General features: G+C 37.9%; 3 protein-coding genes across 3 annotated transcripts; 1 reads left to right on the plus strand and 2 right to left on the minus strand.

Annotated features, from left to right (window-relative positions):
• Positions 1 to 8,071: 8,071 nt before the first annotated feature.
• LOC108995077 (zinc finger CCCH domain-containing protein 34-like) lies at positions 8,072 to 17,956 on the plus strand. The gene is made up of 7 exons (XM_018970578.2): positions 8,072 to 8,510; positions 8,655 to 8,797; positions 9,104 to 9,169; positions 9,410 to 9,526; positions 9,642 to 9,944; positions 10,021 to 10,338; positions 16,825 to 17,956. The coding sequence occupies exons 1-7, from the start codon at positions 8,423 to 8,425 to the stop codon at positions 17,218 to 17,220; spliced, it is 1,431 nt and encodes a 476-aa protein (XP_018826123.1). The 5' UTR covers positions 8,072 to 8,422; the 3' UTR covers positions 17,221 to 17,956.
• A 1,587-nt stretch (positions 17,957 to 19,543) lies between these two features.
• LOC108995022 (ethylene-responsive transcription factor ERF086-like) lies at positions 19,544 to 20,569 on the minus strand. The gene has a single exon (XM_018970479.2). The coding sequence runs from the start codon at positions 20,567 to 20,569 to the stop codon at positions 19,544 to 19,546; it is 1,026 nt and encodes a 341-aa protein (XP_018826024.1).
• Positions 20,570 to 37,417: 16,848 nt separating this feature from the next.
• LOC108995065 (GTP-binding protein OBGC, chloroplastic) lies at positions 37,418 to 45,329 on the minus strand. Its single transcript, XM_018970566.2, has 7 exons — positions 44,187 to 45,329; positions 42,186 to 42,459; positions 40,971 to 41,262; positions 40,659 to 40,818; positions 38,640 to 38,748; positions 38,192 to 38,331; positions 37,418 to 37,913 (listed from the first exon to the last, which is right to left on the minus strand). The coding sequence occupies exons 1-6, from the start codon at positions 45,308 to 45,310 to the stop codon at positions 38,236 to 38,238; spliced, it is 2,055 nt and encodes a 684-aa protein (XP_018826111.1). The 5' UTR covers positions 45,311 to 45,329; the 3' UTR covers positions 37,418 to 37,913; positions 38,192 to 38,235.
• Positions 45,330 to 66,960: the final 21,631 nt, after the last annotated feature.

The following is a 66,960-nucleotide window of genomic DNA, read 5'->3' on the forward strand; positions in this document are numbered from 1 at the left end:
GGTGGACAAGTTCCTCCCTCACAACTGCCAAGTCAGACTCCAATGTCTTCACCTGCTTTGTCTTTTCCTTCAATTGGGCATCCTTATGAACAAACGTTTCGTTAAGCTTCCTCTATTGTTCGTCTGTGGTGGCGTGATTTTTCTTGTATTCCTTGTGCCGTTTGGTCAACTCCCCTAGAGCTCTACTTGCCTTAGAGAGTAGGGGTGGGCAGCGGGGCTGGCCCCGCTGCCCCGGCCTGTTTCTGCCCAACCCCCGCATGGGCGGGCGAGCTACCCCACTCCACCCATGCGGTGGGCGGGGTCCCCCGCCCCGCACGGAGAGGGTCTAGCAGGGGCGGGCCCCCTGCTCCCTCTCCACATATATAATTTTTATTTATATATATATAAATAAATATATTGTATATAGATATATATACAATTTATTAAAGACTTAAAATTACATTTAAGTCATTGGATTGCCTTGGCCTAGGAGGCCAAGACAATTCAAAATCTAACTCTAATGAATTTAAGTTTTTTTTATATTTATAAATTTTAATTTATTATTTAAATTATATTATAATTTTGGTCTAAAACAATATTTTTAGACCAAATTTTTTTTTAAACACAGAGTGTTAACCTAGGCTGGGGTAGGGCGAATGAGATTTTTTCCCCCACCCCCCAGCATGATTTGCCATGATCTAGGCCGCCAAATCGTCGACACCATACAACGATAAAACCGAAGAAAGTTAAAAAAAAAAACAGAGTAAGGAGGAAGTTCCTTAGCCGACTAGCCATGTTGCTAACGACTTCATCTCTAGTAGGACCAGAGCAAGGCTCAACGAAAAGGTAGCGTCCACATCCACATTGACTTTGCTGATTTCCCTTGGCAAATCAGAAGCTTCAATTGTAGGGAATTCGAAGGTTGGGCTAGACGCCGAATCAAGCTGTTGAGAAGAAAGATCAAAGTTAAAAGCGGTCGCCAAGTTAGAAAGAGCTTGACCCATCAAGCCCTCAAGACTTGGAAAAGGCATGCGTGTTGGTGAGCGATTGGGGGTAGAAGGCGGGATACCCTGAGGTCGATTAGCCATGGGGGAGGCGCCAACACCCGTGCCTGCAGCCCCCTCTTCACCACAAGAGAATGTGTATCCGTAGTAGCATGACGAGAACGCTTCCGCAAAGCCTTTGGAGTAGACTCAGAGGAAGGCTTAGTTGGGGGAGATGGCGCCACAACCTTGTTTCGGAAGAGGTGACCCTTGACCTCTGAACAGTCAGGCATTATCAAAAACTGATCAATATTGGCAGGTGTCAAGAGGTCCTCGGTCCAAAGGTCATCCTCATGCTCAGCCGCCCAGGCGGCGACCATGTCAACACGGGATTGCTCCTGTTCAAACAGAGGTTCCAAAGCTGCCACTAGGCCTTTGTCGTCAGGAATCTTCCTCCAGGAAGCTCTAATTGGGAATTCCTAGCGCATAGCCTCTGAATTGGGATATTCCCAACCTATGCCAGAGACGAAGAGAAAATTCTTCGTCCATTGTTTGACATTTGAATGGCGGCTCCCAAAATAGGCCAAACACTGCTTCCTAATCCAAAAACTGCAAATGTTGCCTAAAGAGCTCTTCAAAGAATAAAACACCAGGAACTCTCGGGCAGTTAATTTGGGTATTCTTCCCTAGCAGGTTCTAAAACCCAACGAAACACGATGCCAGAATAAAGAAGAACTCGCCACATGTGAGAATGAAGCTGCTCAGGGGCTAGCCGAAGAAGATCAAGAACGTCACGTATTGGGTGGCATAAAGGAAATTGCAAACCGTGAGTTAGGGCACAAATAGGAAGAGCAACCTTTTCGATGAACCCTTCTTCATCAACGCAACCACGGTGAGGGAGTTCCAGGAGTATTGAGTCTGGGATCCCATAGGCATTGCGCAGATTCACCAAGTCCCTGTCAGTGAGGATGGAACGCCACCCAAAACCATCGAAGCATGGGATGTCTTTAGCAAAAGAAGACTTCGGGACAATAGGGGTTTGGGATATGTTTCGTTAGGCCATGAGGATGACAAAAAAACAGAAGGAAATGAAGAAATGGGGGAGATTAGGGATACAAATAAAGAAGTTGAGATAGTGAGATCTCAAGAATGTAAAGAAGACATGAATAAATCGAGAAGAAGATAAAAAATGAGGAGTAGGGAAATGAAGAGCAGGTAATAACTACAAATCATCATTACCTGACTAAATGACGTGACTGAAAGAGAACGTGGCGACAATTACTGGGTAACGAACGCACATTTCCCAAGTTTAAAATTCCTGCCTTTTAATAAGTGGAAACAACGAGTAAAGTAATAAATGGGCCACCGGGATTGTCCATAGGTCTAAAATCCCTAGTGGGGTAGTCTAGGGTCTCAAACGTCTTTCACTAAGTAAAGCAATATATTTACAATTCCTTCATTGGTGAATTTCCCACGCTTACATGCGAGAGAAATTAGCAAGATAACTAGAGGAGTTAATATTGGTTTGTTCCAACAGGCCCCTCATCCATAAAAGATAGCTACTCAAAGGAATCATGTAGTTTAACGCAGACCCTAGCCCCTAATTATTATGGGCGATAAACCCTCACATTATGAATATGGATAACATGGTGATTAAATAATTTCGATGCATCAGGGATAAACCTTCTAATATCTAAGAATTGTACAAAGTTAATCAGTTTATAGTACTCATCCAATATTCTCCACTCATATATATATAGAGGCAGCACGTAACCTTCAAATCATCTGATTGAGTATTCTTCAATTATTATCCTTCACTTATTGTTGACTTAAGTATCAGAGTTGTCACAGGCACATCATGCCACCCACATAACGATTTGTAGGTTAACAATCACGATCGGTAGTGAGACACGTCCTTTACAGGCTCATCTTTCATTATCTTAGAAAATTAGTTACACCAATTGATACGATATACTTTTAAATGAATTCATATCAAAATTATTTAAAAAGAATGCTAATTAAAATGTGACTCCCCATTACCATAATTGAAAAACTAAGAATAAAATATAGATTTCTCACTGAAAACTGATTAAATACTAAAATAATTATTATGCTTTGCCTATTCTATATATTAAGATTTATATACTCTAGTTTTAAGCTATTTACTCCAAATGCTTTTAACTTTGATCAACTCAATCCTCGCGTTAGTGTACTACTGATCAATCGTATAACCTGTTTAGATAGTGAAATGAGATAAGATGAATTGAAATGATTTGTAAATAGTAGTAAGATTACTAATTAAAATGAGATGAGATAAGATGAAGTGAAATTTCACATCTATATCCAAACGGGCCAATTTGGACAATATGAGTGATTGAGCGTCACTTAAATAACAATATCATTTAAACAATAAAATTTTAAAATACCAATCTTTCTATTATTGTAGATAACTTGTTAAAATGAAATGTCACTAGTGTCTCGATGCCACAGGTTATGTAAAATAATAAATAATTTAATTTACTAAAAAAAAAAACCTCTTGGGATATACTATTTAGGTTGTGCTTGGTTGAAACAAACTAAACTCATATTGACTCATCTCAAACTAATTATTAATGAAATCTAATACTTTTTCAACTTTCCATAAAAAGATTAAACTTATCTCAATTTATTTCATATATTTCAACTTAAAAAGTTAAACTCTATCTCAACGTGTTTCTAAGACACCTAGGCATCATCTAGGATGACATAGGTGATGTTTGGGTCACACCAAGGATATCTAGGCGAGCTTGACACTTTTGAGGTTATGTTTGGTTGTTGAGTTTATCTTATGAAAAATTCTTCTCATTAGTCACTATTCATCATTGCACATCTCATATTTATGAAAAACACTCTTATATTCTATGAAAAATACCTCACATCCTATAAAAAAATTATAGATATATAATTTGAGAATGAATAGTGATTTTTTTTTTTTAAATTTTAAAGAGTGAGTAGTCACCTATCCAATAGTGACCCCATTCAAGTTTATTAATAAGCCTTCACTTGTGGCTGATGAATAATGTGGTAACAATCAAAGTACTTAGACTTTACAATAATATGAAAGACTAATGAAGCCCCAAGCACCAAGCACCAAAACAAATAATTGAAACAATATAACCAGGCCTATAACTGAACAAAACAATTTAAACATGCCTATATAAAGGATTTATCCAGAAAGAATAAAATTCTTATGCAAGTAAGCGCATTGACACGCATGACGTCCTTCCTCAAAAGTATTACCCATACTAAAGACATCTATACTTCCTGAGATAAGCCAGTCCACATGAATTTGTTCTAAGTATACCTCTTAATAAATGAGGAACTTCTATAAGCTCTAACCACTCATGAGAGACCTCATTACTATCCAGCCGAGCCAAAAAATCTGCAGCCTTATTCCCTTCTTGATAGACATGCTTAATGGAAAAATTCATCTCTAACAACATATTCATAATGTCTTCTTAAAAATCCTCTAAGTACCAAAGACTACAACTTCCTTTCTGAATTCAATTAACAAACAAAAGATAGTCCATTTCAATAATTATATTATTAATCCCCAATTTTTTACAATGCTCAAGCTCTTTTCGCAAGGCTATAACTTCCGCAAGATTATTTTGCTCCCGCTTCCAATGGATTCGGCAAATGCAAAAACCACATTCCCAAGCTCATTTCTTACTACTTACTTCTGTTCACATTCAATTTCAACCGATTTTTTTCTGATTTCTCCCATCTTACTACCATTAATTTCTTTTTTTTTTTTAATTAATAGAAATACTCAAAGATTTCAAGATCTTTACATCATTTTTCACTAGCTTAAAATCTTTTTGAATCTTAATACCTACTCAATTAATTCAATACTTTATCGATCTTCATAAATCTGAAATTTCTGTTTCCTTCCTTCCATCCGAGCACATCGCCACTTCTATAAATTTCAAGTGATGATCACATGTGATTGGTACACGGTAAATCTTTAATCTTATTACATTCAAAACATACCTCGCCCTTGGTGCGGTGCAGGCGACGTTGATCTGTTTCTCCATCCGAGCATTTTTTAGAACAATTCAGGCAAGGGGCATCCTACGCACGTCTGACGTGACATGCCACGTACTGATGTGACATTTTAATATGTTGCTAACTATATATTAATAAAATTATTAATTTAATCAAAAGTAAACAGTACAAATTTTAAAACTGAGCGAAGGGAATGAAGAAAATGGAAAAAAAAAAAAATTAAAATATTTAATCTAAAATAAAAAAAGGAAAAAAGTTACCTGGTAATAGAAAGAATTCAAACAACGAAACGTACCCACAAAATCCAAAGGAAAAGCTCGCCGACATTAGGTTCGATGAGATACGGTCATCGTCACTTCAAAAACTGACCAATGGCAGCAAATCTTTAAAAGCACCCACTTGTGGCCTAAGCTTGTCCAAGTCAGAAAACTCACTTTCCACCTGATGACCGCTTTACCATGTTCCCTCCATTGCATTCACCCTGCCCCACCCACCGCCTACACCCGGTCACACGTTTTACCTTGTATGCAGAACAATTATGAATTTATGGACTTCTTACCTACTACCCGACTCCCACTCTGGTACCGTACTAACCATGACATTTAAGAGATCTCACCCGTCTATTTATGAAAACATGTGATCCAACCCGTTGGTTTTTAGTTGGAGAACCAAGACAGATGCATCTGGCCCGTTTGTTTTCAGAGATGAGATGAGATGAGTTGAGATTAAAGTTAAAAAATTGAATAAAATATTGTTAAAATATATTTTTTAATATTATTATTGTTTTGAGATTTGAAAAAATTGAATTGTTTATTTTATTTTATGTGAGAATTTGAAAAAGTTATAATGATGAGGTGAGATGAGATGAGATGAGATGAGATGTTTTTGAAAAACAAACAAGGCCTAAAACTACCTACATAGGATGTTTGCCATTTTTGTCACATAAACAGATCAATTCAATTCGCACGCCATCGTACGACGAGTGAGAGCCACTTTCTATTTGTAAAAGTAGTTTTACTTTTTTAAAATATTATTTTCAGATAATTATTTGGATAATAAACATTCAATATAGAATTTTTAAGTAATTAGATAATTATATATATATAATCGTAAAATGTATAAATTATAATATATTTTATTATTAAAAATTTTATTATTTTTTATGTAAATTTTATATTTTATTTTTATTTTTAAATAATTACATAATATAAGCGGCTTGGGAGGAGATCTCTCAGTAGAACAATTGCCTGGGACAAAAGAGCGCACGCCAGAGCTTTGACGACACGCGTCAGTCAGTCGTTGGTTGACACAAAAAGTGTTCCATTCTCTCGGTGTCCTTGCTAGTTGCTACACCCATCGACTTGCGTTCTGAATGCTGCTTTCAAGTTGGTGCATGTCCCAGGTGTCCCTAAATATGCCTAAACCAAGCTGTTGACGTAATTAATTTGAGAATTTATAGGCTAAAAAATAAAAATGCATTGATAATTTGAAATTAGCATAATCATTAACATGCTCACCAAATCAATCTTGTAAAAGCGACTTCTCTTACCATTTCACAATTTGTTTTTTGTCAATTTGTTTGGGTCATTCATCATTAAAACCTACACCTATTTTTATATATTCTGCATAGCTATATATATCGGTTGTTGGGAAAAAAGAACTCATACAAACAAAAATAAATAAAAAGAGTTGTTGCAAAAAGATTATAAATGAATTCCTTTTAAAACTTATATGGAATGGATATTTTCTGTAAAAAGTAATTTTTTTTTTTTTTAAATTTGAGAGATGAGAGTTTCAAACTCCTAAACTTCAATTGAAAGGCGAAGAGTTATGCCAATCAGACCACTGACTTTTTATATAAAAAATATTTTTAAAACTTATACCAAGTATGCAAATATATATGAAGTGGCCCACAAGGGCTAACTTCTTTTTCCCACGAGTTATTGACAAGCAAATTTACATCTTAAAATACACAAATTGACATCACCAACAAAATACACAAATTTATTTGCCGGATACCCAAAATCATTAGATGTGAATTTGAATAATAAGCATATCAAAGATATCATAGTATCTTCTAGATTTCAATATTTTAGGATCCTTTTTTTCCCCCTTAAAATGGAGAGAATCATGCAAAGCCGACTATATATATATGAGTAATGTTAGATAAAAGTTACTATAGCAGTACATATTTTGTACTTACTGCGTAATTACTTCTAGTTGATTGTTTCCAACACTCATTTAAAGAGATATGTAATCTAGATGATGCTACATTATGTATATAAAATGAATACTCTTAATAATAATTTTTATCTATATTTATTATATATATATATTTCCCATGAATTTGATGGTAAAAAGCAGTGGATCTGAGTTGGAGGAGAAGGCGATTGATTACAATCAAAAGGTCGGAATAAAAAAGGCAGGGCAGTGGGGAGGACAGGATCCCAATCATTTTGTTTTGTTTTTTTTGTTTTTTTCTATCAGTAAAATTAAAAAAAAATTAAAAAAATAAAATCGTTTACCTTTTCACCATTTTGTTTAGGGAGAAGTCTGCTTTGCAATGCATCCATTAAAATGACATTTTTTATTTTTATTTTTTTGTTTTTACCACGTTTTCTTTCAGGCTGTAGTCAGCTGAGCAGAGGACGACGATTCATTCATTTGTAATCCCATGAATTCCCATCACGACCTTTTTGTAATAACTCGGAGCAAAAGGACAACCTAAGTCATATCACACGATCCATTCCTTCCACACACTCACCAAGGGCCCCCTCTCACGGGACTCAAGGGCATTCCTGTCGTTTCATCCGACGCCAACACTCTTAACAGAAACTCCCACGTTATTTAACTTCTACTAAAATGAAATGAATAAATAAATAAGCATGCTTTATTTTTAATTCAGAAAATAAAAAAATAAAAATAAAGATATTCGAGCAATTTGTTTCAAGGAAAATTACTCCATGTTTGGCGCGTTTATGCACCACCGGACCCATCGAAAGAAAAGGGAAAAAAACAAAGAAATATCTCTCTCTCTCTCTGTGAAAGTATGGAATGGAAAGAAAGATCATCAAAAAAACAAAACGCTTTGAAAACTGTAGGAGAGTAAGTGAAAGGAAGAGAAAGTGAGAGGAAAATTTACAGCGAGCAGCCCCAAACCCGGAAAAAAAAAACACCAAACCAAAACCAAAACAGAGACGCTACTGCGTGTGTGTGTGTTTGTTTGTGTGAAAGGGAGAGCAAGTGCAAAACCCAGATATCCAAACACTTCCGGGCTTTCTCTGTCTATCTCCCCCATTTGATCGGAACCTCTCATTCATTGTACAGAAGCATTCTGGGACCGTCCTCGGATTACTGTACGATCAGGACCCCACGTCTTGTCTGGTTCCGAAATACCTCCCCGAGCCCGTACAATGGAGCGGTACGGTCGGACTACTGAAGGCTCTATGTCCGATCCGTCTCCTGAATGGACCGCTCCGGGACCTGAAACCGGACTGGAAGGTAAGCTCGGAGACCCTGCATTTCAGTTCCATTGTTGTTTTGATCGAAATCCTCTGCTTTCTGGCGACTTAGATTCGGAAATTTCAGTGGAATGTATGCGAGCTATATTGGGTTTTGATCTTTTGTGTGTTTTGCGGAATGTAGAGCCTATGTGGCAATTGGGATTGGGCGGTCCGGAATCGTACCCGGAACGACCGGATGAGGCCGACTGTATCTACTATCTGCGAACCGGGTTTTGTGGGTACGGCTCCCGGTGTCGGTTCAATCATCCCCGTGACCGCGGCGCGGTAACTTTTTTTTGAAATTCCTTCATTGTTTAATTTAGGGCTTAATTGGAAGTTCCTATTGGTTTTCAATGTGATCAATTCGGATTCTGTGAGTTGAATTTGGTTTGATCTTAGCTTTATGTTTGGTTCCTAATGGGTTTGTGAAACTTGAGCAGTTTGGTTAGTGTAATTGAGGTGAAGGTATTGTAGTTTTTACTATTTGTGAATTGTGGAAGGAATTTTTATATGTTCGAAGTTAAGTGAATGAGATCTATACACTTGATATAGTGATTCCTTAATTGAGTTTGATGGAAGTGCACTACTCAGGTTATAGGAGCTGCACGACCTGGTGGAGGGGAGTACCCAGAGCGAGTGGGCCAGCCCGTGTGCCAGGTACTGAATTTTGTCGTTCTAGATGATTTTGAAGCTTGCGTTGTATGCAAAATGGTTGATATAGGATACTGTCTGTACATTCATTCACTCAGTTCTGCTGGATTGCTATAGTTCATGTTTGTAATTTGTAAAAATAAAGCATTTTGTTTTTTATATATTTTGTGATATTTTATTATTTGATTATCTATGAAAATAGTGAGTCCCCCCATCGTGCTGACTATCCTGCTATTGCATTTCCAGTATTACATGAGGACAGGGGCATGTAAATTCGGTGCTTCCTGTAAGTACCACCATCCTCGGCAGGGAGGAGAATCTACCCCCGTATCACTAAATTATTTTGGATATCCGTTACGTCAGGTCTGTTTTCTTGATGTCTTAGCCTAATATTTCAAATATTTTCTTTTATTAGAATCATATTTCCTCAGTGTGTACTTAAGTTCGATCTAAACAGGGATTTTTTTTCGAATAACAGGGTGAAAAAGAGTGTTCCTACTATGTAAAAACTGGGCAGTGCAAGTTTGGCGGGACGTGTAAATTCCATCATCCACAACCTGCTGGCATACAAGTTCCACCATTATCATTAGCACCACCAGTTGCAGCTATGCCTACACAAGCATTACATCCAGGTGTGCGCTCTTCATCTGTTCCTTCATCACAACAATATGGGGTAGTTGTTGCAAGGCCTCCTCTGCTATCGGGCTCATATGTTCAAAGTCCTTATGGTCCCGTGCTGCTACCAAGCATGGTTCCCTTTCCGGGATGGAATCCTTACCCGGTAGGTGGAACTTCCTTATTTTATTATTGTTTTGAACCATATGCATTTTTATGAAGCTGATAACCACCTGATGCAGGTACCCATAAGCCCAGTACCCTCTCCTAGTTCTCAGCCCTCTGTTGGTTCTGGGCCGCTTTATGGGATGACACCCTTGTATCCAGCAGCATCTGCCTATACTGGAACGTATCAACCCGTACCTTCATCTGTTGGTCCTCCAGGAAGTAGTCAGAAGGAATACTCATTTCCAGAAAGACCTGGTCAACAGGAATGTCCGCATTACATGAGAACGGGAGATTGTAAATTTGGCTCCTCATGTAGATATCATCATCCACCTGAATTGGTTGCACCTAAAAGGAACGTTGTTCTTAACCTCATTGGTCTTCCTTTGCGTCCTGTAAGCATCTTTTACACCTTATTTAAATTATTATGCTTTCCAACAATCGTGGTGTTAGTTTGTTTTTACTTACCTGGAAAATGTCCTCATGAATCAGACACTTTTTGCTTATTGTTTTGTTTTGAAAGAAAATAATAACATATATCAGTTATCACTGGTTTCATGTGAGGTTGTGAAGTATTTTTCCTGAACTTCTTTTGAATGCCTTGTGCCAATAAGTTTGTTCTTTTTTCTTTTTGGTAATTGCATTCCTGTATTTTTGACAATTATAGCCCACCATATTGGTCTTTCAAACAGAGAAGATTATGAATATAGCGCATACAATATGCTTTTGGGGTGGCACTCATCATAGTGCCTGTATCATGTATCCAACGCATCACAAAGTTTAGTCATCCCTAACCATGCAAGCCATAGTCATCCATATTTGGCTAATGATTAGCTGTAATAGGCTGGGTCATCTGGGCACTGACGATTGTCCAGCCCAAACTTTTGTCAGGCTATGCATTTGGGGCCATGACATTTCCTTGGGCATATACGATTGGCCATGATGTGGGCCTGTCATCTGGGCACATATGATCCTCCTTCCTGTTTCCATCACCTATTTTGAGGCAAAATTTTCCGTCACGTTAAGGGATTTCACTCTCCTTTAACTGTTAATGGCCAGGATGGTTATTGTGAAATTGGTCTTCTGTGCCATTGGTTCCTAATGTCCTAGTGCTTGATTATCCTGGAGCAAATGGTATAATTGAAGTACTAAATATCATTTGCAGTTATATGCCTTCCTGAAGAAAGGGTGGTTGTGAAGTGAACTTCCACCGAAAGGAAGTTCCAATGAAAGTGTTTCAAAGGTTATACGATAGCGGAGATAAAAGATGGAGCAGATTCATATACTGACCTTAGTGATATAGGTCCATACCTAGGTATAGAATGAGACCCGTTAGTGGGTCTATATCGTGCATGGGAATAGATAGAGTAGATTACTCACTTTTATTTAAACACAAACAAGCAAGCCAGGCAAAGAAAGTGTTAGCAGTGAGTGAGTATCCCAAGATACGCACAAACGGTTGAGCTAGCCTGACATCTCTAGAGCTGCGGAGTATGAGGCTTCCCCGTCGCCCTAAAAGGCAGAGGGGGAGCCGTAATTTGTATGCAGCAGAAGGCGGGGCCATTAGTTGGAGGCCATATCAATGGGAAAAAGGCAACTCGTTTCGTCAACTGTGAAGGTGAGGCGGTCGCAAGTTTTGGATACGCTCAACAGTACCATCTGGAAGAATGAGAGTCATTTGAATTCTGCATATTATAACTTTATTGGGTTGATCCCCAAAAAGACGGGGTTTTAGCAACTTTTCTTCTTTCAATGGCACTTTTCATTGTTGCTTTTCGAAAGACCCTTTGGCTGTGTAGCGTGTGGAGCCATGCCTTCCAAACTGGCTCAGTGGCCAGAACAGAAAGGACACCTGTCTCTTGGAATTGTTGTTGTCCTTTTCGGATCAGGGCTGGGGTGTATGCCAGGTGACTTAGAAAAGGATAGGTAACCTACTTATAATGAGAAGTTACTCCCCCTCAGCCTCCTCATCTTCACCTTCTACAACAACATCTGCTTCTTCACTTTCAGATTCAGCACAGATTGAGGCATAAATCAGTATGGCCTCTCTGGTAGCTGTGTGATTGTTTCATCCGCTTGGTTTCAGTTTCCTTACTATTCTTGAACTTTTGGCCAGTTTTAACTTGATCTGCCATTATTCAAGTCAAATTCAGTTCTACCTCTTATTAAACATATGGCTTTTTCTTTGTTTTCCTTAAGATCCAGTTTTAGTGGGCTCCATTTTATGGTTGATGTCTTGACAAGAAAATTGCAGTTCATCCAGAATCTACCCAAGTGTTCTTTCAGATATGTTTTGCATTTCTTTCATAGGCTACTTGTAGGCTTTCTCTCCATGCAAGTATATCATTTCTATTAATCAAATAACATCAAGGTCAACAATTATCCCAAGGTTTTCTAGTTATGAAATAATGTTAGATTTCACTTTGACTCTATTAATATGAGCATGTCACATGTTACTTATCCAAATATATATATATATATATATATATATTAGTGTGTCACGAGTTATCTGTTAGAATGTTATTTTACTTGTTTGCGATCAATATCGATCTGTCTACTTTTGTTGGTCCTGTTGGCTAATGAATGTGTTGCAGAAACATTTTATTCTTCCTTTTAAAGGAAAAATAAAATTTAGTCTCTAGGTTTTCACCAAAAAAAAAAAAGGGTCCCCTAAATTACCGAAAAAATAAAAGAGTAGAGCTCCCTAAGATGAATCTGTTTAAAGAAAGATCCTTCTGTTATGGTTCTGTCCAAAATCATGATGAAAATGAAATGTGGCATGCCACTGAAACAATTGTGTCACTGCCACATTGCATATGTCAAATTGGAAGATTAAAACTGAAAAAACCAAATAAAATAATTTATAAAATCAAAACTCAAAAAATATGAAAAAAATGAAAACAAATCGAGAAATCAGGAATGAGGCAGGAGTAGGGTTCCCCCCAATGGTGCAGTAGGTTGGTGGGAGGGGGGAACCCCGCCCCCATCTTGCACGTGAGGTGGGGATTCACCTCCCCACTGCACGTCAGTGGGAGTCCTCCCTCCCACCCACTACCACATGGCATTGGCCACCCCCACCATAGTGGTGGGGAGGTGAATCCTCCCCCACTCGCACAGGATGAGGGGAGGGGTTCTCTCCGCACCACACTGCTGATTGCGCCGTTGGGGTATGAGTGGTGGGTGGAACCCTGACCCGAACGTTGTGTTTGGTGTTTTTTTTTTCATTTTTTCATTTCTATTTTTTTCATTTTTTTGGTAATCTTACTCTTTTGGCATGTAGCTCCACCTACTTCCTCAGTGGCATCTCGCATTAGTATTTTCATTAGGGTTTTTTCTTATATAAAAGAAAATCCATTAGGGTTTCATCCAAAACCCCAACAGAAGGACCTTTTTTTAAATTGGGTTAATCTTAGGGACTTGTAGTGTTTTTTATACGGTTCAGGAAATAGTTTTTTTTTTCCTGGTAAAAACTTAGGATCTAAATTTTAGTTTTTTCTTCTTTTAATAACTATACTGTTATCATTTTAGGGCTTTATTGTTGTGAATCCTTATTGTGTCCATCATAAGTTTGTATCTTCGATTTCTTCATTTTTATATAATTTATTTCTATGATGTTTAATATAATTTGTGTGGTTTTCCCCGGCACGCACACATTAATACATATATTCCCAAGTCCTAGAGAGATGAAAAAACAAACATATATGTTATTTGTCTGCTACTTTTAGTTTCAGTTAGTACCCTACTGCATGAAAAATTTTCTTGGGACCAAAGAGGGTTAAGAATAATTTTGATACAAGGATTATAAGGTTATGGATGTGGGTTTGTCCAGCTGGAAGAAACTAGTTCATTACACTCGAAAGAGTTGATCAGCAAAGTGCATGCAGGTGATTGTTTTGAGAGGAAGCTGAAGACTAATAATTTTAGCAGGATTAAGCTCACTCTTATGCTTATTGCTATAGAAAATGCCGAAATAGGTTCACTGTATTACTTCAAATCCTCAAATCACACCAAAGAGTCAAATAGGACAAGAATATATCTGCAGCTGCTGCAATGAATGAGGTAGCTTATTGACTTAAAGTATACTTCATACTCTTGGAAGCTATGATGGGGAAGAACTTAAAATATTTTATAGCAAGTGATGATGAAAGAATTGAAGAGATAGTGTTTAAATTTGATTCATCATCTTTCATGTTAAAGCGCAGACCCATTTGGTTGAAGCAGCGACCCATGTCCTTTTTCTCCTGTCCTGTATATTTAGGATCATGGACTTAACACCTCCAGTTAATACTTCATGTAAGCCTTAGTACCTACTTTCATCTTGCCACATCACCCTCTAATAAATATTATTGAGAACACAATATAATGTGGACCATACAGAGTATGGCCTGATTAAATGCATCTAGATTTCATATCTGCCAAAAACGCAACCAATACTGTACTAAATCAAGATGAGCTGTTGTTACATGTAATCTACTTAGCCGGAATGGTCTGTGGTTTGTGATCAGTGGTTTTTCCAGATCTTCTTACTGCTGAATTTTCTATTTCTCAATTACATATGTTGGGGATTGTGTGTTCTTTAGAACCTTCGAACCTTCCATCTGGAATCTAGTTTGTGGTGTCAATGATGTTCGTCATATCTTTTCTCATGTGAGTTATCATTTATCGTTCATTGAGGCTAATCTTAGGTTTCTCTTGTCTACTCTCGGATCGTCTTACTGTGACTTTTCTATTTCTCATAATAGCAGCCGTATCTTTTGATTTCAGATTTATTGATTTTTTATTTTTTTATCCTGAAGGATTTCTTGTTTTAAGCTACTCATCTTTCATTCTTTTGTGTGCTAGTCCAACTCTGAAGAGTACATATTGAGGCTTTTGTTAGCATACCAAGTCAGATAATTTTCAAATGGTGGGTCATGCATATCATGTACAGGGTTAAGAACTTAAAAGAGTCTAGATTTCATGTGAGTGGGGGGCAATAGACAAATTTCCAAAAGATATGAATGAAAAAGTAAAATAGTAATGCGATAATTGTTTCTTAAATATTATTTTTGAAACAGATAATGATATGTTATGATTGTCCTAACAAGTTTAATTATTTGGAAGTCTAATAGAGTAATGTTGCTATTAAAGTTCAAATCTTAGCCAAACAATTGAATTCATCATATTGTCCAAATAATTGAGAAAAAATGAAAAATAAATTAGAGGACTCTTCAATTAGCAAAAATAAAGCTGTAAACTCTAGTTAGGTATTTCTCATGTATACTCCCTGTATACTTGGGCTTTGCCTACTCTTATGAATAAAATACCTTGATTACCGATAAAAAAAAAATTAGCAAAAATAATAATATTTTTATTTAAATAGAAACTTTTTGACCTGATACCTTATTTCATTGGGTATGATTACATAAACACCTCAAAGGTTTCTAAAACTTGAAGTTACCCTAAGTTTGTTAAAAACTCCAGTGGGGTGGTTAGCACCACTCTAATGTATGTGGCTCCCCTACTCCCCCGCCCCCTCCCAATCATGTAAGCGATGTATAAAGATTTAGTAGAATATGAAATAAGGTGTGAAAAAAGTTTTTTTTAAGATCCCCATGAAAAAGGGCATTATGACTAAGGATCTATGGTGTTTAAATTAGGGATTCATAAAATGTAATTTAAATGCTTGTCATGTATTGGGTTAGTAGTTGGGCTCTTAATCAGTTGCATTTGCATGTCATCTACTGAAGTAGAATGAATGCCCGTACAGAGTGTCTGCACTTAACTCCATGAGTTCATCAGTGTACCTACCTTTACCCCTGTCTGGTATATGTATTTTTGCTTGCTCGGCATTTTTTCCTTTCTTTTTTCTTTTTTCTTTTTTTTTTTTTGGGGGGGGTGGGGTTTTTGGGGGAGGTGGCCCCCTCCCTTTCTTTAAACACTCATCCCTAGTAAAGGTGACATTGATTGTAGGGCTTTGGTATGCTGCCAAAAGGGTACTAGTTGAATCATTTGGCACTTGCATGTTCTAGAATTTTTTATAGGTATCAGGAGTAGTGTTTTTTGTTTTTCCTTTTCAGATAACATTAGTCGCACATTCACTCGATGCGTGAGATACTGTTTTAGTTTTTAATTCTATTCTATTTTTAATTTTATTTATAACTTGATTGTGTGAAATTGTCTGAACATGATTTTCTTCAATTTCTTTTTTTTTTTTTAAAGAAACACATGTAAATGATAGAAGACAAAATGTTATGGAAAAAAAGAAGAAAAATGATGATGACAAACAAAACAATAACTGACGGGAAGTGCAAGAGACGGGTAATGAAGTGGTGATAAAGGGTGAAAGTAATAATATGCAAAGCGATAACACCAAAAGTACAAGAGACAAGTAATGAAGTAAAGAGTCTACAACGTTGGCAAAAAGATGAATGGTTATATTATGACCTTTCAAATTTTACCCTTACAATTTATTTAATTTTTTGAAAAATGAAATGACTTGGCTTAATAGGAGAAGAGTGTTATGCTTGAGAAATTATATAGTTCATAGATATACTGCTTTTAATCCTTTAACGGTTTAGCTTATTACCAATGCTGTCGTTTTTTCCTTCTTTGCTAACCTTTTGTCATGTTCTTTCTTCATACCTCTATGTTAATACTATTTTTCAAAATTTTTGTCCTGCTGACCTCCTATTTGTACCTTTGTCAATTTGTTTTTTGATAAATAAATAAATTCTATTGATCAAAGAAAGGCACGTACCTTTGTCATTAAGAGTGACTGACCACTTTCTCTATTTCCAAATGTAATATGATATGTTCTCTGCCTTTCTAAATGTATCATGTGCTTCATTGTGTTTTGAGTGGCTTATTGGTTAGATTTTTTTTTTATATATATATATCAGGGTGCACCTCCTTGCACTCATTATGCACAACGTGGGGTATGCAAGTTTGGGCCTGCATGCAAATTTGATCATCCAACGGGAACATTGAGCTACAGTCCATCTGCATCTTCCCTAGCTGATATGCCAGTTGCACCCTACCCTGTGGGATCTTCAATTGGTATGCTAGCCCCGTCATCTTCGTCTTCAGAGTTGCGGCCCGAACTTATTTCAGGATCCAGCAAGGACTCTGTTTCATCCAGAATGTCATCGTCAACGAGCACTTCTAGTGGATCAATTGGTTCAACTTTTTCAAAGAGTGAACCTATTCATCATTTGACTGTACAGCAGTCTGCTCATGGTTCTGGCCCTTCGACTGGCAGCAGCAGTGGTGGCACTGGGTTTCTCTCTTCAAACTAAGCCACATCAAGTCACACCCTTTTTATTACTCCTTTTGATCAAATTTCATGGGCCAAAACATAATTTTTTGGTGGAAGTCCTCAAAAAGAGGCTTCATCTCTCAGTTACCAATGTACCACGGTTCAGCCTAGCACACAGCAGCCTAAATTTTCTCTATGTTCATATAGTCTTTTTATGGCCACTTCCTACATCTTGAATAAACCATGGCCAACTTCAAAAGTTTAGCATACCTCATATAGCATTCCACCTAAATTCTGAATAACCATGAAAGAACCTGCAGTTCCATTAGGCAAATCAGTGTCCATCTCTCCAATTTTCAGAGTTTGTTGTGTTTATTTCATCCAATCTTTTTCGAAATGAAAAAGATGTGTCCCATAGTGTTTTTTCTTCTACATTGACTTTGTGTCCATGTCTCTCTTTTTTATTTTTCTTTGATGTTGGGAACAAGCTTCTGATTCATCTTAGAAAAGGAATTCGAAGGTCTTATTGTTCCCTCACTTTTTTGGTCTAGGGTTTATCATAAAAAGAGAAGTAATGATCAAGACACTCCAATGAGGCATCAGACTGCTATGTTATACGGGATGGGACCCAAAGTCATGTTGTGACAATTAGAATGTTTGACTTGGTTCTTGATAAGTTTATCATGAAATACAAATATATGAAAGAACACTCTGGAATGTGTAATAATTGTACCCTTCTATTTCTCCATTTATAAAAGAGATACTTTCTTATTGCTTCCTGTCTTCTTGGCTTATATACACCAAACTCTGGTAAACCGGGAAAGAGTTCTCTCTCTCTCTCTCTCTCTCTCACACACACACACATTTTTGCAGGAATGTTGAATCTTTGATGATTTACAAAATTTCCTTTTGAAATTCAGCTGCGGCATTCACAAAAATGTCAGGTAACTTCGTCTGAATATATATATATTTTTTTATACATGGGGGAGAGGGATTCGATCCTTGGTTCTTAGTGCAAAACCAATGTGTTGTCAATTGATCCAAAAGATCTTGGCAACTTCGTCCGAAATAGACTTGAATAAATGTGCATAAATCTCGTCAGGTACAAAATTGGATTGATTACGAAGGGCTTTACATGGGGGAGATTATGAAGATGAAATCATTCTCTTTGTTGATATATATATATATATATATATATATATATATAGGCCACCTTAAGACATGACTTGGTTCGATTATTTCCAGGTAGCAGATGGTGTTGTTGGGGTTACTTTAGAGTGATTACGCTTGCAGGCCGCCAGCCGCAAGGTCACGAACAAAAATAAAATAGAAGGATAGAGAATGTTTTTTATCTTTGGACCATATTCCTTTCAATCTAATGGTAAAAATAAATTGGCTAATAGGTCTAACTGATTTGGAGGTAAAAAAGAGAGTATATATGATCCTAAAATTTTCTTGGATCACTACTAGCTAGCTAACAAGTGCCTAAATGATTAATCTATCATGACATATTTCGGCAATTTCTCTACACGTAAACATCCAGTAATGGTTCTTGTAGCCCTCGTAACATTTTGTTCCAAATTAAGAAGCCAGGTTTTCATCCTCCTACCTTTGAAGTGGTTGACTTTAAACGAGAGCCTAAAATATATATACAGCTCTGATCACTCACCTCGATCGTACGGTTAATGAGTGCGAGGATCCTAGGCAACCCCATTCCCCATTCACCTACAGTACGGTCCCATTAACATTGGCATATTCGTCCAGCCATTAATTTTGAGAGTAATTGAACTTTGATCTCGATGGGTGATGATGAGCAAACTATAGAAACATGGTCATTCACCGGTACTACTACACTCTTGAGAACTCATGTAATTTTGTAAACTGTACATTCAAGCACTGCAATGGATTTATGAGCTATATATTTAGCTTGGTGACTTATCCATCACTCAACTACGTGCAGTGTGCTTGTATGTATCAATGTATGCATTCCTTGTGAGGTTAGCTAGCTTTACTGAGGGAAAGAATAGCCAAAAAGATCGAGATCAGACATCATGCAGTTAATATTAATAAGTTGAAACGAAGGAGGGTGGGAAAGAAAATGCATTAAAATATTGGATATCATGATTGGTTACTGATGATGAAAGAAACCAAATAGAGCTTTCCCAAAAGCTTTTTCATTCACTCTTTGCGGGACCAAAACCGACATTCCAGTAGTACTCTTTCTTGCTGATCAGCTATGGAAGGTTTTGGTGTACGTAATTAGTGCTGTAGTGGAAGAAAGAGTGGCAAGCAAAAGCAAAACTACAACAAAAACATTAATTGCATTTAAGCGGATTAATGACTTCAGAACGTCGAACCTACACTCAAAAGAGTGAATAGCCAAAGTCAACTCCATCACCATAAGGAGAAAATAATGGAGAGCAAGAGGTTGAGGAAGAGGCCGGAGGCATTATCCCATAACTAGGATTGTCAATGATTGGATACAAAGCACCCATGCACCCATCTTCCACCATCAACGGGTTGTCGGTCATGGCTGAGACTTCACTGGATTTCGACCCCCATGACTGCTGTATATCCCACAATTCAGGATTCAGTTCATAGAAGCCAGGAAAATCTCCAGCGTAATCTGATGCTGTTGGTGGCACATTCACAGAGTCTAAAGGAAGCGCATTGCTGTCACAATGTGATTGAATTTCCATGGAATCCGTGTTCACATAGCAAGAGCTTTGATCATTTGAAGCACTAAAATTGGTGGGCTTTGGAGTAGTGGGATTGGAAGGAGGTCTCAAGCAGTTGTCAGGAACTATGCATCCCAAGTAGCCCGAGTTAGAATCATCAGAAAAGAAGAAACTATTGTCATCTGCTTTCCCATATGAAGTTTCTGCACACGCAATGTTGTTATTCAACAGGGTAGGGTTCTCACTCTGAAAAGTAGTGTTAGGCTTAGGTGCAGTACTTTTCCTGTTGGTGGGTTGTTTGGTCTGAGTAGTAGTGAGGAACTGTGATGTTGGTAAGAGGGCTTGAACATCAAATGGTGTGAGAAGAGTGTGGAAGGTGGAGTTGTCAGCGTATACGAAGTTGGTTCTTGCTTGGGTGCCTTTAATGGACAATGCAGCCCTGTCATAAGCAAGAGCTGCTTCCTGAGCAGTGTCGAATGTGCCGAGCCAGTGCCTTTCTTTAGTTGTTGGGTCTCTGATTTCGGCAGCATATCTGCCCCAAGGGCGCCGCCTCACCCCAAGAAATCTCCCTGGCTCGGCTTGCTTTCTTCGGCCTCTTCTTTCACCAGGTTGAGATGGGGACATATTACGCTGGATTATTGCAAAACCCGTTTGAACCTGGCCAAGCTCATAGTCATTTAAGGATTTATCCATGGATTTGGAGGTGGACATTGCTGGTACTAGGGAAGAAAATGAGGCCAAATTCGGTAAGAGAAGCTGAAAAATGGTCGGAGAAAGAGAAAATAACGTTGAAAGAAATATGGGAAGGATGAGGATGAGGGTGCAAGTTGATAAGGGGAAGTGAAAGGTTTTGTTTTTGAATGGAAGTATGAGTGTTGTGGGGGAGCTCTTTTAAAGACTCTGATCTGATCGTGGAGAAAAAAAGGAGAGAGGACACTGTGGCTGTCATTCCTTGGAAGACCAGTCTTTCTTTTCCACGTACCGAGTACGTACGTACGTATAAACTTCAACCAATCTTCCTTTTTTTCTTGTTTATTTTGAATCCCATATTCCTTCATCTCACCTATAATAAGTAAAAAAAAAAAAAAAATAGTTTTTTAATGAAAATAAAGATTCCTTTCAGTTGTCGAAATTCAATTAGCTGCCATTTCTGAATTCTGATATTTATTTCTTTGCAACAGTTGTTTTTCTTTCTAGTTTCAATAAGAGCCTAAAATATAACTGTTCTCTACCTTTTAATAATCCATAAACCTGATCTAAAAGCTTCTAAACCAAGCATCACGTTCTCAATATGGTTCAGGATTATTAATTTAAGGGAAATATTACATCATTTCAATGCAAGCCTTTGTCATCATGAACCGATAATATCGAGTGGTAAGTATCTGTGATCATTAAGTCACATGCAAACCAATCTACTTGCTAATCTATGTACCTAGAATTTGACCCAGTAAAACTCTACTATATATATATATATATATATAAAAAAGAATCTATCTCTAGATAACGATTAGATTGCTGTGTCATATAAAAAATCATTGTATCAAATTATATACATGATCTCCCATGATATATAACTAATTAAGAACCATATATATGTAATTGAATGGTTGGTAACACGTACGTACAGATGATATCCATGATGAGGAACTAATCCCACAGAAAAAAAATTAAGAACCAGCCAGAAAAGGAAAACAGCAAGCATGGTTTTTGTCAGCATACTCCTAGAGAGTCTCAAATATTTTGAATTCGAAGGTAGTGATATTGGACATGATGAGTCATATATTATCTCTAATGGGCACATGTGAATCCGCATTTTATGCAAAATAAAACAACCAAATTCCTCAGATGTTCTTGTCTGCTTCATGATTTTTCAAAGGAGCAGTTAAGATTATCTCTAACAATACAGAGATTATCTAATAGGCTACCCTGTCCTGCATCATGGAAACAACCCCACACCAGAGTACAAACACAAAAGGTTCTCTCCACAAAGGGCCATAAGTCAAAGTTCTATAGCTTTTATTCTTGTCAGTTTATGTGCCACACGTTTAAGATTATAGTGGAATTTCCAGTTTTTGCATTCTCTGGGTGTGTTAAAAATATGTTGCATTTAAGGTAAGTGTTAAAATAAGATCTTGCATGCCGGTAAAATTGGAGAAAAGAAACGGCAGCCATTTCGTAGTACTTTCTACCCGTTCTGTGCAGAATCCCTTTTTAGTAGTTCAAGTAAATTCTCCAAATTTGTTTATGAGTACAAGAGTCACTGTCTCTGATCTCCAAAAGTAATTAGAAAAGGCTATGGTCAAAAGGGTAATCAAAAGCTTAAAGAACGCTTGTAAGGTGGATCAAACTGCCCAAACAAAAGCAGTAAGTGGGACACTATGCCAATTTATTAGCAGTTCCAACAAAGAAAAAAGTATGGTTTCATTCCTTTGATTGACCTAGCTTCACATGCCTAAATGGCATTGGGAATAACATAAACATATCATAACCTAATGGTCGAACTCTTTTTCTTGTTTTTTGCATTTCCCAAATTATCAATGCTTGGGCACTGATCATTATTACTATTAGGTGCAATGGACCTATTGAACTAAAATAATGAAGAAAGTGAAATTTAATTAAATGGTATATATATATATATATATATATAGAGAGAGAGAGAGAGAGAGAGAGAGAGAGAGAGAGAGAGAGAGAGATGACAAGAATTATCAAGTGTCATTTGAATTTGGATTTATTTATTTATTTATTTTTTAAGAATGCCATGTCCTTGGAATCTATGACGAGCCTTGACTCCTCCACTATAGATTTTCATGAAACAAATTGAATTAGTTTAAGTAGGATTTTTCTGTTTGACCGCATTTGCATCATAATGCTTTCATGTGTAATGCAACATAGAACCGCGCGTTATGCTATAGAAAATTCAAAGAAAATATGTTTTTTCCATACTTTTGAGAGACCGAAAGGGAACTTGAATGGATACCAAAAGCTCACAGAAGACCAGGAAAAAAAAGACTGTCCACTTATAGATTAAGAGGCAATGAATGACTACATGAAGAGTACAACTTGGATATATGCATTCCTTTGCATGCAAGGTTTTTGTTCTGATGCATATATATGATATGAAAAACAGAACAGGTAGGTAGGTTAGTCAAGGCTCATCTAAAAAGGACTCAGCTAGTTACAATGGTGTACAGTTTGCTAAGTACTTGGAGTTGGAGATTGCATTAAAATGGAGTACCCAAAAATATAAGATGGGGGATAGGCACTCTGATCTCTCTCTCTCTCTCTCTCTGAGTTTTCTTCGAGATGGGACTTGTTTTGCTTTTGGGTCAGATGGGAATTTTGCACATTTCTCCAAAACAGGCACATACTTTACTTCTAGTTTAAAGGCCATCCGGTTTTTAGGGAAAAAGATATTAGTATGTCTTTCTTAGAACTTTGGACTTTGACGAGAGAGAGAGAGAGAGAGAGAGATGATCAGTGGGGTTTAAGATAATTTGTACACTTTTGTTTGATTAAAAATTGACCCACTTAAATCGTTTCCATTTGTTTAGCCTTTTGCGCTTGATCAGCTCCTTTCTAGTCAAAAATATATCAAACAGCACGCTCGAGTCCTTCATGAGACATGAGCAATCATTTTCATAATGCACCTTATAAGCTAGGCTTTTTTTTTTTTTTTAATAAATAATAATAATATTTATTTTTTATTCTCTTTTTTCTTTTAGTATTTTAGTACTGATAAACAGTGCAATATATATCATGTCCGGGGTGGTCATATAAACCCACTCAATCATGTGGCAGACCAATGAGGCAAATTTGGTTTATTCGAGTTGTCTTTAATTAATATTTGTGTGGGCTAAATTAGCCTTGAGAAGTCTAAGCCTCGATTTGGATAAAGAGATTCTTTTGTTTGTTCTCAATATTCAAACACAACAGATACAAATATATTTTAATTTTAAATTTTAAATTTTAAATTTTTTCATCTAATTATTATAATTTTTTCGAACTTCCAAACAAAACAAAAAAAAATTAAAATTTTCAAATTTCAAAATATATATAATATTAAAAAATTACATTCTAACAATATTTTAATTTTATAATATTTTTATTCAATTTTTTGTCACTCATTTCTCAAAATTCCATAAAACATTTTAATTCAAATAATTTTATTATTATTTACAAACTAGATTAACTTATCTCATCTCAACTCATTATCTAAAATAGACGAGTAGGCCAAATTGTTGCTTACCCTTGGAGCACTGCAAGACAGAGTTTAACATCCTACTATATATACTATTAATTACTATATCCTCCCTACAAACCCTAAACCCCAAATCATGAAGTAGGTATATATCTACAACCTTTAATTCCCTTGTCATCATATCAGCAAGATCTCTAGACAATGATGTTAGCAATTTAAAACTCCCCTCCTTCTAGCTATAACTTCTAAATGAGTTGATTATAGTGATTCAAAAGCTTAACGCTTCGTTTGGATTTAGAAAGTATTTCATCTCATCTCATTTCATTCTTATAATTTTTTTAATTTCTCATACAAAATATAATAAATAATTTAACTTTTTCAAACCAAAACAATAATAATATTAAAAAATAATATTCTAACAATATTTTTTTTAACTTTCATCTTTTATCTAAAATCATCTCATCTCATCTCTGAATCCAAACCAGTCCTAAATATAAGTTTGGATATTCTTTTTTGGAAACAATGTTTCTTTGCATTATTTCAATGAATATTTCTTCATCAATAGTTTTGGAGTATACAAAAATAATATCTTATAAATAATCACAACATACCATATAATTAAAAAATGATAGTGACATACTCGGTTTTAATAATACAATATCTTGTGATGGGTTAAAAATACCACCTCAACAATATTCTAAGGGTAATTTAGTAACTAAATTGTTTCGATTTCGATTAACAAGTGATTATGCTTTTTACAATGTTTGTCATGCTCTAATCTTTATGCTACTAGGGTTTAGGCCCAATTTTAAACATTTAAAGCTTCTTTTGTTTTCACAATTATTATCGTCTCATCTCATTTAATCATTATAATTTTTTCAAATTATCATATAAAATAAAACAAACAATTCAATTTTTTTAAAATATTAAAACAATAATAATATTAAAAAGATATTTTTTAATAATATTTTATTTAATTTTTAACTTTTATCTCAACTTATTTCATTTCATCTGTAAAACAAACGAAAGTTAGTGATTGTGATTTCTCTTTATTAATAACTTAAAAAAATACAAATAGGTATCCCTCAACTACAAAAATGATGGATGAACTGAATTTACAATAAAGAAAAGAAAATTCGTACTGGAATTTACAAATTTTTTTAATCTTTTAGATTTTACAATTAAACTTTTTGAAAAGTAAAAAAAAAAAAAAAAAACCAGCTCAGTTGCTTGCCGGATTCCAAGCCGACCTCTTTTGAAGTCAACCAATGGGACATAGATACGTAACCACCGAAGGACCACCAAACCTTAGTATTTGACACTACTACTGGGAGGGATGTGGAGACTAGACACGTGGACACTGTTGCCACGAAATTTAACTTAACAATCTACGGAGGGGCCCATGTTTTTGACAGAAGACGTGTCGAAGATCTGAACGTGAATAGAGGGAAACAGTAGAGTTACGGTACGAGGTTGATGTACGGTGAGGGATTCGTTGGGAATGAAGAGAGAGAGGGGGGGGGAGGGGGTGTTATAAGAAACAGTGAAAGCGAATCTACAAGAAAATAGTAGTCAAAGATTCATCACGGACGGTTTTTTATTCGGATTGGAGATGGCTGAGACTGATTTCCTCTTTTTGTGCCAAAAACTACGAGATTTGCTCCCAATCCAACAACTAGGTGACCACCAAGGATCGACTTGCTTTTTTTTTTTATTTTTGGTTCTAATAGATCTATAACTATAAATTGGAATTTGTTTGAGTATAATTTTGATATTTGACTAATAAACCAATAAAAATTTTAATTTTAATTTATATAATTGAACATCCCATTGCTAATCAGGCAAAACAACATTAATCTAGATTGATTGTTCTGATAAATTAAATAAATCTGTTAAGTCTAAGAAGGAATCTGTTATTCAAAAACTCAAAAAAAAAAAAAAAAAACAGATTTGATTTATTTATTGAAGATTTCCATTCATAATGATATATATATATATATATATATATATAACAATATGAATACATTTATGTTAGAAAAATATCTTAAGCCATTAATAACGCTAATTTAATATAACTATTATCTCCCAGCTTCAAGATTTATCGTTTCTTTTTCTTCCTCCCTAAACTCGATTAGACCCTCTGCCTCACCACCTCCTTGAGGAGTCACCCCATGCACATATATGGTAGCACGCCTGAAGCTCTCTCTCCCCTTTGGCTCTCACTATTCTCTTCTCCTTCCTATCATCGTCTCAAGCCCTGAAGCTCCTAATTTCCATCGTAATTAGCTCTAGTACATCTGTCTCTACCTCACCACCTCTATCTCACAGTCTTCACGAGATTAATGGTCTACTCGCTTCTTGTAGCCTATTGGAGTTTTTGTCAAGTTTGCGTTTTTACAATTTCTTAGGTTTTCTTTTTTGCATAAATGTTTTTATTTAGGTGTTTGTGTTTCATTTATTTTTATTTTCATATTGTGATTGTTAAGGTTGTGTTTTGCACACCTTTTGGCCAAGCTCCAACAACTCAAGTATTTGAAAACGGTCCCTGCACAATGTACAAAAGACTGCGACTTTGAGAGGGCGGCCTAGGGGCCGGGGAATCTCCGATGCCAAAGTTAGTAAGTATCCTTAGAGTGTAGCAAATAAGTGAGAGAGTTTAGGGAGCAGAGAGAGTTTTTCGGTACCTCGAACTTGCTATTTATACTGTGTCTAGGGAGGTTGCATATAGTGTTTTTCCCACAAAATCCATGCTTCTCTTTTTGTGTCTCTTGTTAGACTTCCTTTAATGCGGCCTGTGATTTAATCAACAGTGTCATTAATGCGGTGTGGTTTCTTGACCCCTGATCCAATTTACATGAGTCGTAGATGACATGTTGCTGATGAATCGAGGGCTCTTTATGTTTTCCGTGCGTTCTGTGCATATATTGTTCCCAAGGGTGGCTGCAGTGTGGCAGGTTGATCTGTCATGTCGACTGAATGACGCCCCTCCCTGGTTGACAGTCTATCCCTTGCTTGGATGGGGAAGCCCTTGGGTCGGGTATCTGGGTCGAGGCCTGGTGGGCCTTTCCTAAGGGGAAAAGTCTCCTTATAGTTACCCTGCCAATTTTTCCCGGACAGGTCCAAGAGGAATTCATTTTATTCCTTTTGTTGTTATGCCCTGTCAAGTTCCTAGCCCGCCTGGCTGCACGCTAAGTGACAGCTTGTATTTCGCCTACGTGGCAGCACAACATCAGTTACACTTTCACATTGAATGGCGCTCCTACGATTTCCACACCATGTCTTCGTATTTCACATCCATTAATTCGCACTTCATGCCAATAGATATGCTTTGCAACAGTTACGTTAATTGAGAGATCCTAGTACTTGAGTGGGACATGTGTGAGATACATGGAGTTGTGACGCCTCGGGAGGATGATCGTCACCCCCACATGCAAAAGGGCTTTCTCTCGTGTTGAGTAGCCCATCATATTTATTCCGCATTTTGCCTTGTCACTCTGCGATTTCCTTTTCTTACTTTCCTTCCAAAGTTCCTCATCAACTTTTCCTGCCCTTCATGGCTTCGAAAAAATCTTCGCGTTCTGGAGGCCGGGCGGTCCCCTTTGGCGCTGTTCAAGCCACTGTCACCCGCGCCGATTCCCTTTCAGATGACTTTGTGGGATTTTCATGGTGGTCGGTGGTTACTTCTGATGAATTAGAGGAGTTGAAGGTGACTTACAGGATCCCTTCAAAAGTGGTGTTCGTATTGCCTTCCCCCACCGGAAGAGCGGTGGATGATGAAGGCTAAGAAACCAAAGTTGCGATACATCCTGCCATGTTCTCCTGTGGCCGGTGCGCAAAGTGCTGAGTTTCTTTAAGCTAGCGCCCGCCCAACTCCCCCCCTTTTGCATGGAGGATTTTGATCTCATGCTGTATTATCTGGCGACGTGCTTTGTAGGAGGCCGTGTCTGATTACCCCGACCTTACGGCTCGTGAGTTCTTTATTACTCATAGTCTAGTACAAAAGAGTGGGATTGGATAAAGGAGAGGCATGAGGTGGTGATGGGATACACCCACAAGTTTTTCTTTCTGTTAGATGAGGGATGGGAGTATCCAGCCGGGTTGGCTGTCAAGCTTTTGTTTTATGTTCGTGCACCTTGGGGCACTTTAAATGACACCTCGATTTGCCGCCCCGAACCGAATTCCAACGAGAAGGTGAGATTGGGGATCGTTCGGGCCTGGGTGATGGCGCATCCAAATGACGTTTATTCGGAGGTTTTGTTGTCAAAGGGTAGTCTTCGCCGGTATTTGGTTCCCCCTACCACTCTGCACTCTGATGTAGGGATTCCCATGAATCTGATTGTTGCACTTGTTTGTAGTCGTTCTCCAAGTTCGCCGGTTGAAGGGAAAGGGAAGAGACCCCGCAATACCTCTCTTGCTCCTGTCAACTCCGATAATGTTCTCATTCCTCCTGGGGATACATCCATTCTGGTGCTTCATATCCCTGCACCCCCAAGAGTATACGAAGAAACGATGCTAACTGCCAGAGAGTTGCGGTTGATGCGGCTTCTGCACTTGGAGCCACTTTCCTTGGTGGCATCGAGGGGATGGAGGATGACATCCCAGGTGAGGGAGTCGCGGCTCCTGGCGTTCCCCATTATGGTGCAAAAGTTGCCAGAGAAGTTCCTGCAGACCTTCGGATGACCCCGCCGCTCGGCCATGCTGGTCTTCTTCTTAAGGCAGAGGGGAAAGTCCAGAGGCTACTTATCAGGGTAAAATTTACTCGCCAACTCCTCCGATTGTTTTTTTAAGTTTCCTTTTGTGGTAGGGGTTAGAGCCTGACAGCCTTCATTGTGGACAGCCAAGCGGAATTGAGGAGAGAGAACAGGGACCTTTGTTCTCTGGTTCAGGTAACCTTGGACCGTGTGACCTCTAAGCGAAGGTAGAAGAAGGTTGCCGAAGAAGCCCTAGCCAGACTGGTCAAGTCCCAGGGGGAGGTTGGCTAGCTCTGCATTGAGGCCTCGCTTGCTTGCGAAGCGAGGGACATGCTGCAGCAGTCTCTTGACCAGTGCCAGTCGAAACTAGAGCGATTGCAGGCTGACATCTAGGAGCTTTGTTTGCAACGGGACACAGATGGTTGGTCGATCAAATGGCTTGACACTAAGATCCAAGGGTTTAACGAGTCATTGGTAGCGAAGAAGAAGACCCTGGAGGAGGAAAGACAGCGAAGAAAAGACGTGGAGGCTGCCCTGGTAGTGAATAAGCTGGTGCTCAAGGGTCGGGAAGTGACCCTTCGAAGCTTGCGGGATGAGCTATCTAATGTCCGGGGGGTTTGCGAAGATGCATGGAGATTTGGCTACGATGAAGGCCTGGAACGAATAAAAACCTTCATTCTTCAGAATCCCCAGTCTGACCTTTAGGCTATGAGCGTGGGCGACTTTCCTCCACATGATGAGTCCTTGCGGCATCGCGACATTCTCGGGAAGGGTTTGATTCCGAGTGGACTTGGAGGTAGTTCTAGGGGGAATGAACCCGTTTTATGAGGGCAAATTTTCTAGGTGGATCTCTTTGCCAACCCTATGTTGTTGGGGTCTTGGACCCTTTGTTCTCGTTCTCGCCCTTTTACTTATTATGCTTTGACTCCGAAGGCGTCTTCCACAGTCGGCAGGCTATCTTGGGGGCTTGGTGTTAGTTCTGCAAGGAATGAGCCCGCTTTAAGAGGGCAAAATTTTCAGGTAGATTTCCTTGCCAATCCTTTGTTGTTGGGGTCCCGGATAGCGCGTTCTCCGTACGACTCAATTAGTTGCCTCATTACATCCCTATTGATGTTTCGAGGGAACCTCTGGTGTTATTGACACACCGTAATGGTGGAGACCTTCGCTTGTTGCCTCGTATGGAAGAGTGATTCGATTGGGCTTGGTTCCTGTGGTGAACGACCTTCATTCGATAAACGGTTCTTAACGTATGGATTAATTTTGAGATGTTCTAGTTCTTAGCAGTATTTTTGTCGCTACTGAAGATTTTTGGCCCACCTTGCGTTATGTTGATCTGAGGACGGTGTGGCCTTGTGGCCCTTTTTAGGTTATTCCCAACCTCTTTACGGTCTAGGGTCCAATACTGTAACCCATTTTGTTGAATATTTGAGTTTTATGGTGTAATTTGTTCTTTGTAGTCTCGCGGTTTTATGCAGTTTTATGATGTAACTTGGTCCTTGTAATCCTTTAGCACCATGCGGCTTTATAATGTAACTTACTTCTTGTAATCCTATTAATTAATAAAATTATTTTGTGTATATGGCTATACGGTTTCCGTGTTTTTCTCGCTATATATTTTTTTCTCTCTCCCATTTTTTTTTTTACGGGTTGGCCTAGGTAGAGCTCGGTTGTGAGTGTTCACCTTCCGGTATCTCTCATGACTCTGCTGGTGCCCGGTCGCGGTCGTTGACCTTGCTTGTTGGTGGCCCTTTGCATTGCCTTTCCTTGTTGGCTTCAATTGTGGCGCTATAATTTTTTGTACCTTTCTTGTCAGCATTTTGTTCTTCACATCATTGTTGGGAGCCCGTGGGGCCTTATGCTTGCCTTCTCGTCACATGAATCAATATCACAAATCTGAGTTCTTGGCCTATGCTCACTGATTATTGTCTGTCCTATAATGCCGTCGTTTATGATGGTGATGTCCTCGCTTCTTGCTTTTTATTATTCGGGTGGCCCGTAGGCTCGGCCCACTCTCTGTCTGGGAGGGGGTTAGAATGCTGCCTTTCCTTTCGCTCTAATTTCCTTTAGCTCTGTTCCTTTCACTCCTATTGCTTTACCCCGTCGAGCATTTTTTCTTCCCTTTTTCTTTCCTTTCACTTTGTCCCGCCGCTTTTCCTTGACTTTCCCTTTCATTTGCTCACTCCTACAATGTCAGAGTGTTAGTTTCTGTTGGTGAAGATTCCTTTGCTGGAGATTCTGTCGATGAAGATTTTGCTGATGAAGATTTCTTTGATATGGAGTCCGTTGGTAGATATTTCTTGTATTTGGGTGGCCAAGGGCCGACCCGTACTCCTTCGCAGGAAGGACAAGACAACCTTTAAAGCCTACTTTTCCCTTTTGCCTCATGAGGAGTTAAGCTGCTGATGGCGATTCCGTTGATGATGTTCGTGTCTTTTTCTTGGTTATTTAGGCAGTCCATAGACTCGGCCCGCTCTTTCTCCCCCGATGAGGTAATTCGGACAGCTACGTGGTTGGTCCGCTCCTTCGTTACGGTGGGGGTCGAGGTAAGTATTCGGGCAGCCTCAAGGTTGAACCCGCTCTCCACTACAGGAGGGATAATGCAACTTTTTAGGCCTACCTTCCACTATGATACCCTGTAGGGAGCTAAGTCGTTTTGATAGTTTGTTACTAGACCCGCTCCCGCTTGTTAATACAGTAGGAAAGGGTAATTTTGGATTAGGTTGGTACTGATCCCATACTTTGTTGTAGCGGGGGCCGAGATTAATTATTCAGGTAGCCGCAAACTTGATCCCACTCTCCATTAGGGGAAGGATAAGACAACCTTTTAGGCCTACATTTTCCTATGTCCGCATGGAGGCAAATTGTTTAGGCAGTCTGTTACTGGACCCGGTGCTGCCCGTTGATGCTCACGAGGAAGGTAACAACTTTATCCTTCAGGTAGATGAGGACTAACCTGCACTCCACCGCAGGAAGGAATATGCAACCTTTAAGGCCTACCTTTCCCTCTGTTACCCCGCAGGTATGTAATTCAGACAGTAATGTGGCTGATATGCTCCTTCACCATGATGAGGATTGGGGTAAATTATTCGAGCCGCCTCAAGGCTGGTCCCACTCTCCCAGACGTGGAGGTTGAGTCGCATGCTTGCCTATCATCCGCCTTGGGGAGGTAAGTTGTTCGAACAGTTTTTTACTGGACCCGCTCCCCCCCGTTGACATTGCAGGAAATGGTACATTTGGGTCAAGCTGGCACTGATCCCACACTTCGTCACAATAGAGGTCAGGGTAAGTTATTCGGGTGGCTGCGAAGCTGATTCCGCTCTCCACTGGGGGAGGGATTAGGCAATCCTTTAGGCTTACATTTCCCTGTGTTATTCCTCAGCCAGGTAGGTCATTCGGGCAGTTTATTGCTGGACCCGCTCCCGCTCCCGCCTATTGACGCTTATGAGTAAGGTAAATTTTATCATCAAGTGACCAAGGGCTGACCCGCACTTCTCTGCGAGAGGGATAAGACAACCTTTTAGGCATACTTTTCCCTTTTTGCCTTGCGGGAAGGTAAGTCGTTGAAGTTTTTGTTTAGCGAAATTGACTTTGCTGATGGGTAGACCGATTTCCTCATTATACTATGCTCCTGAAGTTAATCATTGAGACAAGACAAAATATATATATATATTTTTTTTATTTTGGCCGATAACTTGCACATGAAAATATAAAAATTATGACAAGAAAATTGGCTTAGCAATAATATTTTCGCAGATGATCGGCGTTCAACGGGTGTGGTAGTTCATTTCCCTGGTAATCTTTGAGGCGATAGGAGCTTGGTCAAATTGTGGCGTCGACCACGTAGGGGCCCTCCCAGCGAGGGACCAGTTTTCCTTCGTGCCGCATTGTTGTTCCCATTTCCTTGAGTATCAACTCCCCTACTTTGAATATTCTTAGCAGCACACGCTTGTTAAAGCACCTTTCGCCCCTTCTTTTGTGGGTTGCGGCCTTTATCTCTGCTTTTAGTCAGACTTCTTCCAGTAGGTCTAGCTGTTCTTCCAGCCACTCGCTATTGGATTCTTGTTCGAAGTGTTGAATTCTGTATGTGGGAAGTTCAATTTCTACAGGTGGCATTGCCTCGTGTCCATAAGTGAGGGTGAAAGGAGTTTCCCTGATCAACTTCTTCACTGTGACCCGGTAGGCCCATAGCACGGCGGGGAGTTCCTCGACCCATGCACCTTTTTTGTCGTCAAGTTGTTTTTTGAGTATTCCCATCAGCGTCTTGTTGGTAGCTTCGACTTATCCGTTGGACTAAGGGTGCCCCAGGGACGAATACCGGAACTCGATCCCCAACTCTCGGCACCAATTTCGGTAATGGTCAGAATCGAACTGCCTTCCGTTATCCGAGATGATAGTATGCAGGACGCCGAACCTACAAACCACAGATCTCCATAGGAATCGCGTGATATTGCTCGCAGTGATAGTAGCTAAGGCTTCAGCTTCAACCCACTTGGTGAAATAGTCAATGACCACCACTACGAACTTGACTCCTCATTTGCCCAAGGAAAGTGGGCTGACTAAATCAAGCCCCCACTGGGCGAACGACCAAGGTGACGTGATCGACATTAACTTCTCTGGCATGCAATGGGGAATTTGGGTGTATTTCTGACATTTCTGACACTTTTATGCATAGCCTTTGGCATCTTGGAGGGCTTGAGGCCAGTAGTAACCTGCACTCGTCACTTTTCCAGCTAGTACCCATCCTCCCGAATGGTTCCCTCAAATTCTCTCGTATATTTCAGCTAACACTTACTGCACCTCCTTTGGGGAGATGCATCTTAAGAGAGGAGCTAAGTGACCCCACCGGTATAGAACTCCCTCAATCATAGTGTAACGTGCCGCCTTATTCCTCACTTTCCTTGCCTCCTGCCAGTCTTCGGGCACCTCGTCGGTTTCTAAATATCTGAATATGTCATCTGCCCAGTCTGGGGTTCTGGGCCTATTTCCATTATCACGATTTCGACAGCGAGTACTTCCATCGTTTTGATCACCATACCTTTCGGCAGGGGAAAATCTTCCTGTCCGGATGTTGTGCGCACCAGTTTGTCTGCTTTCTAATTCTCCATTCTCGGTATTTGTTGAACTTGGAAATATTTAAAGTGAGGGTGCTCAACTTCTACTAATGCCAGATATCTCCTTAGATTTTCACTCTTCACAACAAACTCCCCTCGTACTTGATTCACCACCACCTGGGAACCGGCCCATACTTCGATTTCGGTGGCTTCCAAAGCTCTGGCTACCTGCAAACCTGAGAGCTATGCTTCGTACTCTGTTTCATTGTTTGTCATTTTGAACGCCAATTTTACAGCGTAATTGTCCTCTTCTCCTTCGAGAGCCACGATGGGCACCCCCACGCCCCTTCCAGCTCGGCAAGATGAGCCGTCAACGAATACTTGCTAGGCTTTATAGGACGTGCACCATCGTCCATCGCTGGGAACCTGTTGAACTCGGCGATGAAATCTATAACACTTGTCCTTTTATGGTGCTTCAAGGCACACACTCAATATCGAATTCACTCAACTCCACTGCCCAATTCATGAAGTATTCTAAATTAACTACCAAGGCAAAAACTAACTACTCTATACTGGGGTATCAGGCTTCGGCCCCGCAATATGCTCGGTTGAAGTAGTAGACAGGCTTTTGTATCCCCTTTTCCTCGCGTACTAGAACTGAGAAGCCGCCTAGGGGGATACGGCCAAATACAAGGTCAAGGTTTCCCCACTTTGCGGTTGGCTAAGGAGCAAGGGGCTCGTGAGGTACTTCTTAAGGGCTTCAAATGCCTGGCTGCACTCGTCGTCCCATGTCTTCGCCTTCCGCAAGATTTTGAAAAACGGTAGACACTTATCGGTTGATATTGAGACAAACCTGTTGAGGGCAGCGACTCGCCCAGCCAACCTCGGTACTTCATTTATGTTGCGCAGTGGGGCCATACCAAGGACGACATCCACCTTCTCGGGATTGACTTCAATGTCTTGTTTGGACACAATAAACCCTTGAAAATTTCTTAACTCGACACCAAAAGTGCACTTTGCCGGGTTCAGCTTCATTTGGTATTGCTGTAGTATTACAAAAGCCTCTCTCAAATTGTCCAAATGTTGCTCTAAGGTTTGACAAATAGGTCACCCAAGTAGACTTCCATATTTCTCTCTATCTGATCTTTGAACATACGGTTGACCAACCGTTGGTTGGTGGCCCCTGCATTTTTTAGACCGAAGGGCATCGCCTTATAGCATCGTCCTCAGGCTTCATACTGATTTGGTTATACCCCGAGTATGCGTCCATGAAGCTGAGCATGCGATGACCCGCTGTCGAGTCAATGATGAGATCGATGCAGGGAAGCAGAAAGCTGACTTTCGAGCAAGCTTTGTTGAGGTCAGTGAAGTCGACACACATTCTCCATTTGCTGCTCAACTTCTTTACTAATACCACACTCGACAACCACTCAGAGTAGTGAGCTTCTCGGATGAACCCCGCCTTTAGCAGTCGGTCCACCTCTTCGGGTATGGCGGCATTCTTTTCCGCACTAATGTTTCAGCTCTTCTGCTGCACCCCTTTGGCTTTTGGGTCCACACTTAAACTGTGATGTATGATTTCAAGTGCTATCCCAGGCATGTCCTCGTGATTCCACGCAAACACATCCAGGTGTTAAGTAAGCAGTTGTTGCATGGCGTCCCGAGCTTCCTGTGTCATTTCGCTGCTGATCGTCACCGTAGCCTCTAGTCGGTCTAGGTGGAGGGTAACAAGTTCCAGTGGTCCAATTGGCTTTGTCTTTCGGAGTTCCTGTTCTTCCCAAACTTCGTTCGTAACTTCCATGCGATCGGGGCCCGGAGGCAGAACGCATGTCTCCCCCGTCATGGCTATTTTATTCATGCATGCATGGCCTTATCCTGTTGCAATTTTTTCAATTTCGCATGTTTGGTTCTCCATCTGGCCTACTTCCATGTCTCAAGTTACTTCAGCAAACCTCTGAGTCAACTGGAACGGTTTGTCTTGGGTGTATGAAGGACATGCAAGATCTATTAAGATCCCACAAACGGCGCCACTATTAACGTCATATTTCGCACACCTTTGGGTCAAGCTCCAACAACTCAGTTATTCAAAAACGGGCCTTGCACAAGGTAGAAAAGACTACGACTTTGAGAGTGCAGCCTAAGGGCCGGGGAACCTCTGATGCCAAAGTTAGTAAGTATTTTTGGAGTATAGCAAATAATTAAGAGAGTTTAGGAAGCAGAGAGAGTTTTGTGGTACCTGAAGCTTGCTATTTATACCGTGTTTGGGGAGGGTGCAGATAGTATTTTTCCCACAAAGTCCATGCTTCTCTTTTTGTATCTGTTGTCAGACTTTCTTTAATGCGGCGTGTGATTTAATCAACAACATCATTAATGCGGTGTGGTTTCCTGACCCCTGATCCGATTTACACGAGTCGTAGATGATTTGTTGCTGATGAATCGAGGGCTCTCTGTGTTTTCCGTGCGTTCTGTGCATATACTTTTCTTGAGGGCAACTGCAGTGTGTTAGGTTGATCTGTCTTGTCAATTGAACGACGCCCCTCCCTTGTTGACGGTCTGTTCCTTGCTTGGATGGGGAGCCCTTTGGGCCAGGTTTCTGGGCTGAAGCCCGATGGGCCTTTCCTAAGTGGGAAAAATCCACTTACAATGATTTTATTGTTGGGCTTATTTACAAACAAATATGGCAAAAAGATACTCATGTCATGCCCATTCAACGAATACGCGGGGCAGACAAACAACATATGGGAAGGGGAGGGAGGAAACGGTAAGAAATCATATTCTCTCTTGATCTCATAGGTTTGTAAGCTTAGAAAGTATTTTATTTATTTATTATTTTATTTTATTCATGTTAAACTAATTGAATTGTTCTACTCATCATCCATACACCACATAATTGTTATGGAAAAAAAATAAAAAATAAAAATTAAAAGAGGTGTAGTGTGTGGTGTGTGGGATGCTAAATAGAATTGTTTTTTGTCTATTTATCTCGACATATATACATATGGTACATGAAATAGATAATTGGAATGATTATACAGTTTGGCTTGTTTTGTGATAGGAGTCATTTCTCCAAGTGACAGCTAAAGTGAGAGGTATAGCTTTTCATGGAGCATTATAAATGTTTTGGAAATTATAGCTTTACAAAATGACAAGAATTTTTACTTTTTGAAATTTTCAAAAGACGATACATCTTTTGGAACTTTCTTTTAAACAAAAACCTTCAAGGAGTGGTCGACCAGCCCACATTGCTTTCTAAAATCATCCTGACCATCAAATGATTATACTCTTAACGATGATATGAAGTCGAGATAATGATTTAAGGTGAGTTCACATTTTCCCGTCAATGCAAAAGTACATTCGAAAGTGGAAACGAATTTTCCCGAATACTATGACACCCATCTGCTAGGATTTTATTCCAACGTGATGAATTCACGTATGCTTCACATTTTAATTCTCGAGAGTTAACAAAACTTACCTCTATTAGTAAACTTTTGAGTTTTGATGATTCTAAATATTATTATGTTTTGTTCGTAGCATTTACGTTATGAAGATTTTCAATAAGGATATCTTGGATTCAAAAAAAAAAAAAATTCAAATTACTAATTTTTATTTAAAATAAAAATAGCTCTCAACTTTATCTTCATTTAATTAAAATTAATGAAGTTTCTCATCACCAACACAGAAACATGAAGGTGAGATAGTAAAGAGATAAGAGGATCAAATTGGCCAACCAAAATTTCGAAAATAAAAATGCTAACATTATTCCTATGTGGTTGGTTGAAGACTGGTTAGATTGCAAATGCAAGTGCATTCAAGCACCGTCCATTATTTAGAACAACAAAACTCCACCAATTGGTGTATGGATGTCCATCCATCATATTCTGCCTGTGCTTCTGTTGCTGCATAGGAGAGAGAGGACGAAAAGACCATCTGACTTCCAAATATCTTGCTTAGGAAATAAGTAATTGAGAATGTAGTATCATGTCATACTGAAATGCTGAGGGAAGACACTCATCTGCTGCATGCTTTCAAGTGCCGCATCCCTCACATCAGAGAAAATAGTAGTGCGCATGCGGCATCATCTGCCCATCGTCTGGCACAAAACCTCTGTTTCTCAACTGCCACAAATTGAAAATGCCATACTGATGAGTTTGGATTATATTCCAATGGCCATTTTAACTCATATTTTGTAGCTAAAGTTAGAACAGAAGTAAAAGTAAAACTGGTTCCTATAATGCCCAAATTTTCTACAAATATGCAAGGTTCTACCATGATTAACTATCAGAGAGCCATTATCATATTCATTTCCAGAGATCCACGATTAGCATGGTAGAAATAGCTGTAAGCAAAATGCTTCTATAACAATTACTCTAGAAACAAAGTCCATGGACTATACCTGCATTACCAACAATCGAATAGCAGCAACAAAACACAGATGAGTTACTTCCACTGAGGCCATTTGATTGAAGTGGCTGATCCACTTTTCACATTTGATGGGCCAGAACCCTGGGTGGACTCATGCCAAACCATCTCCATCTGGCAGAGAGCAAAGAGAAACACATGGTCAGTAATGTTCATATTTTTACTTAGAACTTGAGGAATTAAAACACTGTTACATTTCCCCATGACAAAAAACTGTTTGTATAGATTACAGGCCACCGATACTCTAAAGAGAGGTTCAAGGTTGATTCATTGCGGCCGGGCCGGCTTGGAAGCAAGCTACATGGGAGTGCCTTCTATACAATTGTGTGTGGATGTGTAAATACATAGTTTTGTGCTAGGGTGAGGCATCACGAGGATCACCACCACTTGCGGAGATAGAATACAAGGCAGTATGGACACACCTCTCCAACAATCACTGTGTCACCTTCCTTGACACCAAGGTTTATAAGAGATTTGTTCACGCCACAAGCCTCAAGAACATGTTGAAATCTTCTTTCTGAGTCCACATACCTGTTTTCCAAAAAATGAATTGACAAATTTTCACAAGATGTGTCAGATACAAAGCAAAGGCAATATCTAATCCGGTTGATTTTTCTTTTAAATTTTTGGGACCAACTAAGGATTTGCCCAATGCATCTTAGTACCACTTCTTAGTGGATTCTTTAGTTTTAACTCTTTCTCCAAGATTTAAACCAGATTTTTTTTTTTTTTTTTTTATCTCGATGAATCTTGGAGACCGTGCAGACGCAAGATTTAAACCCCAGACTCGTGTAACGCGTCCCCATAACACGGATCAAGTAAATCATTTGCTTTAAACCAATGGGACGTGGCCACTAGAAATTATTTACACCCAAAAGTTCAAACCTTAGACCTAGAGCGAGCATACCACTAAGACTAAGACCCTTACCACTTGAGCCAACCCCTAGAGCAGTTAAAATAGGAATATCATTCTAATTTTAAAACTACGTTTGGATCATAAACCCATCTTAACTCATCTTATTTAATCATTACAACTTTCACAAATTCCAACACAAAATATAATAAAAAATTCAACTTTTTTTTAATAATATTAAAAAATAATATTCTAACAATATTTTATTCAATTTTCAACTTTCATCTCAACTCAGTTCAACATCTAAATGCAGCCTAAGTTTCAATATTCGAGCCTTTATATCAGTCAATTCACACAATTTTTGCAGCGTACTCGGCAACAATGAGAGAGGAAACCCTATCAAAAAACATTGCTAGAGGAAACCTGTGTATTCATATTTGTGTGCATTTATATGTTCTTTGACATGTCTGGACAACAGAAACCCCCCAAAACCAAAGAAAATATCATCTTAAAAAAGAAAGAAAAAGAAAATGGACATGCAGAGTATTAGGGTGAGATGCAGTTCTCCTGAGGTCAGAACACAAAAGATTATAAAACCCCAAATTTTATTTTCTAACTTTTATTTATTTATTTTGATGAATAAAAATTTTTATTAAGACAAGTAGCAAGGCAAAAACCAAGTACACAGGAAGTATACAAAAACTAAAACGGAACCTCAAGTCAAAGACTAGAAAAAGAAAAAAGGAAATCATGGACACTAGTTCCATTAAACACAATAGCCAAAGCCCATAGAAATAAGGTATTAAAGAAAAAACGTAAAAGTTCATCCACTGAGCGTTCCTTGTCTTCAAAGCATCGATCACTCCTCTCATCCCAAATACGCCACATAAGGCATAAAGGGATCATATTCCAAACAACATCAATTTGCAAATTACCCCTTAAACCTCTCCAGCAAGCAAAAAGATCCACCACCCTCCTAGGCATCACCCAAGCTATTCCACATCTATTGAACACTTCATACCATAACACCCTAGCCACCACACAATGTAATAATAAATGATCCACCAATTCACCAGCTTTCTTACATAAAAAACACCAATCCAAAACAATTAATCCACTTCTAACCGAAATGGCAAACCCAGCACAACTGTGCAGGATGGAGTTTGCACATTCCTGTTTGAAACTACATTCCAGACCAGAGATACAAAATCCAAAAATGACCAATATGGGCATACCATTCCTTTGTCTAGCCTGAACTGGACTACCTAGCACAATAGTTAGAAGTGAACTATAACATAATCATAGGAAACATTTTTTTTTATCAGTAAATAATAATTTTATTAAATAGGTGAAGCCAAGTACAAGGGACATATACAAGACCGACACCTATGCATGAGTGTATAAAGATACAAGGAAATCATGTACATTTATGCCATTAAAGTCTATTACAATCGACCAATGGAGTAGAGAACGAAAAAATAAAATAAGGGCATGCCAGGCTCAGCAGTCAGCTTAAGATGTGACTGGAAGAAGAATAGGAGAAAAAAAAATTATGTATAGTGATCATAGTGAGTATTTATTAACATACCGCCAGTTTGTCATCTGGACAAAACGTTGCAACCCAGATCCAACTACATGCCAAGTATTAGTGCTACTGTCATGAAAGATCTCAAACTCATTAATAGAGGCACTTCGTTGTTTATGTACCAAATCAGCTACATGGTTCAAATTTTCCAGATCTTTTGGACCTGAAACAGATGGAACGAACTTGTGAAAACAGTCTGTGTCGTGTCGTGTCAGAAGTATCGACTATACAGTACACTTGCATTTTAAGATTTCAACTATGGTTAAGGAAAGAGAAAAATATATAGAATGAATGAAACTAGGATAATGGTTTAACCTTCAAAATCCATTTTTTCTCCTCTACTCTTTTGTAACAGCTCGTAAGCAGAACATATCACTTCATGAGTGCCTTCCTTTTTCACTGCACTCATGCAAAAAGGTTGAATCCCACGAGCTTGCAGCATTTCCTTAAATGATGGCCACTTTTCGCATGCATCTGGAAGGTCCATCTTGTTATAAGCCACTATGTAAGGCTTTACAGCAAGTTCAGGATTAAAGAGTTCCAGCTCTAGACGAACTGCATCAAACTCAAGTTCTGGCTGCGTACTTGAGCCATCAACAACATGCACCTAACAACTCGAGAAAAGTAACGGATGTTCTATTAGCCCACAAATATGCATGCAACCCCAACGGACAAGATCAAGACCCAAAACAGGCAAAAGATCAAACTGACTACATTGTCTGAAACACAGATCAAGAGTCTTTCTTTTCCATTTAGGGGGATGGGGTTGGGGACATGCCAATATGAATGGAATATAGAGAAGGAATTGAGTGCTCTTACTTAACTAGTGGTACTACGTATCAAAGGGAGACCACATGACAACAATGACTCTCCAAAGCCAAAGATGGAAGATTAAAACATTCTTTACACCTCCGAATTCAGATTTCATGCCTGAAACAAAAGGCAATGTAGGCACTTTATTTACCCAGTTTTATTTTGAAAACACTTCTCCATAAGGTTGATGGGGAAAGTTCTCAATGCAGCACCCAGTTAACAGGCTTATATTCAATCCTTTTTGGCTTCTTGCAACTATTTATCCATAATAAAAGGAATAAAAATGAAGCACTTTTTTTATAATAAAATGAAGCAATTTTTGATATCTTGTTTATACTGATTGTTATGGAAAGCGGGGGGCTTGGGGTCTTTATTTAATTCCAGTTTGTGTATTTCCATTACTTAAAAATAGAAAGAGCACAAAGCTATATAGGCGAGAAAATTTAATCATCTTTTCCGTTTGTACTGCTTTCTTAGCAACGAAATGATGGGGTACAGTTATAATATTTGCATGCCTTAAAAATGAAGCAATTTGAAAACTTGTTACAATATGAATTAGCGGAAACCAAGGTTTTTTTGTACCTATAGAAAAAAAAAAGATAAGAACATTGGTCAGGAGAGTGATAAAAATATGAATAAAAAAACTTGTATAATATGGCTTCTTAAGGTCTTAATTACTTCATTATTGAAAAGAAATTCATGATAGAAATCCTGTACCAGAGCAGAACATCTTTCAGTATGCCGTAGAAATTCATGGCCTAAACCAAAACCCCGGTGCGCTCCTTCAAGTAAACCAGGCAGATCTGCTACCACCATTGTTGTATCATAGTCGAATGAAACTACACCCAGATTAGGAAGTAAAGTTGTGAAGGGATAATTTTCTATTCTTGGCTGTGCGGCACTTATCACACTCAGAAGTGTGCTTTTTCCTGCATTTGGTGCACCTATTATTCCAACATCTGCAACTAGCTTTAGCTCCAAATCCAACCACCTGATCAAGAACACCACCATAACCACAAGCATGTAAGAAGGAAAATTCCTTGGAAAGATATTAATTACTCCTTGTGTGGCGTGGACAGGGAAAAGTGAGTAGATAAATTGTAAGCCTTCTTTCAAGCCCTACAACATACAAAACTTAGTGGACTTTGCTCAACGTTGGCAAATCTATTATCTATTATCTATTGCCTATATAAATTTTGAACCATTTCCTCTGCTCTCATCGAGCCACCTCAACATTTTCCTATTCTCCTTTATTTTATCTTATCGGTTCCTTAATTTTATTATTCACCTAATTAGAACAAACCTTTCCACTTCACCTATTATGATCATTTGCGTACTCATATTTTACACTCCCCCTACTATGTAAATGACCATTCGATTTCCACTTCCCAAAAGACCCTTTTGGTCCTCATATGCTACTGGATTACCTTGTATGACATAGTCTGATGCATCCGTGTGTACTTCAAATGGCTTAGTGTGATCTGGTAACTACAATACTGGGTCATCAATCACTGCCTGATTTCAATTTCAACTTCCCAAAGACCATTCAGATTTCACTTCAATCGTAGTTACCACACAAAAATGAAGATAATTTTTTCTTTTTCCTATTCCTGTAACAAATTCAGAGCTTTTTTCCCACGCATAAAGCAGACATGCGACTAGTAATATATAATTAGGGAAGCATTGGCATTTAGAGGGTTTTGTTTCTGTTTCATTCACAACATTTACCCATGATGTTAGATAAGCCTCTATCTTCTTGAATGTTGATAGTCTTTTAGTTTTCTTAGTGCATATATTTTGATTTTCTCAACTCATGCATTTTTAGTTTCGTAATCAATAGATTCATATGGGTCATTGATTTTTAAAGGAATTTAAAGAGCTTATAAGTTATTACTTTTGTTGGTTAGAGTTACTTTTAAAACATTATATAAACGGTTTTTGGTACCTCTAAAAAAAGTTTGTAAGATTTCTCATGATTAGTATACAATCATAAAGAGAGTATGAAGAGAAAAGATCAAAGTCCTTGCCTGAATTTTGGAGATCAAGGTACTAATTTTGGTGCTCTTTAAATGTTCTATTCGTTGCAAAATTGCTGAAATTACGTTATTAATATTCATTTAAGAACTTCAGCTATTCCTATGCAATTGCAACTAGTAAACTATGGAAAAGACTTTAGTTTTTTTTTAAATTGATTCAATTCTGAAATAATTGTGAAATAAAATATCATGATATATGTATCTAGGAAATAGTTGCTTCAAAGTGAATTCTCCCTAGATACATCTATACAATTAAATTTTGAATCTATTCTGAGTATATGGATTGTGCTAAAGATTCAAAACCTCCAAAATCCAAATTCCTGGATGAGCAAAAATACTGCAGCCTGAATTTCAATACTATACTAATTATGTGTACTCTTAAAATAATGGGTACCCTTGGTTCCTAAAAAGGGCTTTGGTGCATCTAGTTGGAAATATGTCACAATTTGTTTTTGAAGAAAAAAATGTCACAAATTAAGAGCCCATGTTAAGCATAGAAAGTGTAATCTCCTTAGCGTTGATCTAGGGAAATAATACTACGCTCTACACCTCTATATGATCGAGATAAACCAAATAATTCACAATTATTTCACCTTACTCTAATTGAACAAAAAAAAAAAAACTTAAGAAAGAAATGAAAAGTCCTTTCCAACAATCCCAAAAACAGAGAAAGAGAACTCACATTTCCGGACCAACTTCACCATTCTCAGCAATCCTTGGCACCTTATTCGTTCCCGACTTAAACGAGGCATTCCCTCTCCCTCCTCTCCCACCGGGCAAAACCAATCCCCGCTGCCCCGGATACAACAACTCCAAGAGTACTTCCTCTTTGCCCGCCTCCCTAATAACTGTTCCAGGCGCCACCTTGACCACCACATCCTCTCCCTTGGCCCCACTCTGCATCCTCCCCTGCCCATGAGACCCCCTCCCAGCCCGAAAATGTACGCTGTTGCGGAACGGTAGTAGGGAATTCATCGACCCGTCGACTTCTATATACACATTCCCACCTCTCCCTCCGTCCCCGCCTGAAGGGCCCCCCATTGGTACGTACTTCTCGCGCCGAAACGCCACGACGCCATTTCCACCATCTCCGGCCTTGACGTATATCTTGGCCCGGTCAAAACACCGCATGACTGCCGGTACTCCCTTCTCTTTAATTGCATCTCCCTCTTCAAAAGACTCGCCCCCGTTATCATAAAAACCTACGGATTCACCACTATCAAATCCAAACTTTTTGCCATCATCGTCGTCGTCGTCATCACCGACCACGTAGAGTTTTGCCGAAACTCCGTGCTCCTTCACTATTCCTTTATAGGTACCATCCTTTTCATACATATTCACTCTTTTGCCACCCATAAACCCCGATATTTCTTCCCCTTCTGCTTCTTCTTCTTCAAAATCATCGTCGCCTTCGTCATATTCCGACTCAGAATTAACCTCAAAGATTTCAAATTTCCCGTATTTATACCCTAAATCACCATTTTTCACGGATTCCTCTTCTTCTTCGCTGTTCAAACCCTCAAATTCATTCTCAACTTTCTTTATGACCGATTCTGAGAGCTTCACCTCGTAAGAAAGACTCAATGAGGGGACAGAGAAATCCTCCTTGGGAGGGAGGCGAGTGTAGGTAGTGGCTTCCCCAGCGGAGAGAGCAACCGGTTCGGACGGGGACTTGTACCTCCGGGATTGGGTCTTGAGCTTAGGTTTTGGGTTAGGGTTTCGAGGGGGCTTTCTCTTAGAGGGCTCGCGAAGGTTTTGACGAACGACAGCGCAGGGAGAGAAGAAGCTCGTGGAAATGGAAGCCATTTTCTGTCTGCGGCGGAAAGAAGCGGCAAACGAGTTAACGGGTTTTTATCGGAGAAAAAAATCTGGGATTTGAGTGAAAGTGGATAAGGTGCCACGTGTCTATATTGATGTCAAGCGGGAAATCTACTACAGGCACCTCCTTTTTTTTTGAAAATATATTTGCATCAATCGAAAATCACAGCACACCTTAATGCATTGAGTGAAAAAAAATAAATATATATATATATATATATATATGAGGTGTGATGCGGCTTCCGGCTAATGTATAGCACAACTCTTTTTTTTTTCATAAAAAAACGTAAACTTTGTTACCCATCACTTATAGTGGAAAAAAGCCTTCAAACATATCAAACCAATCCAGAACAAATAAAACATCCTCCAACTAATAAAACAGGAGAAATACTCTAGTTACAAAGAAATTATACAAAATTAATCTTATAAATTGACGTGATTTGATATGGTTCGTCAGATTATAAAATTACTTTTATTGAAAAGTAGATCTAACGGATCAGATAAAATCACGTCAATTTGTGGAATTGTTTTTATGTAATTTCTTTGTAGATGTAGCAGTCCTCTAAAACAATTACCAACTGCAACGAACATACGCAGTGCCCACTTTATCTAATCTATACAACTCTCTAGTCAACTTAGGAAATTGAAGACAATCTATAAACAACCTATTTTCCCCCAATGCCACCTTTGGCCAAAGAATCCGCTACTTGGTTTCTTTCTCTATACAAGTGCTTAATAGAGAAATCAAAATCTGCCAACACCGACATCATTGATCCCAATAATTTCAAAAATATCAAATTGTACATTGTTTTGCTAAAATCCAAGAAACCACTACTAAAGAGTCGCACTCAATATCTATAGACAAATGACCCAATTGATGGCATAACTTTATTCCTTCTATTATAGCTCAAAGCTCCGCTTTATTATTAGAACAAGAACCAAAGAATTTAGAAAAATCAAAAATCAACTTACTTCCAGAATCCCAAAGCACACCATCTCCCCCAGCTGGACCCAGATTTCCAAAGCTACTCCCATCGAGATTTAATTTTAAATGACCAGAACATGGCCTCAACCATCTCACCTCTTTCACTGTCATCTGTTTTTTCTCTACAATCGGCACGTTTAAAGACCGCAAAATACGCTCATCACATACTGAAAGTTTATGGACCTTGAGCATCCTACTAGCCACCTGTTGTGCCTAGAATTTTATAGAGCTCCACACTTCCATTAAACTCTCACTTCTCCCTTCCATCCTATCCGCACACCTCCTACGCCATAGTCACCATATCCCAGTACATGGAATCAAACCCATTAGAAACCCCACTTGAGATTGTCGAGAGGCCCTATTAAACCATATTTGAACCCGCTCCTTCCAGCTTTGCTGAGCATAAAATTGAACCTCCAACTTAGCCAAAACCTTCCTCCAAACAACCATAGCAAACTCCCTTTTTCCTAGAACATGCTCCAAATTTTCTTCATGTCCTCTCTCACAACAATTACAGCAAGAGACAATAGGAATACCCAATCGACGAATCTGATCATCCACGCTTAGGCAATTAAAAACAGCATTCAACATGCACAATGATATTTAATTTAGCAAAAAATTATTCCATACCCATTTTGCCCAATCAAAATGTGTCATATTCATTCTAATTACCACCCATGCCGATTTAGTAGAGAAGCACCCACTCTTTTCAGGTAACCACAATAAAATATCCTTTTTGTTAGACAAAGCACCAACTGCTTCAATAACTTCTAGAGCCTTCTGCCCTCCAATCAACCGCTGAAGACGCTGGAAATCCCAGCTTTCATTCACAACTAATTCCTGGATTGTAACATTGGCATTCAAGGTATCCCCTCAAACAGCGGCCCAGTACCCAAAAAATTATCATACCACAATGAAACTCTCCCTTCCCGAACCTTCCATTTAGAGTTACCTAGCAATTTCGGCAACACCTCCATGATTTTTTTCCAGAACAACGAACCTGGACTACTAGAACCAATAAGCACAATGTGATCGTGCTTTACATATTTGGCTAGAAAAAACTTCACCCAAAGAGAATTTTAAGTAAGCAAATTCCACCTAAATTTTAGAAATAAAGATCTCCGAACTTCCTTTAAGTCCCTCACGTCTATACCTCCATCTTCCACTGAAACACACAACTTCTTCCAAGACCTCCACTTTCTCTTACTCTTAGCATTCTGTTCACCCCAGAAAAAAGTAGCAAATAATGCATTCAATTTCTTAAACACAATCTTAGGAACAGGAAGAACCGACAGCAAATGCATAGGCATACTTGAAAGGACATGCCGAATAAAAATTAAACGACCCCCCATGTGAAAATAATCTACTCTTCCAACCCGCCAATTTTTTCACTATTTGTTCTAGCAAAGAGTCAAAATAACTAACCTTCAACTTTCCATCAACTATCGGCACTCCCAGATATGTAAAAGGGAAAGACCCTTTCACAAAACCAGTCTCCAATAACAATTCACGCTTCTGGCCCAAACTCAACTTTTAGAGAAAAAAGATCGTTGACTTCTCATGATTCACCTGTTGGCCAGTCCACCTTTCATAATCCTTCAAGACTCCCATTAAACATCGATTAGAACCTTTGCTTGCATTTGCAAAAACTACCACATCATCCGCATATAATAAGTGTGAAGTTTGGGGAGCACCAATCGGATGAAAAAACTGTAAAATTCAACGTTCAAACATCAGCAGATTCAGCATTCTGGAGAAAACCTCTTCCAAAATAATAAATAAGTTCGGCGATAGTGGGTCCCCCTGCTGAAGATCCCTTTTAGACTTGAAAAATCATTTGTACGTACCATGCATCATTACAGAAAACTATGGGGTTGCTACACAATTATGGATCAACCTGCAAAAAAACTCAGGAAAAACCAATAGCTCGTAGACCATGTTGCAAAAAAATCCAGTCGACTCGATCATTGGCCTTGCTCATGTCAATCTTCAGCATAATATTTCTATCTCTCACCTTCCAATGCAACAATTTTGTCATCTCTTGCGTAAGAGATACATTTTTAAAAATACTCATTCCTTTTAGAAAAGCTCCTTGTTTTTGCAAAATGATTTTTCCAAACACTAAAGATAATCTAGCAACCAAGATCTTCGAAAAAACTTTGTAAATCACATTACAAAGACTAATCGGTAAGAATTTATTAAAACTTTGGGAGTTTTTAATCTTTGGAATAAGAACAATAAATGACGAAGAGTAAAATCTAGGAAAGACCTCACCCTTCTAGAACTCCTTCACAACTTCCATCACGTCTTCTTTAATAATGTGCCAATAAGCTAAATAAAAAGTTGAACCAAAATCGTCTAGCCCGGGCTGCTGTCCGCTGCAATGGAAGATAAAGCCTTAAAAACTTCCATTTCCAGGGGTTCCTCTCTTAATCTAGAGATATCAACTTCGTTAATAACAAGAAAAACAAATGGCTAAGATCAGGCAAGTCAACCAAATTCTCCTAGGTAAGGAAATCCTTAAAATACCGCATGGCCTCAGAATGGACCATTTCCATCGACTCAAGAACCAACCCATCTTGCAATCTCATAGATTTTACACTCAAATTTCTCCACCTTTGAGCAATGACAACAGTGTGAAAGAATTTTGAGTTTTGATCACCTTCCACCAGCCATGTTTTTTTTTTTTTTTTGCTTGTTGAGACATCCTTGTATCCTCCCGTTTCACCCAAACCTCCAACTCTGTCTTAGACACCAACATCTCCTCCTCAAGTGCCTCAGAGTAAGACACTTGCAACTCAGAATCAAGCTATTCAATTCTCTCTTCCAATTCATTTATCACACCACTAACATGACCAAAAACCTCTTTATTACACACACGCAACTTGATTTTTAGCCTTTTCAACTTGCCTGCTAATTTCAGTAACCCCAAATTATAATCGGTGCCTTCCAAGACGCTTCCACAGCTTCCAAAAAATCCTCATGAGAAATCCACATGTTCTGAAATTAGAAAGGAGTTGGACCATACCTCTCTGATCCCGAAGACAGCTACAACAAAATTGATGAATGATCCAAAGTTCTTCTACTCAAGAAACAGGCACTAGCTTCCCCGAATTTAGACCAAAAATTAGAGTTGACCAATACTCTGTCAAGCTTTGCCCAACTTCAAGGCATACATTATTGTCCATTGCACCAAGAGAATTGCTGACCTTCCACTCTTAGGTCCAATAACCCTCACATGTGAATACAATTATTAAAATCATCAATAGCCACAAAGGGCCTCGGTCTACCCTCCACTCTTTCCTCATTACTTCTAATAATATTAAAATCTCCAACACTACCCATGGAACTCCAACACATGATACCCCACTCAAGTGGGACCAAAGATCCTAATGCTCAAGCTGAGTGCATTTAACATAGACAAAAGCTACTAACACATTACAACCATTAGCCTAAAAAAAACTAGTTAACGATTGATTTGTCATTCCTATTACATCCATGTCAATATCCTCTTTCCAACACACCCATATTTTTCCACCGACCTCCACATTAGATGGGTAATTAGGGAACTTCAAACTACATGCCCAACTCCTCAGTTTTGAAGCCTCCGGGAAAGGTTCCTAAACCACCAACACAAAAATGTCATACTTATGAACCAATTTTCTTAACCTTCTTTTCGATGTCCCCAAACCCCTCACATTCCACACTACTAATTTATCAATCATAAATTCAACTTTTGGGTTTGGGCCTTAGCCCTACAAGACTTTCTCACTGAAACTTCTTTAGTGTATTGGACCATTACACTAGCACCCGAATCGGAACCATAATCCTTCTAAATATCAAGGGAAGCTTCGTTCTCACCTTTCGACAGAATAGCAAAACTGTTGAAACACTCAACATTCCCACCATCTCGCCCATTTTCCTCCCTCACTTCCTCCACAACAACATTTCATTTCCCTTCTTTCACCATACCTCCTACCCCTCCCCCATTAGATACAAGAGTTGCAGTATTCCCCTCACCAACTCTATGACCTCCCGAAGTCCCCACCTCAATTTCCCCCTCCTCAACCTGAGCCCCTGTTTGGGCCACCACATCCGAGACAATAACAACATCAGCATCATCTCCAACATTAATCGAATTAACAACCACTAGCTCAGCATTGACCAGATCACCAGAATTTTCTTGACCAATAACAATCTCCTTAACCACCTCAGGCAAAGCCTTCATTTGTTGCTTATCCTTATGGCCAACCTCCTTCCACACTTTCCCTTCCCCCTCCTTGCCAAGAATTTTCTCCCCCTCCTTTCTAGCAAACTTGTTTTTCAATCTCTCACCAAGCCTTACATACTACCGCTGTATGACCTGTTGATAACATTTAGTACAATAGAAACCTCTTTTCTCATAAACAACTTCCTGCCAAAATTGATTTTTTCTGACCAATAAGCAAAGGAAAACTAGCCACAAGCTCATCTCGTAAATCAACTTCCACGCATATTCGCGCCCCTGTAGCCCAGGTTCTATATAATGTTGCATTGTCGGCGCCAAGGAACCTGCCAAACGGAGAAGCAAGGATTTGCAAACAATCCAACCTATACAGATGCAACAGCAACCCTGACAAGAAAATCCATTAAGGAGCAATAGAGGATTCCTTATGAATATCAAAGTCCACCGACCAATTAATGAGTTGAAATTGACAACCTGCAACGGCTCTACCTTCTTTCGCCCAAGCATGAAGGTAATCCTTCTCATTTGCCAAATGCAAAAGCATGTGAAACTCATCCATGAAGCTTATCATTAGAACCTCACTAAAACCCCAAGTTTTAATAATTTGAACCCTCAACTCAGTACATCAATCGAAGGCCTAGAAGAGAGAAACTTCAGCACTAGCGTAAACTTTAAGGACAGGTTTGAGGGGTGAGATGAGAATTTTGTGTTTTATTTTAGTGTTTAAAATATTATGTTTTAGTATTATTATTTTATTGGGATTTGAAAAAGTTGAATTGAAATTTGAAAAAGTTGAATTGTTTATTATATTTTGTATGGAGATTTGAAAAATTTATAATGATGAGATGAGATAAGATGAGAATTTTGTGTCTCATCCCACCCTCCAAACCTATCCTAAATCTTCTGATGCCCTATCCATCTCCACATCCAAGAATACAAATCCCAAATCCCCATTGATCAACTCCGGTTTCCGCATAGGCAACTTAAATTTTGTAGGCGGCAGCAGTCTATGTAGAGCATGAAGAAACGTACGACAATCTCCCTCGCCTCCAATTGCCACCGCAACGTTTTCCCTTACAGAACCCCACAGTGAAACACCCTCCCCCTTCTGCAACGAACCCAACCCAAAGACCCATTCCCACCGATAGTAGAGGCTACCGGAGGGTTAGACAACTCGGCCATAGGCCAAGCCCTTGCTCTCACTTGAAATCGCATAAAACCCTAGCAGAGCAGAAAAAAAATCGCATGCCACGTGTCCTATCCCTAAAATCGCCTCTCTAAAGACACGTTTGCTTTGTGGTATGTCGAACATAAAGGCATACTTGGTTCGCGGATGAGAAATGAGTGAGAACGTCAACAAAATCGAAACAAAATTTTAAAACATTTTTTAGATTGAATTTTGAAAGAGGAGAAAGAAAAACTTGAGTAATTTATTTTTAAAAAAATAAGTATAATACAAGTTTGTGAAAATAAATAGGTAAAAATAAAACTAAAATGTTATTTTAATATAATTATTTAATAGTATTTTTGTTTTGAAGTTTCTAAAAATTATATTTGTTAATATAAAAAATTGCATAACAAGTCGGAATGGGATAAAGAGTTATTTCCAGCCCATGGTGGTGAATCGGGCCTCGATTAGTGTCATCTGAAGCTCATGGTGGCGGTTCGGGAGATTGATACGGTGCTCATATGTACATCCATAATAGTAAATAGAAAAATAATACTATAAATGGAAATAGAGATAGAGACATACAGATTTATGTGGTTCGGCATAGGGCTTACGTCCACAGGTCGTCGGCATAGGGCTTACGTCCACATGTCGTTTGGAGGGAAAATCCACTATAATAGTATTTTACAATAATTTGTTTTTCTGTGTACAATGGAGGTTGGAGACCTATTTTTCTAGATAAGATAATATCTCTAGAGCTCTCGTTGTGAGGTTGAAGATGATTCCTCTGTGTCCTTGTAGTCGTCACTCAAATGTTTGGACGAAGCCCCTTTTGTCTCAGATCTCATGTCTCTTTCATTGTGACCATGTTATTGATAGGTAAGAAAATCAGTTTTATGTCACTCCTCCCTTGCGTGTTTGATTGTTGCTCCTCTCTCAACTTTTATTTTTTTCTTGTTGCCTTTTTGTCTTTGTTCCACTTGCTTTTAGATTGTGGTCCATTGATGGGCTGAGGCTGGTAAAGCTAGGTATGCTACTTTTATTCCCTTGAATATTGATTTTTATATTTTTAAAATAATTAAAGTAATGATTAGATGAAAATAAAAATAAAAAAATACAGTTGAAATTAAAAGATATTTGGTTTGGTTTAAGAAAATTAAAAGATTTTGAAAACATTTGTTAAACCAAGCATGAGGTCAAGTTTCCCATTTGCAATTTTAAATAAAGAACTTTTTGAAAATTATATTCCTCATGACCACTAGAATAGTAATTATTCCTCTTAGTACTTTTTTTTTAATTTTTTTATTAGGTTTCCTCTTAGTACTTTTGAGAGAAATAGGTATTCTTCAATTTGAGGAATGACTATTTCCTCGTCCTATATAAAACCTAAAAGCCAAATTAACAATCGGCCTCCAACGTTGCAAGCAATCAATGAATCATTTTTTTTTTTTTATGGTTTATATGACATTCAATATCTGTAAGGTACTATTCATGGAGCATCACACATAGTACGTAGATGTAAGATGTCAATTTTGACGTTTGGAGATCCTTGATAACATAAAAGCCTTAAATAAATCTTGTGTCCTTTTTTACACATAAATAGCTACAATTTTGGTGTTTCGTAAAGATATTCATGTTGGTCATTCTAAAAATTAGGACTGCATGCACTCTTTTGCTATCTTTTAATTCATGTGTTGGTAGCGATATCCATGAGATATTTACTACATCGATTATTAAACTAACATGTACGTACAGTCCACGCATTTCATTAGAAGTCTCAAAACGTTATCTTTTTAATTCAATAATAGAAACACATTGTTTTCATGGGATGGCCATGCATGCATGCGTGCAGCCACAAAAGATTGGTTGCGGTGGTCGATCGCCTTGTTGGATACGTAAATAAAGTGACTATACGTAACAGAATTCATAAAAAAATCTTAACAAATAATAAGTGCATTAGGATAAAATTACTTAGTTCATTACTCGAGTAATTAGTTTATTGACTTTATTTCACAAAACTAAAATAAGTTCTCTCTCTTTATTCTTTAAAAAAATTACTACAAGAAATTAGACTTTTTTTAGTGATTTTAAGATCGCCGCAAATAAGAACTTTTTGCGACGATGTTTAAGTCGCCGCTGAATTCCAGCGCAAAGTTAACGAATGCCAAATGAGAATTTACTGCTTATTTTTTGCGGCGACTTTTTGTACCTTTTGCGGCGATTTTTGTCGTCGCAATAGAATATTTGTAACTGTAGCGGATTTTTATTTCTGACAAATTTAAAATCACCGCAATAGATACTTTTCCCAGCGAATGTCGTCGCTGCAAAAGTCATTTTCTTATTAGCAGTGAATCAGTAGCACCGGAAAAACTAATAAAATTAAAACCCCCGCATTTTCCCCTCATTCCTCTAATTCCCTCTAGCCGTCTCCTCCCCCCTCCTGTCTCTTCCCAATCCCTCTTCTCCCCCAATCTTCACTCTTCATGCTTCCCCGCAGCAGCCACTACACGCCGTCGGCAACCCACCCTCACCATCCACCTCCACCATCGCCGGCCAACCCAGCCAAGCCCCTCCCTGACAGTTTCTCTCTCCCGCAATTCTCCCTCGCTATTCACAATTGAAGTCCTTTCTCCGTCAGGTTCCCAGTGCCGCCGCGTCCTCAGCCGCCACACCACCTCCATACACCGGTGTAGCTACCCCCCGGTCCCCAGCCCCTCCACCAAAGCTTTCCCTCTCTCTCACCGTCGATCTGCTCTCCTCCTCACGGATCTCACTCAAGCTCCTCGTACAAGTCCTGCGCCGCCTTCCTCCACGGTCGCGTGGCCACCACCATGCTCCACTGCCACCCCTTCAACGTTGTAAGCCAACCCAGAACAGAGCACTATTTTTGTTTACCAACATATAGGAAAGTAGCTTTTAAATTCTTAATTGGTTTGGAGAAATTCTTAATTGTCTATAGAGTTTGTATCTCCCATTTTACTCAAGTTGTTGATAGCAAGTGATGATTGATATTGTCGTGGAAACATGCTTTCTTTTCTCTTTCAATTTTTTTTTATAAATTGCCTATGCTTGTGTTTGTGTATGTATAATGTAACTGTAGCCATATAGTGTAAATTAAAAGATCTAACTTCTCACTTTATTTCCTTCATTGCTTTCCTAGATCTTCTTTTGATTTGTTTAGAGGAAAGCATGCAAGGAAAAAACAGAACAAGTACTAGGATCATTAGGGATAAACACATTATTTTGCGTGCACTCGACCGAGCTAGGTGAACATATAGGGTAAGAAGTTTGGAGAATTGAAGTACTAAGGAAATTTTCATTTCTTGTGCCAACTGTGTTAATAAAACTACTTGGGGATGTGATTAGAAACATTACAAATTTAGAGAGGTTAATTGTAAGAATCAAAATACTAATATAGGATATTTTACCCTTCTATATACATATATATATACACGTGTGTATGTGTGTGTTTTTACTGTCCGTGGCATGCAGACAACAATGGGGGTGATCATACGTGCATATAGTTCAAGCTATCTTATTATTTCTTTGGAGTTTATCATTTTTTTCCTTTTGGAGCTATATATATATTTAGGATGTCTGAGATGTTCTCCAAGCACAAAGAGTTTCTTCTTGACTACATTAACCTTGCTGTTATAGTTGTTTCCTCTATTTCCTCATGTTGGATTTTATTACAAAGAGTGCTCCAACTATCCATCAAAGACTCACCATTTGAAGAGCCACTTTTTGAATTTAATTATTGCCTTGACTCCAGACAGTGACGATACCCAAGAAACTGTTTGCACTTTTTGAGTGATATGATGACTTAATATATTCTTCTTGTTGGGTTTGACATGGGTCAACATGATTGCATAACAAGCGATTGTCATTATTTATGCTAGAAATACTATGAGTTATCACATCATATGCATCTTTTTAAAATTTGGTGAATTATGGAAAATATGTGTCAACTAATGGCTCATCAAGAATATTCTTAAATCAAGTAAATATATATTTAGGAAACCCTATGAACCAGAGGGATGGGGTGGGTGGGATTGGTAAGCAATTGCACTGGTTTTTATTAGGAGTCTTTTTATGCAACGCATGGATTCATCCCCTCCTCCATTTAATCACTATATGTTTTAATTTTGATTGGTTGGCTGGTTGTAAAATGTGATTTTTAATACTAATGGATAAAAAAACTATACAAAACAATTCCCATTATTTTTCTAAAAATAATGTTGAATTATTTCACTAATATGATTTGATTATATGCTAAATGTTTAAAACATGTTATCATCTATATATTCCTTGTGTGCTAGGGTGTTGTCTTTTTTGTAGATGGGTTTATGTGGGATGAGCTACGTGGTATGAAATTTTAATATCTTCATAATCTTGTATATAATTATCAGCTTATGTGATACTTGGATAAAAAATACTCTCTGTATTTGCTAGGCAGCCGCTCAAGGATTATTCTGGATGTCATACTTTTCAGAGAGATGATTAGGTACTTTTCTTTGAATCTTTTTCTTTGCCAATATTCCCTTTCTTTTCTCTTTGTATTCTAATTTGTAATCAATGTTTTATCTATTTTGTTCACCTTTCTGTTATTTTTGGACGAGTAAGGTAATCTTATTCCAAATGAAGAAAATAAACAATTAGGAAAGACATCAATGACTTTCTCAATTTGGGCTTTGATTTGGTCTTTCTAGTTAATCATGATTGTTTTGTTATACTTTCTAGGGGACTTTTGGTTATGTTTTCCTAGTCAATTCATATTTATAATTTTTGTCTTGTGTATATCGTTACATAAACAAATAATTGTTTATGTAAACATTTGACTATTAGATTTCTAGCAGTGTTGCTGAGGAAGTAGCAGCATCGCTGAGCACATTAGTGCAAAATCCTCCGATTCTGATTAGCTTGAGAAGTTGCGACATGAGTGCAATGCATGGAGAAAATTACCATGAAAGCAAGTGGATATTCTAGGTGCTTCTTTTGGAGAGTTCCAAAGGAGAACCATTGGAATCAAATTGCACAAATATGCAATCTTATTGAACTGTTGTTAAACGTTTTTTATTGTTATTATTGAACCCTCACTAGTGTTGTCAATGCTCAACATGTGCCTAAGATGTAACTAGTTTCCATGTTCAGGTTTTATTATTTTTATGATAAACTACAATCAGATTTTAACTTTATTTTTTAACTTGCTGGAAGGCTTATGCAGGATCACAAACACTGCAGAGTATCATCTTATTGAACCTTGTTTCAATAGGCTCACATTTGTCTGTCTTAGTGAGTTTCTTGGTTGGTTGCTTATTCTTCTTTTCTAGTTATTTATCAAACTTTTATGTTCTTATTTATCAACTTGCTTCTGACAGTTGAGATTGGCTGGTGGCATGTTTTGGTTTGATGTCAAATGTACTAAACAAAAAGTTTGCAAGTACTACAAATTTTATCAAACTCCCTCCCACCTTATTATGCTTGGGTAGGCAAAACATCTGCTTGCAATGAAAGTAAGCAGTACTGGTAATAGAAGCATGTAAGTTTCTAATCCACTAATTTTTTGCACTTATAAGTGCTGTAATAATTATTACAGCATATATTTGGCATGCTTATAATGTTCTTAAGAAGGAACTGAGTTTAATGGTATCCCTTTCTCACTTTATCATGTATTACCTTTTTTTTTTTTTTTTGATCTTTTTCCCTTTACTTTTCTTGTTGCTATTTTAGATCATATTTTAGTTTTTACTGAAATGTGAGTAACACTAAGCTATTGTTTGTATCTATTTTAGATCTTCGTGAGGAAAGTAGGCATTTAGTTGATCATATGGATTATAATGTCATAACATCGGCTCAGGTAATCTTTATTTATTTTCTTCAAATTAGAGAGGTGATGTGAAAATGTCAGCTACATGCTTAGAATTGTTGAATACTCATAACCAGTTTTGGGATGCTGCTCATAGTTGTATAATTTTTTATTTATTTTAATGAATGATTGAGGGGTTCCTTGTATTTGGTTTGTACTTTTTGGTCTAACCTTCTCCATTATCTGTCTCTACTATTGCTGTTCTGCTATGTAGAAGAGTTGTGGTTGTCATGCTCTTTTTGGCATTTCTTGAATTTTTCAAATCTTTTGTGATTTTATAGAGCAAAAGAAGAATGTTCTCATCATATGGCTTATTATTATACATATATTATATATAAGGGTCTCTAATATGTATAGTTTGGGTATAGTTCATCAGGGTTAATTTTGTGAATTTTTTATTTTATTTTGTGACATATCTTTTCCGATGAGTAAAATTCGCTAGAAATTATTTTTTTGCAAATTAAACTTATTTTGCAGCGCTTTTTGTAGAATTTTCGGCGAATAAAAGTCGTTGGAAATATTTTTCCCAGCAATTTAAGTTGGTCGTTGGAATAGAGCTCATTATTAGCGGCAATTAATAAACTTTTAGCAACGACTATAAGTCGCCGCAAAAGTTTTCCCGGCGATTTAATAGATAAACTAAACAGATATTTACAGTGTTTTATTTGAAATTTGTGGCGAAAAGAAATCGCCGAAAAAGATAACATTTTTCATGGTGCTTTTTAGCTTCCGTTGGGGTAGATTAGAAGCGGATGGATAATACCAGCGAACATGCAGCAATTTTTAAATCGTTGGGAAAAAGTCAATGACAACAATTTATATGACTTTTCCCAGTGAAAATAATCGCTGGGAAATGTCACTTCCCTTGTAGTGAATTATATTAGAATTTTAAATATGTTTATAGACACAAAGTGACAGTGGAAAAAACATATACACCATCATGCGTTACTCAGCTCAGTAACTACTAAAATGTTAAAAAGAAGTATTACTACTCAACTTTGTCTTTCGTTTTTAAGCTTCACTTGATTTATAAAATATAAAACTTCTCTGAACATTAATTGCTTTTAGACATAAAAGCCAACAATTAGAAATTACACACGTTCTTTATGTTAAAATCTAATTAAGACATTTTACTGAAATCTTGTGTGTACGTACACTTACCTTTGAAAAACTGTAAACCAATAATAATCTTAATAAACCCAAACTTCCACCACCGATCAACATCTCAAGATTTTCATTTTAGCCACTAAAATTTACAATGCATTAAAAATTTCATAAATGAGATGTAACTAAACTTCCACAACCAATAATTCAAAAAAATATTTAGAAAATAGATTAGATTTACCCCTTTTATATCCCAGTTTAAGAAATGAGACGGGAATCTTCAAACTCATCAACAATGCATCCCCGTTCCGGCATTTGTTCCAACATAGAGATCGAATACTACTGTCTGGTTTTGATTGAGAGAGGAAGAAAATGTCATCAGTTCCCAGTGACTGAGAATTAAAGGAAAGATCTGAATAGGAATCCCTATGTGTTTTGATGATTGGATCTTAAAACAAATGCAGAAAAAATCCACCAAGGGGAGAGAAGAATGGAGTGATTGATGAAGAGGAAAATAACAGCCTCTGGTTGCTTGGGTCTGGAAAATACGGATCTAAAAATGGCTGGTGAAAAAATGGACTAACAGGAGAGAATATCGGAGAATGAGATGATTCCTCTTTGTTCATAGGTAGGGGTGAAGAGGTTTCAGTCTAGACTAGCTGTGAGTGGTCAATTTCGGTCCCACAGATAGTGGATTGAATTGGTTTCGATCCAGTCCTGGGATTTGTTATTTTTGGACTGGACAAAACCGAATTAGTATATATATTTTTAAAATATTTATATATATATTATTTTATATAGTAGTTTTATAAGTTAATTATGTAATTTTCATCTAATCTATTATCATTGACCATATAAAATGTTAAATAATATATGTTATCAATTAATAAGGTATCATGAATCATATGATAATATAATCTACATAATACATTCATACATACTCTACTATTTACACTTTCTAAGTAAGTAAGTAGTAGCTATCAACATTATAAACATAATTATAATTAAAATATTTTATAATGAGTTAGTTATATAATTCATGTTGATAATTCACTTAATTTTAATTTTAGTAATTTAAATAATTTTTTTATTAATTTATTTGCAAAAAAAGAGATGAAACAAAATAAATAAAATAACAAAATAAATGGGTTGGACCGACAAGACCGGAATGGACCGATAGCTAACGGTATGGTCCAGTCCACTAGGGGTGATCGACCCGGCCTGGTCTGGAAAAATGATGAATCGAAATCCCCCAGACTGGACCGGACCAATTTACACCCCTATTCACAGGATTCAATTTGTTGTTGATAATAAGAATATAGTATTTATTGTTGGCAGTGGAGTATAGGCAACCAAAGGTATATGAACTCTGGCGATGAAGAAATATCTTGAAGAGAGCATGTTTCAACTATTGGATAACAAAGAGAATAGTCCCCTGCATCTTGAGGCAAAGCTCGGAGACACAACCCTAGTAAAAAGAAATGAAACCTAACAAGTACAACGGCTCATAATCGATAAACACTACTTTTAAAAAAATCACCGCTTCACAAATGCAACACTTCGGGATTTTTTTTCTTCTAGTTTTCACCATTGATGATCGACTTTAAGAGTTAGAATGTCACCTCAGAATTGTATGACTCCACTTTTATAAATGAAAAATGATATTTGCAATAATAAATTACTTGTGTGTTCTCTATAATTAACAAGTGGTCTTGTATATATATAGAGATCAAACATAGGAACTATTTCCTTAATTTGATTAATTCCTTGGACTTAAAAACGATGACAATTAGGTATTGACACATGCATGACATTGCATGACAACCGGCTTGTGATATATGTATGTGATGGGAACCAAAGTGGGCCTAGTCTTAAAGATATGTTGCAAGTTCCAGATGGGCCAAATACAAGTTCAAGGGCTTAAATGATGAAGATTCAGCTTTGATTCATTTGATAAGCTATGGAAAGGGTAACAACATGATTTAAAGGCTTTCGGCACTTGAAGGCTTTCAATTTATTCAATTCATTTAAAGAACTTATTTTATTAGTTTAGAATAATTGAGTTTATTATGGGAAGCACTTAAGGGGGCCTATGCAAGGGCATGTTGGAAAAATTATTATTTTATTGAACTAGGGTTAAGGTTACTGTAGCCGAGTTACTGTAGCGTCGTACAGTAGCCGCAGCACTATTCACTCAGGGGTATTTTTGGAAGATGGGGCATTATTTTGGCTAGGGTTTTAATTAGATTTTAGTTTAAATACACTTTGTTGCCTCATGTTAAGAAGTTTATGAAATTTGATGAATTTGTTTATTGTGAGTTGAGTTTATCTCCTCTTGTTCTTAGTTGAACTTTTGAACTTATCAAAGGTAAATCACAACATTTGTGGTATTCTTCCTTTGTAATCTAGGTTCTTGAGACGTGTTTTTCAACGGGTCTAGATTTTAATATAATCTAGGTTATTGAAACGAGTTCTCATCGTGTCTAGGTTCTCCATCCATTGACTTGATTTTGACTTTCTTGGGGAGTTTTCAAATTGATTGTGGGTTCAATGGATTCCTTTCCCGCGGGTTCATATCATTTGGTATTCAGAGCAAGGTTTCCAATCAGGTCTGATTCTATCTTTTAATTCTAGCATCCTTAAATTTAATTCTAGGGCTTCATTGTTTTAGGGTTGCCAAAAAAAAATAGAAACAAAAAGTAGGCTACCGAAATTCTTAAGGTTTTGGGTTGGCGGAAATTTGCTTCACCTAGGGTTTCAAAATTCTAGGGTTTCTTGCATCTCTAGGTTTGTCAATTGCTTGGAGTGTCGTTCCATTGATTCTCTTCTACTTCATTGTCCATGCTTGTGTGTTTGAATTCAATTGTTTAGTTTTCACAATTGAATATTGATGTTTGTAGTTGAATTAGAGAAAAGAAAAGAAAGGAAAAGAAAAGAAAATTTGAACAAAAAAAAAAAAACAAAAAGAAGAAGAAGAAGAAAAAAAGAGAAGGTGGTGTATTCAAAGTTGCTACATAGTTACAACAAAGAGAAAGTAAGTATTTGTTGATTGAGCTTTTATCATCATAGGAGTTGAATACATCTTTCTAGTTGGTATCTTGTTTTATAATTACTCTTTCCCTCCTATAAATTCATTGAGTCTCGTGTCATTTTATTCATTTCTTATTTTTTTGATCTATGTTACTGGTTGGAATAATACAAGGTTGTATTGTCTTGATTTAGTTCAATTAGTTCTTAAAGAACTTGAGCGGGAAAACTATTGAGGCAAAAGGCAAGAGAGTATGAGACTATTATCGGGAAAAAGCCATTAAGAGTGAAACACGAGTGGAGTGCCATTATTCGAGTGTAAACATGTAAGGGAGTGTGTGAGGTTTTCCACTGACATTGTTTTTGTGCAGCATATTATGATGTCTCGTAGAATTGACTTTTCACCAAAGGAGATGGCAGATAACTCATCCTTTGTGTTGCAAGACATGCAACAACAGTTTGAGCGGTTGAACTTGGTGTTGGATGAAGTGAGGGATAGTATGGATAATCAAGAAGCAGTGATTAGAAATCTGCAAGGTGAGAGAGATAGGAGGCGACGTGAGCCTAGAATTGAGAATGTGTATATAAGAATGGAGAGTTTGGTGAGGATGAGGAAGGCTTAACATCTGAAGTTGGATTGGGTGGACATAGAGGAGTTAGGCATGGAAGAGGTCTTAGGGCAAACTCAGAGGGTCGAGATGGAGTAGATAAGAACCTTGGGAGCATCAAAATGAAAATACCATCATTCCAAGGTAGAACTGACCCTGAAGTTTATTTAGAGTGGGAGAAAAGAATAGAGTTGGTGTTTGATTGTCATAATTACTCTGAGGAGAAGAAGGTGAAGTTGGCTGTAATTGAGTTCACTGATTATGCCATTGTTTTGGTGGGATCAATTAGTGACCAATAAAAGGAGGAATCTTGAGAGGCCTGTAGAAACATGGAGAGAGTTGAAAGCTATCATGAGGCAGAGATTTGTACCTAGCCACTACTATAGAGACCTCTACAAAAAATTACAAAATCTTATACAGGGGTTTAGGAGTGTAGAGGACTACCATAAGGAGATGAAGGTGGTTATGATTCGGGCTAATGTAGTGGAGGACCGAGAGGCCACGATGACAAGATTTTTGAGGGGGTTGAATAGGGAGATAGCCAATGTAGTTGAGTTGCAACATTATGAAGAGGTAGAGGACATGGTGCACATGGCTATGAAGGTGGAGAGGCAGCTAAAAAGAAAGGGTACATCAAGGTATACTTCGGTTTCTAGTACTTCTTGGAAATCAAAGTGGGACAAAAATGATCAAACTGTAACAAAGGGGAAGACTGACCCACCTAAGGGAAAAGATTTGGGTGAGGCTGAAACCTCAAGAAAAAAAGAGAATGAGTTAAAAAACAATTGTGAGGCTGAGAGTTCAAAAAAAAAAGGAGAGTGAAAGAAAAGTAGAGAGTGAAAAGAACAAAGAGAGTGAGAGGAAAAAAGAGAATGAGGCCAAAACATCAAAAGAAAGAGAGAGAGAGAGAAAAAGAAAATATAGAGGTCGTTGAGAGTCAAGAAACAAGAGTTGAGTTACAAGAGGAAAAAGAAAGAGAGATTGCAGAGAGAAACAGAAAGACAAAAGTGAGTTTTTATGCTAAGGCAAACTTTTATACTAACGAATTTAACGACTCTTTGCCTAGTGTTGTTCTTTCTTTGTTGCAGGGATATTAGGTCGTGATTCCTAGCGGTGTGTTTAGTGGATTGCCACCTATTAGGGAGATAGAGCACTACATTGATTTTGTGCTAGGTGCGACAATTCCTGACCAACCTTTACTTGAAGAACATGAGTCCTTGACACATTTAAAGGGACAAGGTAAGTTATTAAGTAGAATGCATGCTAAGTGGGAGGACTGTATTGAGACTTTTACTCAAGTATTCAAATACACACAAAGTATGAAAAATTTTGTGATTGATGCGTTAGCAGAAAGGTATGTCATTGTTTTCATTTTAGATGCAACATTGTTGAAACTTGAATATAATAAGGAATTGCATGCTAATAATGATGACTTTGCTAGTGCGTATGGAACAAGTGAGAAAGCATCGTTCGGTAAGTTCTATAAACTAGATTGGTACTTGTTTAGAGAAAATAGTTTTTGTGTGCCTACTAGTTTTATGCGTAAGTTGATTGTGTGTGATGGATATGGTAGTTTGTTGGGTAACCTTGGTGTAAGGAAGACTTTTGTTGTGTTGCATGAACATTTTTTGGAATATCATTTGCCATTCAATGACGTGTTGCATGGACGTTTGTGGAAGTATCATTTTTCATTCATTGATGTGTTGCATGAACGTGTGTCGAAGTACCATTTGCCATTCATTGACGTATCGCATGAATGTTTGTGGAAGTATCATTTTTCATTCATTAACGTGTTGCATGAACATTTGTGGAAGTATTACTTGCCATTCATTGAGTTTGCATATAATTGGAGTGGTCATTTTGGTGTCAGGAAAGATTTAGGTTTGTTTCATGAACATTTGTGGAAATATCATTTTTCATTCATTGATGTGTTGCATGAACGTTTGTGGGAGTATCATTTGCCTTTCATTAAAGTGTTACATGAACGTTTGTGGAAGTATCTTTTGTCATTCATTAACATGTTGCATGAACGTTTGTGGGAGTATTGTTTGCCATTCATTGAGTTTTCATATAATTGGATTGGTCATTTTGGTGTAAGAAAAGCTTTAGGTGTGTTTCAGGAACATTTGTGGGAGTATCACTTGCCATACATTGACTTGTTGTATGCACGTTTGCTGGAGTATCATTTCCATTTCATTGAGTTTGCATGTAATTGGAGTTGTTATTTTGGTATAAAGATGATTTTAAATATGTTGCATGAACGTTTATGGGAGTATCATTTGTCATACATTGATTTGCTGCATGAACGTTTGCGGGACTATCATTTGCCTTTTATTGAGTTTGCATATAATTGTAGTCATTCTGGTGCCAAGAAACTTGAGACATTTTGCATGAACATTTATGTTGGTCTAAGATGAAGAGAGATGTCAATCGTATTTGTGGCAGGTGCATTACATGCAGAAAGGCCAAATTTAAGCTTTTGCCACATGGGTTGTATACACCCTTACCTGTTCCTAGTGAGTCATGTGTATACATATCTATGGACTTTGTTTTAGGGCTGCCTAGGAAAGAAATAAGTAGAGATTCTATTTTTGTGGTTATGGATGGATTTATAGAGTTTGCATATAATATGACCATGCATACTACCACTTTATATTCTCCTTTTGAAATTTTTTATAGACTTAATCCATTTACTCCTTTAGATTTAATGCCTTTATCTGTTGACAACAGGAGTAGCTTGGATGGATTTGTTCAAACTCTTGAACAAATTAATGATAATACATATGAAATTAATGATAATGTTACTAACATTTTTTCCTTTAATCCAGGTGGAAATTCGAGGTTGAATCCTTTTGAAGAGAGGGGGAATGATGGGAACCAAGGTGGGTCTAGTCTTAAAGATATGTTGTAAGTTCCAAATGGGCCAAATATAAGTTCAAGGGCTTAAATGATGAAGATTCAGCTTTGATTTATTTGATAAGCTATGGAAAGGGCAACAACATGATTTAAAGGCTTTGGGCACTTGAAGGCTTTCAATTTATTCAATTCATTTAAATAACTTATTTTATTAGTTTAGAATAATTGAGTTTATTATGGGAAGCACTTAAAGAGGCCTATGCAAGGGCATGTTGGAAAAATTATTATTTTATTGAACTAGGGTTAGGGTTACTGTAGCCGAGTTACTGTAGCGTCGTACAATAGTCGTGGCACTGTTCACTCAGGGGCATTTTTGGAAGATGGGGCATTATTTTGGCTAGGGTTTTAATTAGATTTTAGTTTAAATACACTTTGTTGCCTCATGTTAAAAAGTTTATGAAATTTGATGAATTTGTTCATTGTGAGTTGAGTTTATCTCCTCTTATTCTTAATTGAACTTTTGAATTTATCAAATGTAAATCACAACCTTTGTGGCGTTCCTCCTTTGTAATTTGGGTTTTTGAGAAGCGTTCTTCAACGGGTCTAGATTTTAATATAATCTAGGTTCTTGAAACAAGTTCTCATCGGGTCTAAGTTCTCCATCCATTGACTTGATTTTGGCTTTCTTAGAGAGTTTTCAAATTGATTGCAGGTTCAAGGGATTTCTTTCCCGCGGGTTCATATCAGTATGTGTGTGTGTAAATATATATATATATATATATTCTCTCATGCATGTTGGGGAACAATAATGCGAGAGTAGTAAAAGAAAAATAGAGAAAACAATCACATAATACAATATTTACATGGTTTGGCAATATGCATATATCCACAGAGCTGCAGGAGATTTTCTTCAGTGGGAAGATGAAGTACACAGTGAAAAATACAAGTGTCTCACTCACACACTCTCCTTCTCTCACTAGGCGCCTATTTAATTGTCTAAAGAATTTCATACGTCTCACTCTTGCTTCTCAGCTATTTAACATCATATATATATATATATATATATATATATATATATATATGCATAGCACTGTGAGAACCTAAGGTGGTAAGTATATTGAATATTCATTCAAGCGAGGTGTCGAGTGCGACTCAAGTGAAATTTATGTCTGGTATTTGCTCGAGCAAACCCTCAGGTAGAGCTTTGCTCGAGCCCATTGTTGAGCGCCTGTTGAGTGAACCCTCTACATGGGCTTTGCTGGAGCGATATGTCGAGCGAACTTTTGGTTGCCTTTGCTCGAGTATAAAACCAGGCTCCACAATCAACAATTCTTCCACTTGGAGACTGGTACAACCACATGTATCAACTACCTGCCTCCAGAATTGAATCCTCCATCTTTGCAGCTCATAGCTCATGTCTTCAAGCTAGAAGATCAACTAAAGTTGGCACAACTTTAGTTTCTCAAGGGTAACACCCTTAGTCAACATATTTCTGAGGTTTCTACTTTCACAAATCTTCTCAAGTATCAACTGGTGATCATCAAGTAGAGATATGAAATAATACCTTATCTGAATATGTTTGGTTCTGGAATGAAATGTTGGATTCTTGACAAGGAATATGACACTTTGACTGTCACTGTAGAGAGTACAATTTTCGTTCTTCTTACCCAACTCTTCCAAGAAACTTTGTAACCAAACCATCTCCTCTGTGGCTTTTGGTACAACAACATACTTTGCTTGTGTGGTAGACAGTGCAACTGTCTCCTACAAATTTGAACCCTAAGACACAACAACATAAC

Source organism: Juglans regia, chromosome 7 (assembly GCF_001411555.2).
Source record: "Juglans regia cultivar Chandler chromosome 7, Walnut 2.0, whole genome shotgun sequence".
Classification (NCBI taxonomy): domain Eukaryota; kingdom Viridiplantae; phylum Streptophyta; class Magnoliopsida; order Fagales; family Juglandaceae; genus Juglans; species Juglans regia.

Excerpts from the sequence above, each read along its gene's own strand:
- LOC108995022 (XM_018970479.2), bottom strand. The coding sequence starts at position 20,569 with ATGTCCACCTCCAAATCCATGGATAAATCCTTAAATGACTATGAGCTT.
- LOC108995077 (XM_018970578.2), top strand. The coding sequence starts at position 8,423 with ATGGAGCGGTACGGTCGGACTACTGAAGGCTCTATGTCCGATCCGTCT. Across the intron at positions 8,511-8,654 it reads ACCTGAAACCGGACTGGAAG|AGCCTATGTGGCAATTGGGA; the intron begins GTAAGCTCGGAG and ends TGCGGAATGTAG. Across the intron at positions 10,339-16,824 it reads TTGGTCTTCCTTTGCGTCCT|GGTGCACCTCCTTGCACTCA; the intron begins GTAAGCATCTTT and ends TATATATATCAG.
- LOC108995065 (XM_018970566.2), bottom strand. The coding sequence starts at position 45,310 with ATGGCTTCCATTTCCACGAGCTTCTTCTCTCCCTGCGCTGTCGTTCGT. Across the intron at positions 38,749-40,658 it reads GTCCAGATGACAAACTGGCG|GTATGTGGACTCAGAAAGAA; the intron begins GTATGTTAATAA and ends TTTGGAAAACAG. Across the intron at positions 38,332-38,639 it reads ACACAGTGATTGTTGGAGAG|ATGGAGATGGTTTGGCATGA; the intron begins GTGTGTCCATAC and ends GCTCTCTGCCAG.